We start from the raw sequence: 72,089 nt of genomic DNA, 5'->3' as shown, positions 1-72,089 counted from the left end.
ACCAGGTTGGTCAACGGTGCTGCACGCATTAGCGGATAATCAGGAACATGGAGGAGAGAAACGTAAGAAAGTTCCATCCAACACTTAATCGGAATAGTATTTTTTTCACCACGACAGTAGATAGGGGGTAATAAATTCAATTACATCAATGTCGTCCAGCGTTATGGCCAATTCCTTTCACTACTACAGCAGTGATATGTGAGTAAATTCCAAACAAGGCTGGCTGATGAGAACTGCAAGAAAGCCCCATCCATGACAATCCAGAAGGCTGTCGCTGGTAACAATTGAACATCAATTTTTCTGTCCGGATCTGAACCAGGCCGCTTTCAGACGGAAGGCAAACGGAGACTTGTACTCTGCAGAAAGGAACAGGCCCACTAACTGCATTCTTCAAAATAGTGGAAGCCAGTGCTGGATTCATCTGTGCATTTTCGGGCGAAGTGGTGGGAATTCTGACAAAATCTCGCACAGCAATTAATTGGATTTGTATTCCAGTCCACCACAACAGCAGAATTTGGCGGGGACAAACAGAGTAAGGTTTACTGACAAGAGCAGCAATCAATAAGTTTCACCTATGTTAACATACAAGCCTATCGTTCCTTCTGCCCGGCGTTTTGAAGTAGAGATCCTTCTCATGTGAGGTAAATTGGATAATCACTCCCAAAACAGAAACACCGCGGGGTCATACACACGATCGAACTGTCGACCAGTGGTGACTGTTTTGCTCGGAAGAGATCAGGTTTGCTGTGCGGTAGAGAAACCATTCTCGGTTATGCAAAGATACGGTGTAACAAGCTTCCAGTACATGCAGAGGTGGCCGATTTCAGACCCACAATGGGAAAGAGACTGGATCCTAAATCAAGGAATATCACGTTTCACAGGGAGAATGCGCAAGAATGTTGCTGAAAACCATATCAGCCATGATCGAATGGCAGAACAGGCTAGATGGACCGAAAGGCGTATCCTTTCTTCTATATATTCCAGTCAGTGGCCGCTGGTATCTACACAGACCGAAACAAGGTTAATTGTTCGGCTGAACGACCCCCGGTAGAACTGAGTAAAGTGAACTGGTTTGAAACAAGTCTGGAGATTGGGGAAAAGGGTAGGAGAGGCAAAAAATAAAAGAGAATCTCAGTACGAAGGTGGAAGACAGGGCAGATTCAACAAAAAGGGATGGTGCAGAAAGGCAGAGGGAGATGGACATGAAAAAAAGCGTCACTGGCCCCGAAATGTTGACTCCACATTCCTTTCCCAGATGCTGCAGAGCTTCTGAAATTCTGCAGCGTTGTTCGTTCGTTTTACAGAAACAGAAGATGGGAGACTGATACTAAACCAATCTCAGATCTGGGAATGTTTTACTTCCCCTTCCCCGAGATTACTTCTGTCCATACTGAAACTTCACAGACCTGCCACTCTCATGCCGCTATTAATGAGAATAAACTGTTCATTGTGTTAACCAATATGAGCACACAAGAATGTAATTTTCTGTCTAAAATGGGAAACGTACAGGGAGAGTTCCGTTCGGATTCCACCACAACATTCTGAATCAGTTGATTTTGTTCAGGACGATTTGACAAGCAGCTGTCACTTTCAGTTCCCCCAGCACATTCTGTGAGTCTGAGCAGTTTGGTTGGTGCATGTTTGGAGTGGAAGCTACCCCTATGTAAGGGACATTATTCATCGTATGTTCGGCTGCACCTACAAATTGGTTCTGGCATTTGCAATAAAACGGAGACCGTTTTCACTCAGTCACCGATGTGTGAAAAAAAAACAGTCAGAAAGGGAGAGCGTACCCCTGTAATGGGTGGTAATACTGAAACTGGATGGAAAGCTGGGATCCAATAACAAAAGGAAAGCGCCCAGCGTGGGGCTCACACACATAACCCTGAGATTAAGGGTGTCATGCTCGACCGACTGAATGGGTCGTGCCTGACTAGGAGCTGATTAGTTTCTCATATTGAGCATAATCGAATTGGCACCTCAATTAGCAGGGTTCCATCTCCTTCCTCCCAATCACAGGTAACATCTTTTGCATCTACTACTTCTCAGCTGTTACTCCTACAGAGCATTGCAATCAATTTTAACTCGTGTTCCGGGATTAACGATTCATTATTGATATTTTAATATTTTTACCCCCATCATTAAGCCGCCGAAGAGATTCCTCGTCACTCTGGAAAAGTGTGAAATAATTGGAAAATTACGTCAGTGAATTCAATTATTTCTGTGGCAGACTGTAGGGAATCCCACCTTCCCAATAAAACGCAATCCACACTATCCACATTTTTTTTATCTGCCAGCTTCCAACGTTTACTACTTCTCACTTTCGAGACAAGAGTTTCATTTAAGAAAAGTTTCAATAACAAGTGCAATCTTCTGCAGCCGTTGCCAAATTAAACTGGAATTTTTGCACATTCGGAATGGCAAACACCATCCATAACTAAGGAGTGTCTTTAAGCTCTACGACACAGCTGAGCAGGAAACCACTGATTGAAACTGTAGTGGCCGCTTTCTGTTTGAAGCGGGATTTCCTCCTGCGTATCACCTTCTCACTCTGTCCAGATTCAATATGAATCACAGATGAGTTCACGCGAGTGCAAGTTGGGTACGTTGTCGGTCACAATTGTGTTCTGATATTTTTGTATAGCTACACCTAAATGGGTTCGAGAAACAATCGGTCAGCCAAGCACACTGATCAATTGCGCCACCGAAACTGCCACCAAATTTGGTCATGCAAATTCCTCAAACGCAGGGTTTTCAAGCAAGCTTTATCCATCAGGAGCACTCACTTTTCTCAGTGTCTGCCGTTAGTTATTCCCTTTTTATCATCAATGATGGTCAGAGATCTGGGGAGCCATAGCATACCCCTGATTGAAAACATGCCAATTCGCTGAGGTAAATGGCAAACAACTGTTTGGGGGTATTGAACCCATAATTTGTCTAGCGCTGGGAAGTCGAACCCCCAACTCAATAGAGACCGGGATTGGTAGCCAGTGCCTTAGACCGCTCAGCCACGCAACCACAGGGCCCGAATTACCGATTAGTGTTCCAGCATCGAGTCACTTCAGACCCTCAACACTCTGCACAATCAAGGGTGAACTTGGCGTAAGTTAAAAGACATTTCTAAGAATGTTGCAGGTTTTGAACTGTAGCACGAAGCTGAAAAGGCTGCGATAATGTTTCGTGGAGCGTCAGGGCTGAGGGATTGCCTTACAAAAGCCTATAAAATCCTGAGAGAGACTATGAGGCAGAGTGTATTTGTGATAGGCAGAGAGAGCGAGACAGATAGAGAGAGTGTGTGTGTGAGAAAGACAAAGGGATTGTGTGAAAGTCTGATAGAGGGTGTGAGACCGTGAGACCGTGGGACTGAGTGTGTGTGAGAGACAGCGAGAGAGAGAGATAATCATTGAGATGATTGGATAATGTCAGAGAGATTATTAAAGGATGATGTGTGTGTGTGTGTCCCCAAATATGGGAAAAGTTTTAGCTGTCTTAATTTTGTCAGATTTAACATGCAATGCTTTGAAGAACAGTTTCCATTCTGTCATTTTATAATCGTTTTGTGTGAAAATATCAGCAAAAATGTTTAAATATAAAACCTCAGCACTGACCCTCATGCATCACATTCTCCCTTAGCATTGACACTCTGACACAACCTTCGCACTTAACAAGGACCATCGGATAGCACCCCTTCCCTCAGCACTCACACACCAACAGCAAATGTTCCCTCACCACTAATGCTCCGACGACAGCCTCTCCCTCAGCACTGGCCACCTGACAGCGCCGGCTCCCTCAGCACTAACCCTCTGACAGCACCCGCTTCCTTAGCACTACCCCTCCGAAAGGGCTAGCTCCAACAACATTAACTGTCCAACAATATCCTGTACCTCAGCTTAGACTCTTTGACTGAAGCTGTCCCCTTAGCACTGAACCTCCGACAGCGCTCTCTACCTCAGCACTGAAATGTGACAGTGCTGGGTCATTCAACACCGATCCTGTGACAGTGCCCACGCTCTCAAAATTGACTCTGTGACAGAAACCTCTCCCCAGAACAGACCCTGTGACAGTACCCTCTCCCTCAGCACTGACCCTGCTAATCCTCCCTCTCCCTCACCACTGAACTCTTTCAGTTCCCATTCACTCAATACTGACCCTTTGTAAAGTGCCTGCTCCCTCAGCACTGATCCTCCATCAGCAACAACTCACTTAATGCTCACCATTTGACAGTACCCTCTCCCTCAGCACTGTCGCTCTTACAGCACCCGTACCCTCAGCATCTACGCTCCGTCAACATCTGCTCCCTCAGTGCTAACCATACGACAGTGCCTACTCCCTCAGCACTGAAACTCCAACAGAGCCCTCCTCCCCAACACTGATGCTGTCACACTGCCCACTCCATCAGCACTGACCTTCCGTCTGCGTCCCCTACCTCAACACCGACACTGTGACAACGCCACTTCCTCAGCACTGACCACGGCACTGTCCGCTTACTCAGCACTGACACTACGGTGCTACTCGCTCTCTCTGAACTCTGAATGCAGCCTGATTGCTGGTTCACTGTTGCATTCACTTGCACAGCTTCAGGCAAGTTTCAAATCAACAGCATCTTCAGTACTAACAGCGTTCAGGGAATGAGGAAAACAGGGGTGAGCTGGAAAGTGATTTGACCTTGTTATCTTTGATCAATTCCTGCCTGATCCTCAGCAACAGATCGAAAACCCACGGCCAATTTCCCTTTCATTAACAGTAACAGGCCGCCAACCTCGGACCTATGTTAACATCATCCTCAGCACAGGCCGAAATCCTGCTGCTAATTTCCCTCTCATTAAGAGCGCCTGGCTCAAACTCTGACAAATGCCCATCCTATCCTAATCAATAGGCGCAAAACCAGCAGCAAATTTCCCTTTCATCAACAGTAACGGGCCCTAAATATTCACCAAATGTTGTCACATCCTCAGCGAAAAAAAAACAACATAATGGCTGCCTTGTGTCGCAAGCTTAATTTGGGTTGAAAAACCTAACCAAAGCCCATCTCCTCCTTGGCAAATGCTTCAAACTATGACCAATTCCGCTGTCAGGTCTCAGGCCCTGACGAACTCCTGTTCCATCCTGAGCCTGATACCCTGTACTATATCCGCTATTATCCTTAGCAATTGGTCCAATTTTGTGGCCATCACATGCTTTTCCTGGTCTCCAAAAACTGGCCACTTTTCCTCTCTTTTTAACAACGGGCCCCAGTCCCTGTCCTCCTCACATCTTATTCTCACATCATTTTCTCTGGAGCAGAAGGCTTGTTGGGTGTATTGTGCGGCATGGTGATGAGTGATTAGCACTGCGGCCTCAAAGCAGCAGGGACTTGCGTTCAATTCCCACCTCGCACAGCTGTCTGTTTGTCGTTTGCACATTATTCCCGTGTCTGCATTGCAATGCTTTCCCAATCCAATGATGTGCGGGAAAGATGAATTTCCACGCTAAACTGCTCATAGTACTAGGTTAATTAGTCGGGCTAAGTATATGGTCTGGGTGGCTTACTCTTTCGAGGTCGGTGTGGACTTGTTGGACTGAAGCGCCTCCTTCCATACTGCAGGGAAAATATTCATTAGGAAAATTCCACTCGTGTTTGCTGTACGTGCAGTAATCTGCCACAGGGTACAAAACGTAGTCATAGTAGACACAGCTACAGTGTGACACCGTGGTGATCTGGAGCAAAAACGAACGCAGATCTTTAAGAGGAGGTGGTAGGTGGAACAAGGAGAAGGTGTCGGGCCTCGAATGGAAAGGTGTGTTGGGAATACTTGGGCTGCAAAGTTGGCAGGAGCAACAGAAGTCCTACGAACCTGAGAAAAGCTGTGAGAGTCTTAGGTTCAGAAGTGGAAACATTTCAACAGGCCGGAAATCTTGAGGTCCAGATAGGACTATCTCAGCAACGTCCATGGGTCTGAGGCCTCGGGAGGCCAACCTTCAACCTTAGACCAAAACGTCTGAGGCTTCCAGGTTTCGCTGAGGCCTGGACAAGTTATTGCTTCTGTTGTGATACCCAGAGGCGCATGGACAGATGCGAGCTGATAGCAATACGGCCCACTTAACAGCTGGGTGCAGTCGAATAATATAGTTTAAAACTTGAATGTCAGAACCACTCTCAATTCAGTTTGTTTGTACGGCCCTTCCTGGCGAGAGACTACCTCCCACAACAGGGTGAGAGAGACAGATTAGACCGAGGCTGAAACAGACAGAGAGGGAGAGAAGGGATAATTATAAAGATAGGAATAGGGAGGGGTGTAAGGTTCTGGAGGAGGTTGCAGAGACAGAGGGGAGTATCGAGTCTGAAGGAGGTTACAGTGAAAGTGAAGGTTGCTGTGACAGGAAGAGGTAAGAGAGGCAGGGAGTTGTGAGGGGCCTAGTGGAAGTTACAGAGATAGGAAGAGGTATAGGAGCTAAAGGATGTTAAAGAGACCATGAGGGGTGTAGGAGCGGGAGGAGTATACCGAAACAGGCAGGGATGTTGAGACCTAGGGATGGTAGGGGTGGAAGGAGGTTGCAGAGATAAGCTGTGTAAGGGCTGGAGGTAGTTACGGAGATGTGGATGGGGCGTAGTCCGGGGAAGGTTACAGATATAGGGAGGGAAGGCGGGAGATGGGAAAAGGAAGGAACGGGCAGAGAAGGGAAGGTCGGGATGTAGGGGCGGAGAAGGGTTTAGAGGAGGGAAGGGGGAGGGGGTGATGGTGGGGAAGGGGACACATTTGGGGAAGGGAGAGGGCTTATTCCATATCTAATACTGTGCTGTCCCTCTCCAATGAATGATTGTTGAAGGAGACAGTGTGGAGGAAGCTTGGCTTTCGGGTTTTACTCACTATGGTTTTTCAAGTCTTGGAGCATTCCCACTGCTGGGAATTCCAAAGGGTTACACTTTCGGACTGTGAAAGGACGTTTTGAACCTGCAAACAGCGAGAGTATCAGAGTGATCAGTCGCATCTCTCACTCTCTATCCCTGCTTCTCTCCATCTCGTCTCCCCATCTCTCCTCCCTAACAATCTCACTGTCTCCTTCTCTCCCTCTTGTCTCTCTCTTCCTCTATCTACCCCCATTTCTCCTCCATATCACTCTCATGCTCTCCATTCTTCCGCATTTCTCGCCATTTCTCTCGCTTCCCTGTCACTCTTACTCTCCACATCTCTGCCCCTGCTCTTGCCGTCCTCCCTTCATCCCTGGTCTCTGTCACTCTTCTCTCCCGTTCTATCTCCTCTTCCCACTCCGTCCCTCCCTCTATACATTCCCTTCCCTCTCTGTCCCAATCCCTCTTTTCCTCACAGGTGAAGCAGTTGAACCGACAATCCTGAACGAACTCTTCTGCCTTCGCCTCACCCGAGTCCGCTTTCGCTAGCCGATGTACCATGTGGTTCACATAGGGGGATGATGGCCCATTCCCTCAAGTTGCTGATGCCTGACGGTGCCACTCTTTGTCTGGGGAGCTGTGTGCGGGGAACACGGTGGGACGTAGCAGTGAGGAGCGCCGAGTGGATGAGTTTACAAATGTGAGAAAAGCCAAAAAATGGAGGAGCATATCATCTTCGACCGTAGTGAATCTCCACAGCCTGGGGGGGGGGGGGGGGGGGGGAGCGGGTAGGTGGATGGGGGAAACGTTGGATGCTGCTGCGTCACACCACCAGGTCGAAAGTCCGATGGAAATGACGTCTGTTCTCGAAAGATTTTAAATCGGTTGGAATCAAGACAGACTCGTATCCATCTGAAAAATATCCCGATCCTGCATCATCATTCCACCCCCTCCCACTTTTCCGGAAGTCAACAGCTCAAAGCTGATCTTCCAGGAGCTGTGGGGGGCGGGGTGAGTTGTGTTTGGGACTGTGAACCAGGGAGTGCGCCTCCCCACAGCTGCCAACTCGCTGGGGCCTGATCTCCAAGGCTGCTAAGCTGTGCCGCCCCTGTGGGTTGGTCAGCCAAAGCCTAGTGAACCTAGGAGGAATGACGCGCGACCTTCCAAACAGACAGGAGGCATAAAACCTCCTGGGTACAAAGGACCAACTCCCTCAGGTCGCAGTTACCTCCTTATACCTGCAGGGGACAAAAATACATTCACCTCAATTTATAAACTGGGTAGAAGGAGCTTTACTCTGTGTATATCTCCGTATTGTTACTGTCCCTGGGAGTGCTTCACGGGTAGTACAGCGTGGTGGAAACTTAACACGGTGTCCAACCCCGTGCTATCCCTGCGCTGGGGAATGTTTGCGACAGTGTAGAGTGAGCTTTTCTCTGTAATTATCCCTGTGCCTAACCTGTCCTGGGGGATGTTTGAAGAGGGACAGTATCAACTGAGATTTCCTCCGTACATAATGCCTGTGGAGGCTAAAAAGCTCTCAGATGCAGATCATGGCGAATTAGAAATGCAAGGATATCACTATCCCGCCAATGAGCAACCACATGAACCACAGTAGATGTAGGACTACATTTTCGACATAGGATGATCAAGGCCAGAAACGGTCAGCTTCATGACATCGAGCCACACTCCCAGAGGCTCCGCACTCTTGAGAAATATAGGCTCATTGACGATTGGTAGAACATTAAGTAAAGACTGTCTTTCTTCACACACTTCATGGTAAGGTCATTGGAAAGGCAACGTTGATGGACAAAGGGACGTTGGAGTGCAGGTTATTGATCCTTGAAATTAAAGTCACAGTAAGTTAGGGAATTGAAGAAGGCGTTTTCTATGCTTTCCTTCATTCATCAGAGCATTGAAGATCGCATTTGGGATTAATGTTGCGGTTGTGCTTGGCATTGGTTAGGCCACTCCTGCAATATTGTGTGTTATTCTGGTTTGTTTCCGATCGGAAGAAGGTTGTGAAACCTGCCAGGGTTGGGTCATCTGAGCGACAGGGAGAAGCTACATAGGCTTGGGCTGTTTTCCCCCAATTATGGCAGGCTGAGGGACGACCTCTTGGAAGTTTTTAAAGTCGTGGGGGCATGGATAGGGTAAAAAGACAAAGGTTTTTGCCGAGGGTGAAGGAATGTCCAAACTTTGAGGATATAAGTTCAGGGTGAGAGGGAAAAGATATAAAAGGGACACAATGGGGCAACCTTTTCACAGAGGATCGTCTGTGTATGGATTTAGCTGCCAGAGGAAGTTGTGACAGCTGATATAATTACAGCTTTTGAAAGGAGTCTGGTTGGGTATATAAATAGGAAGCGAAAGAGGGATATGATTGATACGCTGGCAAATGGGACTCGTTTCATTTAAGATATATGGTCGGCATGGACTAATTGTATCGAAGCATCTGTTCCATGTTGTACATCTCTATGACTTTATGTCTCCATAACCTCCTCCAGACGCAGAAGCATCCTTTTCTCTGTAACATGGTTCTGCCTCACAATCCTTCCGATCTCTGTAAAAATCCACCAGACTCACAATCATCCTGACTCTTTAATCTATTTCAGAGTTACAACCCTCCCATCTGCATACTCTCATCCAGCCTCATGATCTTCCAATTCTAGAACTTCCTCTAACTTCAGATCCCCTCAACATTTTTACTTTCATCTAATAGCAATTACATGTGAACGCCCCTTGTTTTATTGACAGCGGCAGTCCAGCTTCCTGGGCACCGAGCTCCAGAATCTCTTGCTGAACGGCCGAATCTCTCTACCTCGCTGTAATTTCAGTTTAACACAGACGAACAAGAAGATACGAATACCTAAAGATGCTGAAAGACACCCTCATACGAACAGGATACATTTCTTGACTTATCGATTATCCAGTTCTAAAGTGCCACAGCGAAAACCCACAACCTCCACAGAAGACAAACACAGGACTTGGTCAATGCACCTCGTCGTCCACTTCATCCTGGGACCAGAGAAACAAGGCTATATCCTTCGCCGCCAACAAATATTACGCCAAGGTCATCCCAACACCACCAATTCTCGCCTTCAAGCCACCATCAAACGTTAAACAGATTATCGCTCGAAGTAAACTATCCAGCCTTCAGGACAACATTTACTACAACACCACACAACCCGATCACAGTAACCTCTGCAAATCATGTCAGATAATCGACACTGGCATCACCAGTACACAACACAACCCTCTCATAGAAACCTCTGCAAGACAGGTCAGGAATACGACATTGACACTATCATGACACGTAAGAACACAGCCCACCATGTAAATGGCAGATAATCATGTGACTCGGCCAATTTTGCTGATCTCATATGCTGCAGGCAAGGATGCCCCGGCGAATGGTACATTGGCAAGACCAACCAGACACTACAGCATTGAATGAATGGACATAGTGCAACAATCAGCATACAAAATTGTTCACTCTCAAATGGAGAACAATTCAGCCATCAGGGATATTCAGTATCCGAGCTTCAGGTAAGCATCATCCTACACGGCCTTCGAGATAAACAACAATACCGAGTCGCTGAGCAGAAACGGATAGTCATGTTCCATAACCATAAAGATGGCATCAACTCAGATCGTGGCTTCATGTCTCACTTGGTGAAAACACTCCATACTATTCTGTAAGATGTTCTTTACTGTCCTGTTTTAACGCCATCACCTGACAACTTCTCATGATCTATCTACCTCATTAGTTCGTACAGTTTTGGAATACTTGTTCCTTTGGTCAGATCGTCTGCATGCGACTCTTATACCTATCTTGTTATTCCAGACATTTGGTTTGTCTCCAGCATCGCCTTCCTTTTAATATTTTGATAATTAAATTCACTACCTCAATTAATCAGTTATTAAGCCATCCTTTCACTTACTGTTGACACTTTATCACATCTTCTGACACTTTCAATCACCGCGAGAGAGTTATTATTCAGCTAGCGCATACTCCACTCAAACAATTATATTATGATCTGTCTGCCATTACATTATGTGCCTGTGCGCTTCTCCTCACTTCACCTGACGAAGGAGCAGCGCTCAGAAAGCTGGTGGTTTCAAATAAACCTGTGATACTTTTACCTGCTGTCATGTGACTTCTGATGTTATGAAATGCAAACTTACAAACAACAGCTATTATGCAGAAGTTCTGAGGTGAAAGTAATGGCTCACTTTTGGTGTTGGTTTTGTAAACTTGCGAGATTCCTGGCTTACAATCCTGCACAGGCGCCGTGTATTCAGTTTTGCCAAATCAGCCGATCAGCTTTCCAAAAGAGAAGCCACTGGCGGTTTTTGAAGTTGGATATAGTTTCGGGAGTAGAGGTGTCACTGCAACGAGCGTGGCCCAGCAGCACACGTGTTGAAAACGAAAGCACGTGTTTCAGGATGTTTAGCCACACAATCTAACTTTAAATGAATTCTCCAACTGGATTATTGCACAGGTTTTGGCATCAGGGAAGCGGGGAAGTGAACTGAGACAGGACTGAACGTCTGACCTGAGTGGCTTAAAATGTGTTGCTGGAAAAGCGCAGCAGGTCAGGCAGCATCCAAGAAGAAGGAGAATCGACGTTTCGGGTAAAGGCCTTCTTCAGGCTGCTGCGCTTTTCCAGCAACACATTTTTAAGCTCTGATCTCCAGCATCTGCAGTCCTCACTTTCTCCTGACCTGAATGGCGCCATGTATAAGGATAGCAGAAATGAAGTTATGTTGGAAAGTTAAGGCAGTTGTCCTTCCGGAACAGGCGGTTGAAGGCTGCTCTGATTATAGCTTTCCAAGTCATGAGGGCTCTCGACGGAGGAAATTATGAGAAAATGCTCCATCGCACAAAAAAGTTTGGAATGATTCAGCAGCGAGTTAAGGAAACATTAAGGAAACAAACACGGCTTGATATGAGGAAGTATGATTTCACATAGGGTTTGGTGTGTGTCTGTAAATCGCTGTCCCATTGTGACAGAAAGGCAGCTTCAATCGAGTTGAAGAAATGGAATTGCAGGGTTATTTTAAAAGTAACAACGTGCAGCGTTTCAGGGCGAAGGCAAAAGAATAATATGAAAGCAGACGTTCATTTCATCACTGCATGGAGCTAGCAAAGATAACGTCGGCCACATCGCATCCCTCTGCACTGTGGCACGTGTTGTGACTTTTAATGAAATCAGAGTTCGACCAACAAGAGATTCAGAGAAGTGAGAGATTCGGAGAAGCCCAATCCACCTATCATTACCGTGTCCGCTCGAGAGATTTTGAAGATGTGTTAAAGCGACGACAAATGATGGATTTGTTCGGGTTTGAAGTGTTGACTGGAAGCAGGTAGCCGAGGAAGATACAATGTAAAGCTATTGAGACGTAACCACAGGAGCAGCAAACACACTGTGCAGCGGAGAGGAGAACTTCAATGTAATGAACTTGGGAAGATATGCTTAGCATGTGTTACAAGCCCATGCTGCTGCAGCATATTGTATGTCAGTGCCTTTCATGAATTGGACGTGCCGGTGTTAATTGGTGTTGACTAAGTTAAAAATCACACAACACCAGAATATAGTCCATCAGGTATATTTGTTTGAACGCCTGATGTAGAGACAGAGTCTCGAAAGCTAAATATACCTGTTAGAGTCTTACCTGGTGTTGTGTGAGTTTTAATTAGTGCCTCTCAATGCAGTGATGTAGAGAGGTAAATATCATCTGCTCTTCACTTTTGCACTGCAGGAAATTCGGTTTTCCAACGTGAGGCCAATCTGAATGTAACAGACTTTATATTAAACATCCATTCACACAAAAAACTCCGTTCAATCTCAGTGTGTTGCGTGTCTCCTTCGCACTTTATCTGTTATTATGCGTGCACTGAAGGTTCTTTGTTCCTTTTGCGTATATACTTGCCTGACCCTTACCTTCTCCACGTTGTGATGCAGTGGGATTGAGAAACCTGAGTCACGCTGCAAAAACTTGTGTCCATCTTCAGAAGTGATGGAAAACTGACAGACATTACAACATTTTTTTCTAAGTATGCTGACATATCTACTTAAGTCTCTGCCATTGTACCTGCACTATTAACATTTATGCTGGTACCATCTTCCTTGTTTAGGTTTTAAAAGTTGGTCTTCGATTCAACCTTCTCTCCCTAAAAGTAGATGGAAAACTGAGTCTCATTAAGATCCCTGTGAACTCATGGCACCTTAACTCTGAGGCGCTTTCAGCGTTCAAAGTGTCAACCAAAGCCAGCTTGTAATAAATCATACAGCCAGGAGGGGTGGGAATCGAAACCGTGATTTTGCTGGTCTAAACAGACCCACCCTTTCCCAGCGTGCCACCACGCCCTACCCCCCGCTGCTTTTCTGAGTTGACTAATCAATAGCATTCAATCAGTTTGGTCAGCATGCGTGAGGTTGTTGAAATCATTGGAAACATAAACTGAACTGACAAATTACGTGACTTTGAACAAAGAACGGGATAGTAAAGAGAGACCAGCGAATGATCGTGTTCAGGAAAAAAAAATAAATGTCATTATCAATGATTCAGGAAATGTTACAATCCAAGGACAAATTGATAATGAAGAAGTGGGTCAACCTTTACAAGAATCAGATTGCTAAGGCTAAATATGAATATCTTGCTTTAATTATCTTGATTTTAATTAGCACACAAGTGAAGCTCAGAACAGTAATGATTTCTTACGACGAAGAAGGAAACACTTGACTTTGGGGGTCATATCAGCAATGTTCACTGGATTCACCCCAGGGATGTGAGGCCTATCCTCTGGCAACAGACAAGTAAATATAAAGGAGGTTGGAACGACACAGCAAGCCGTTCAGTATAAGGTCATGGAGTCGATGTTTCGCTTGAAACCCTTCTTCTGGAGAACCACCCAGTCCCGAAACATCGACTTCTGCACCTCCCGATGCAGCCTGGTTTGGTAGGTGTTTCCAGCCTCCTGTCTGTCTACTTTGGATTCCAGTGTCTGCAGTATTTTGTTCTTTTTGTTCTAACATAAAAATAAAATCAGTCAAGGCATACAGAGTGAACGCGAAAGAGAGGTGCAGACAATACGGTAATTCACAAAAATCATAATTTAATAGAAATCAATGCAGGGAAGCAGGAGGTGATGTGCAAAGTGGTACCCAACAGATAAAGACGATTCAAAATAAATCGAAAAGGGTTTTTGTTTTGAAAAGCGTAGATTTCAAATTCATGATAACTTTTGGTGAAGGAATTTTGCGTCCTTACCTCATGTGCACTGGAGTGATTGAAGGCTCACAGTACGGTCGCTGGATCTCAGTTACCGTTCAAAATTGCTGAGAGTCTCTCAGGTCACGGGGTATTAGAAATATTGGCCTGACGATCTTTTCCAACGTCCCATGAAGGTATGGAAGGAAGTGAATCGAGAGCTTTTGTTTCCCTTGCAGAGGATGCTCATATTGTAGTTACATGATAATTTGGTTTAGTTGAGCTTTTGAGCAGATAAATCAAGTTAATTAAGAAAATAGATCTTTGCACAGCTGCAATACATGTAGTTCCGCCTTATTTGGAGCATCATCAAATATGCAGAGAAAAGAAAGGACACAGACGGGTTTTTTTTTTTGCTGGTTTGGCAGAACGGATAAAGGATTATATTCACGAGGTTTTTGGAAAATCTGCACCTGCAACAAGGAAAACTGGGATGTAAAGTAACCACGATTTTTGGAGATTATGTCTAAATCGGCGGAAAACATCCTCTCTGAAGTGAATCAATGCCAGAGGTTTCAGAGATTCAAAGGTATCGGTGAATAATAAAGCGAATGTTGGAGCAGGGTTTCTTTTACTTAGAGTGATTAAAATTAGAAAAGATTTCCCAGAAACAAAAGTAGATATTGATTCCAGAATATTTGAAAAGACATATGACCAAACATACAAGGAATGAATGTAACGACAGGGGACGGTATGACTGAGGAGGGATGGGAGGTGGCATGGCGCTATGGGGGAGGATAGGGCGGGGAAATCAACTGGAATGTGAATGACATTAGGTGCAAAGACATCTCCTGAACAGATAGTTAAGACCAAGTGTGAAAAAGTTCATGGTTTTGAGGAGTGTGACGTACTATTCAAAGAAAACCCCATTATAAATTTTTCAGGATCTGATCAAGACTCGAAAACCTGAGGCAATTTAGATGGAAATAAATTCAGTGAACATGTGAAGCTGAATAAGATCGACTGCAATACGTCTCATGGTATTGAAGTCGCAGAAGATTCGCTGTGCAGCATTATCAATGGAACTTTTTTTTAACTGGAAAGGAAAGTTATACGACACCAATTAGGAAGTGAACCATCTCTGGGAGACGCAATTCTTGCTTCCATCCAGTGCTTTATACATTTGATCGTATTTAACGTGATTATGGTCCATTTCATTTTATTGGTGTGCGCACTGGAATTCCACCAAGAAGACTTTGTCTGTTTGCATTTTCATAACTGTGTCCTTCTCAGCAGCAAGTGCAAAATAGGTAAGTGAAAGCAGTGCCAGATGGCATGGCAGGGGTAATACCAGAGATACAGAAATGTGTATTTCCCACAACAGGAATACTTGCCAAAAAGCGGATTGAGATGAGGGAACTCAAAGTGGAGTGAAACTTTGGAATTCGGCGCCACAGAGACCGTGGAGACTCAGTCAGCCCAACAGTCTCTGTTTTTCTTTTCAATTTTCCAACATGCACATGGATTTGTTTTGTATTCTGTAAAGGTGTATAACTGGAACAGGAACCAGGTTCTCACCCACCCTGTGATACAAAGACTGGAAACATCTGAACATTACATCTGCAAAATCAGACTGCAGCGTACGCAGGAGAGTGGGGAAAAAAGATGTTAGGAACAATTCTATATTGGGCAGAATTTCTCGAAAAGGAAATGAAGGTTTCCAGTCGTATAGAAGTCACAAACACAAGACATTCGAATGAGTGTTGCCCTCAATGGTCTACATTTACTCAGAGATGGAAATGTGTTGCTGGAAAAGCGCAGCAGGTCAGGCAGCATCTAGGGAACAGAAGAATCGACGTTTCGGGCATTAGCCCTTCTTCAGAAAAGGCTAATGCCCGAAACGTCGATTCTCCTGTTCCCTAGATGCTGCCTGACCTGCTGCGCTTTTCCAGCAACACATTTCCATCTCTGATCTCCAGCATCTGCAGACCTCACTTTCTCCTACATTTACTCAGAGCCAATATTGAATCTTGAACTCATTTCTGAATGCATAGTAAATCTGTCAATCATCAAAATATTTCAGGATCATTTGAGTTAATGAATTGAATCGCCACAGCGCTCATAGGCAAGGTCCAACTTCTGGAAAGTGGGACAAGGACAAATGAAATGCGACAACACTGGGCAGAAGTGCTGCTTGCTGTGCTCTAAGTGATAGCTAGGCGGAGCTCTGCAAGGCTCTATGGCACAACCGAGAGCGCGTTGGAATTCAAGCACGGTACTGAAGGGGTTGTTCAATGTTGTCGAGTTGAATTTCACTGAGGTAAATTTTCATTCTGTTTCCAAGTGAATAGATGATCGTCTTTCCTATTCAAACGTCAAACGAAGACATATGAAAGAGCGGGATTTTGACTAAATTTAATTAGAAGAAATAATCATGGAAGCGTAATTTACTCCATCACGCTCGTGATTAGGATTCGATTTTTTCACCTCCACAGCTTGGCATTAATTCCCGATCAGGAACTCGGAGTTTATCATTCCAGAAATTGACAACGGCAGAAAAACAGCAGCTGTGACAGGAAACCTTTCAATATCTTGGATCAGTTAATCTCTGTAAGAACATCAGACTCAATGGCCGGTCCTCTTAAAGGACGGGAATGTGCTTTGATAGTCCTTGCTCAGTCGGAGAGTTCACCCTCCATTGTCTTTTGATTCCGCTTCTGAAATAGTTTCTAAAGAATCACAAGTCAGAGTCTGGGATTTGGTGTTTGTTTGCTTTCCATTCCTGGGATCCGAGGTTATTGATTGGGTGAGTTTGGGAAATGGAAATATGCCCATGAACAGCGAGTAGGAATATTTCCGCTTCCCCTCCTATGACAGCACTGAAAGATCTACTCTGAAGTTCTCGGGACATTTACTTTTGTGAGACAGTGGAAAGATTCGCGTTCCTGTATTTCAGGACTTCAATCCTGATCACTGCTTCAGGGAAATCAGAAATATTAATTTAAAAGTATAAACAAGTTGAAAACTGCACTTGAGCTAGAGATGAAACCACAACCTCTGGTTTCTCAATAAGTCATGCTATCCTTTGCGTACATATGAGGACAAGATAGAGGAAGTTTGATTCCTATGAAACCAAGAACATTAGGTTCTCAAAGATCCAAGTGAAATAATATCGCCAGTCACTTGTTCTGTCATTGTTTTTGTGAGACTTTTATTGTAATATGCCTTAGGGTATCTGCATTACAAAGTATTCCATAGTCAACCAACGCCGAACCAAACCATCTCTCTCCCGTTGTGTCTGAAGGAGGATCGAGCAAAATTCGTGGATACCCACTGTGCTATACATATTAGAATCATTCCTCTCAGCTCAGAGCCGGATGTATCAACGAGAAAGACAGAAGGAAAGAAGAGAGAGTCTGGTACAATGAAGTGCTGAAGACCATGATGAGGGATGCAAAGGCACAGACAATGAGGTGGAGAGATCAAGAAGAGATTCGGAGACAGGCGAGGAGCGCGAGTAGAAAAGTAACAGGAGGTGTACCTCCTTTCGACCTCCTTTGTTCGTAACAATTTTTCATTTGGGTACGATCACTTCGCTTCATGCAGCAGGGCAGTGACCCGTCGGTTGCCAGCTTTTGGCACATTAGTAACGTCTCTGATTCCAAGTGCGGGAATTGTGTAATCAAACTATGTCCGGTTAATGTTGTTTGTTGGCAGTATACTGCTCAAGGTTTTTTTCAGAATACCGCTTGCTGTCTGGCGGTACTGACTAGGCAGCAGCTGTGTGGTGCATGTGATGCTTTCCTGTCAGTTTTCGAGGGGAACAACCTGCATGGATGCGGTGTGCCCAGAAAAGAACTGTTTATCATGAAGTTTAAAGTCACAGGAGCGTCCTTCTGAGCAGCTGCTTCGTTGACGTGGTGACAGCACGGTTTTACTAACGTTATACTGATATTTCCTTACCTAATCTAGAAACACGCAACTTTAGTTTTCAATCTATCAGGAGATTCCAGTTCCTCTTGTTAAAGCAAGTGACAGTGAGTTCGAAAAGAAATGTTTTCAACCAACAGCAATTCCTTTCTTCTCACAGCTAGAGTGATCTTCTTTCAACAGTAGGGGAATACTCTGCAGTTACCCCAGCCCATCTTCACATGAAATGTGAGGCTGAATTTATAAACTGTGTTTGAAAAATCCATTGACGGATAATGAGTTCAGTTCCAACGTTGGTTGTTGCTCTCCGCTTCATGATTGCTGTGTGAGATACAGCCGAAGTCCCCAGGGTATAAGCGTCATGATGGTTTATTGCCAGGGCAACAGAACAAGAGTCCAACTCAGAAACCTGAAAATACCCCATTATGGAAATTCCAGAAATAGCTCATCAAACTGAATGAATGCCTGATGAAAACATTTGTCTTTGGAACGAAGTGAAGATCACACTTCTGCATCTTTGCACAGACTGAACGTTAGTTTCAAAATGTCTTCCTCCAGCATCATTCAAAGACAAGAGACCAAGAAGCTGGAAATTCGAGACGTTGAAGTAAATCACAGATAGACTGCAGACCCCGTCGCATCTTCAAAGAAAGGAAAACAGAGTTTAGATTTCAACTTTATGAATATTTCATCAGGGCTAAATGTGCTGCCGACCTGATGATCATTTCCATAAATTCTGTTTGCTTTCCCTCAGCTTCAGAGATGTTATATGAAACTGCCTCAGTAGCAGTTTGCATGAGGAAATGTGGAGGTTATCGTTACAGAAGACCGTCAATAACTTGTTCTGTCGTTGTGTTTGTGAGACGTTTGTTGTAACATGCCTCAGAGTATCAGCATTGCAACATATTCCACACGTCCACCACACCAGAACCAAAACATCTCTCTCCCGCTGTGTCTGAAGGAGGATCTAGAATAATTCCCAGTTCCTCACTGTGCCATGCTATCTCGAATCGATCTCCCCAGTTCGGAGCAGGATGTATAAAGTGTTCTCTGATCGTTTCTGAGGGTTTGAGGAGACGTCTGCTGAGAAATTTCAACATTCACTGCATGATTCACATTGCCACCGTTCAGCGTGCTCTGCTACCGTCGCTATCACAGTGGACACATTTCCCAATTTCACCAGGAGAAAACATTAAAGCACACGACGCAGGATCAAATGGATGATGTTCAGCCCATCGCCTCTGCTCAACCATTCAATGTGATCACCGCGGATCTGTTAAACCACACATCTATTTTCCAGTTTTGCTCCATAACTGGACGTCAACTCGAGCGTGATCAAATTATCATATACTCCCGTTAAATATTGGAGGTTTAGATTACTGTAAAGAGCTGTGCTAGTTTGCAGGAAACTGAATAAAATGAAACGAGCTTCCATGAATTTTATCCAGCCCAGGGTTAATGATATGAGAACGATCAATGAGCTCAAACATTACCTCCATTTCTCTCTACACAGATGCGAAGTTACGATTTGAATATTTCCAGCATTTTTCTTTATAATTGGGACATTTCGATTCGACAGATCCTCCCTCACTCCACAAGCATGTGTCCTGGTGAAAACGATTTTGCTTAAGATTGAAGTAGCTGCGGATACTTTCCAACAGTCTGATGTCCTGATGCTCCCTGCTCCATGTCAATAAAAACCGCTCCAGTTAAGGTTTTAGTTCCCAATCTGATGTCTCAATGCTCCCTGCTCCACGTCAATAAAAGCTGCTCCTGGGTAGGGTGGAGCTCCGAACCTGATGTCCCAATGACCTTTTCTCCCCCTCGATGGAAGCGGCTCCAGTCGAACTTTTAGCTCCCAGGTTAATGACCCAATGCTCCCTGCACCATGTCAAAAGAAACTGCTCCAGGTGAGTTTGGAGGTCACAACATTACGCCCCAATGCTTACATTTGCTCCATGTCAATAGGAGCTATTCTAGGTGAGGGTGGACCGCCCAGCGTGATGTCTCAGTGCTCCCTGCTGCTCCATGTCAATGGAAGCTGCTCCTGGTGAGGGTGGAGCTCCCAGCCTTGGCATTTCACGCTCCCCGACGCGTGAATCACGCGTCATTGAAGGACGGCGTGCTCACCGAATGCATTACTGGAGCCACAGAGTAGCTCTGCACGCTGATTCCCCTCCACGTTCTTGGATGGGTCCTCTCGGCTGTGCCATTCAGTTTCTCTGATTCTGGCCTAGAAAACAGGGATTATTTGATCGTCTGCAGAAGTGTTACTCTTTGTGTGGGTATTTGGTGAATTAAACAATGTGAAAATACATTGTTACTGAAAAATGCATTTCAACAAATCTTGCAATATTCTCTGAGCCTTTGATGTTTTGTAATCTATCCTACACAGTGATTGAATTTCCACAGCTTCTTGCGCATTGAATTTAAAGATTCAGCCAATCTCAATTCCCACATCTCAGTCCCCTATTTTACAAGTGTTCCTGTTATACATCAGGTGCTGTTCATGACATACCCTCTGACACTATACATTTTTTTTGTCTTTGTAATTATCTTCGCTGTGTGTAGTCGTGATCATATAGTTGTTAGTACTCTGCATTCCGGTAGAAACAGCCTCACTTCGATTGTGAATCTTGGCAATGTGCATCATTCCTGGTTTACTCCAAGTAACATGTGTTAAAAAATCTCGGAAAACAGGTAATAATTTTTGCATGAAAGTATTGTCCCCGCTGATGATTTTGTTCCTTCAAACCGCTGGTCTCCGGCATCTCTGCGAGTCATATACCTGGATTTACACTCACTCATTCATGGGGACGTCTCTCCCTGCCACAACCACTGAACCTCCTTTACTTTCCGCCTTCCAATTCTCTGTGGCACTGCACAAACTAACACTGACTTTCATACTGACACCATTCAGTTTGTGCTGCTGTTTCCACTGTTGCTGAGCGAACGTGCCCAATCTCAACATCAAGACCTTCAAACCACTTGATTGATTAAATATAGCTCATGTGAGATCAATCGTCATGTATAGCTTTTACTGACATAGACCAGAGAATATAGTAAAATCAAGATCAGAAAAGGTCACAAGGCTGTATTGAAGAAAAAACTATTTTATTGAAAAAGAATAATTTCCGTGGCTTTCTGCGTCACTTTATTCATTTCTTCATTCTACTCTCGCGGGGGTTTTACGTGTAGTTCTGCAATGTACATTAACGTAGAGATGTGATAGATGTCGAATCGGTAAATGCATGATTTACCAGGATATTAGTTGGGATGAAAAGGTTGAGTTATGAGGAGAGATTGGACAGGCAGGTTGTTCTTTCATAGAACAGGGGCGACAGAAAGGAGACATGATTTCGTTGAACAAATAATGAAATATATAGTTTGCGTAGACTGAAAGAAACATTTCACCTTGATGGAGGGTTCGAAGACCAGGGAACCAGAAAGTTAACGCAAGAGGCGACAAGGTTTAAGTAGATGTGTGGAAAGCATTTGTCAGGCAGCGGGTGTTAGCAATCTGGAACTCACTGTCTGTAAGGGTCGGAGAGGCAGAAACCCACATAAACTTACTTGATATTCAGATTTGAATTTGTAATGCAAAGGCTACACGGTCAAGTGATGGGAAGTGGGTTGATGTCAGTCAAGTGGTTGCTTTTAACAAGATCACGCACAAGGATGTGAGGAAGTGGCAATGAACCCCTCTGCTAATTAAAGCAAATACAGAGAAAGCGTCACCACACATCGTAATCTGTTAAAGTATGAGTGACAGAGAACTACCCAAATTCCACTATTTAAAAAGAACAATTTTATTTATTAAGTCCAAAAGTGAACATTAAAGTACAACTGTTTCCAACTTTCTGTCTTGATCCAATAAAGCCCCTATTAAATTTACAGCAAATTAAATTTCAAAACCAGCCCATGGTTGTCTTCTTCGGGTGTAGATATTCCTCTGTTTGTAGATCTCCCTGGGTCGTTCCTGGTCCACTGCTGCACATATTTTCATATGAAAATGGTATAGTAGTAAGATGGGGTATATAGCAGTCTGCATGACAATGGCAGATGTTGTATTTGCTCTTGCCGTCGTTCTCGGTAGTGGGGAGTGAGTATGACTGCCTGGCACGGGCGAGACTGGTGTTCAATTGTGCATTAAGGAGAACAAGTGTATATTGGAACCATTTCTGCAGAAGGCCTTATGCCTGAAGCATCGATTCTCCTGCTGCTTGGATGCTGCCTGACCTGCTGCGCTTTTCCAGCAACACATTTTTCAGCTCTGATCTCCAGCATCAGCAGTCCTCAATTTCTCCTATATTGGAACCTCAAGGGTTGTGGAAATATTTGTAGCTTAGATGCCTGGTGCAGTTCTTGAGAGAATGTTCGGCGGAGCTGTGAAGTTGGTTTCAACAAATTCCTCCCATTTCTGTGTGGCATTCTCAGGGCTGCAGAGCCGACTGTGAGGCGGTGCTATCCTGTAGCGGTTTGAATTGATTTGGTTTCTTTCCCGCTGCTTCCAGTTGTTGGGTTTGCATGGTCGGTATAAAAAGCCGGGTTGAATGTGTTTATTTATGGAGTTGATGGATCTTCACAGTACTTCTAGAAATTCTGTTGTTCTCCTCTGTTTTATCAGTCCGATTATTGTTGTGCTGTCTTTTTCGAATTTGTGGTTCTTGTCGTCAGTATGTTTTGCTTTTAGGGACAGCTGGTCGCGGCAATTAGTGGCTACTATCCAGTTTCTTCGCCAAAAACGGATATCTCCGCAAATTAAATTGAAGATGCCTGGCAGACGAACATTGCAAGGAGGATATGCCATGAGGCAACACACTAACCATATTACCCTGTATAAAAATAAAAACATCTTGGAACTCAAATCAAGACTTCTCTGACCACTCGGATTTATGACAGCACAGCAACCGACCTTCATGCTCAGACAACAACTCACCAGAACCAAAGACCCAATACCCATTTTATGCAGGATAGACATAGTGTACAAGGTTCCATGCAGGGATTGCCAGAAACACTATATGGGACAACAGGCAGACAATCAGCGATCCACATTCATGAATATGAACCAACCCCGAAATACCAAAGCCAGCTGTTTCTTGCAGCTATGCTCAGAGCACTTTGTGTCTCTTATCCTGTGGCTGAGAACTGGGTTTATATGATCATCTGCAGCAATGGCTCTTCCTTGCGTGAGGGAGCTGATGATGGAAGAGATGTAAACCTGGACTGCTCATTGAGAAATAAATCCAGAATCGTAGTCCAGTGAAATAATTCTGTTATATTTCTGGTGCTGTTTCTGACGTGCCCTCCGGCACAGTACTTATTCAGTGTTTCCTGACCGTTCAGTGTGCATTTCTATGATCGTGTGGGCAGTAATCTGTGTTGTGACTGCAATAATGTGCATTCAAAATCCATTCTCACCGGTGGTTTGTTTATCTCTTAATATATGCAATGGCAAACAGTAAAGGATCAATGAATAGTGACTGATGACATATAGAGGCGTGTGAAATGCCTAGGTTTTAATCACATCTGTGCACTTGTTAGAGATGGATTTGAGCTTGGAGATAAGGATGTAGAATCCGTTTGAGTAAAGATGAGGAACAGTGAGGAAAGCAGTCAACAGCGGGTGTAGTTTTCAAGCCCACTCACTATAAGTACAATATGAAATAATATGTACAAGAAAAACGGATATTATCTGAGAGAGATAAAGGATGGCAATAGTCATTGGTGATCTCAATTTCTCCTCTCCCCGTCCGGTTGTATTGTAAGGAAAGTTTAGAGAACCACAATCATTCAATCGAAAATGTCTCATAGAACAATACGAGCCATATCTTGGTCTTTGGTGAGTTTTGTTCAGGCTTCTTCCTTTCAGTCTTTTCCTGACAAGGTATCTCTTTCCATTATGGGCATTAGAACAGGAGGCCATCCTTTTTTTCCGAACAAAAAGTCAAAATGTCATGTACTTTTTTTGTTACATGCAAAAGTGCAACCAAATTCATCTGCACCGCACATTTTTGGAGTTTATCTCAATTTTAATGGTCGTCTGCTTTTTGACTCTTCCTTCCAATGTGCAGAAACCACACTTCTGAAATGGAACTACAATTGACTTTTTTTTTTTCCCCACTCACACAATCGACCTATCTACAATATACCCCTTTGCAGATTCTCCTTCACAAAATATCATCACACCTACGGTGTTTCTCAGCAAAACTGGACACATTTCACTCTGCCACTTCCTCCAATCCTTAAGACGGAGATAAATCTTTGAAGCCCGATGACTGACCATTCTGTATTTCACTAATTATATCCTTCCAACTTTAAAAGTATCCATTAATCCCGACTCGGTGTCTTCTGCTAAATAAACCATGGACAGCCCATGTTCATTTATAACCGAATATGCTCAACTCGTACATCGTGCAATGACGCTTTATTTGGCCCCATATTACGTTCCTGCTAGAAATTTAAATACACTTTATCTACGGGCTGGCTTTATGAACCAAGAATGCTGGCAAATTGCCAAGGAAGACTTTCCTTTCAACAAAAGATGCGGACTCAGTTTGTCTGCAATCATCTTTTCCATCCTTTCTGCTTTTCTTCCTTTACAAAGGTGACTAGCATTTTCCAAATGACAGAAAAGGCTTTGGAGCAGATGGGTGGCATTTGCTTCATCTGATCGGCTAGAACTTTTCATGAGATCCCGGCTGATTTAGTTAATCCTCACATCCAATTTTCTGCCTATTCCCCATAGCCCTTGATTCCTTACATGACGACATGTCTGTTTATCTCAGCCTTGAATATACCCAGCCTTGATAGCCCTCTGTTGTAAATACTTTCACAGATTTGCTGACAGCTGAATGCGAGAATACCCTCCTTACCTTTGTCTTAAAAGAGTACCTTCTTCCCTGAGTTTAGGCCATCCACTCTGACACTATCCTGGGTATAAATCGGAGCAGAATAATCCCTTCAAATTCGGTGTGCACGCACTGGAGACTCCAATGCAATTTGTGAGCATTTGAAACATTTTTTGATCTCTGTTTAACTGAGTAGACCTGATTTGTACATTAGATTTACCGATGACGAATCTGCTTCAGAATCACTTCATTGGCTGTCGTCTAGGTAGTGATGAATGGAAGTATGCAAATACAAGGTCAGCTTTCTTTCTCGATCCATTTGTTTTGAATATGTGCGATTAGGGTTCCTTTAAGAGAGTTAAAGTAAACAGAACGACCTGACCGCACCAATGGTTCTGAAAAAGAGGTCATAATGTAATCTTTTTGTCCAGCAGTTCGTATCGTCGTTTGCCTGGAGACAAAAATAGATTTGCGGTAGGCCAATTAGTTAAATATTATTAAAAAAAAACCCACCAAATTCCAGCCAAGATTGAATTTATCATATCGACAATCTTAAAATCCAATGACACAACCTGATGCATTAGGGGCATATGACGGCTGAAAATTGAATAGTTGGGCGTAGAATTGCCAAAGTAGCATGCAGAGACTTGGCGTCCGTGCTTAACGTTTACTCAGAAAGAACGGGGAGAGAAGGACAAGAACTTATAACTTTGTGAGCTACAGAAACTAAACAGTCGCTGATAGTATGAGATGAGCGAACATGCACACTAACTGATCTGTTACCCACAAGTGCGATCATTAATGGGATAGATGGTCATAAATTTACAGTTCCCCGCCCGAAGATCAGATTGGAATGCTGACTCAAGACTGGTGAAGTTACAGTGGCAGTGATTGACTGCCACTGGATTGGCTTCCAGTGCATGTCATGCTGAATCCCAGGGAGCTTTAGACCTTGAAAATCAGTTTGAAAGCATACTGTCAGGATTATCTGAATGATTGAATAAACGTATCCCATTCGTATTGCTGTCATAAGTGATTCCCGAAACGAATATACTCAGGTAACTTCATTTGAGTTAATGTTCGGCCATGAAGTGAGAGGCACTTTGAAGTTAATTAAAGAAAATATGACAGGACCAAAATCAAAGATCAGTGAGATTATGTATCAAATGTGAGGTCGAGGATGAATCGTGTAAGTGAATTAGCTAAACAGCACCAAAAGATGGCACAATATAGAATAAATCAGCTGTCAGATAAAAAACTCTGAGACTCGAAACTACCCGAGTGGATGTGTTATCACTGTTACCAGTGATAGGAGATGCCTTCAAAGCCAGGCTTGCGGATCCCTGTCAAACGGAGAAAAAAAGAGTTGAGTCGGTTGGGCTATCTAGTAAAGATGCCAGGTGGAAAGCCAATGCAAGAAGAACGTCATATGAACCAGTTGAAACTGTATTTTGCGAGAGATAAAGAATTGGAGGAGCAGGTATTAGTTACTGTCCCACAGAGTGAGGAATCAAATGCAGATGATGTGGCTTTTGAGATGCTTAAAATAGTTTTAAAAATAAAGAAGTCCTTGTAGAATGGCATAGGCTAGTAAACTATTTGTCGCAGGAGCACAGAACACATTGAAGATTATTTACTGCAGTGTAAGGGCAAATGTCAGAATCAAATGAAAGGGCCTAAGCTATTGACATGAAGTAAACGTTGGGAACACAGCTCCAATAAAACGACATCATAATCGGATCATTTGTTTCGAAGGCAGACAGGTCCAAATAGAGGTGGAGGTGCTCGATGAAGTCATCATCAAACCAAGCCAGAGGGAATGGAGTTCGCCGATCGTCTTTGTTCCCAAAATGGTCGGGACTCAACGATTCTGCATGGATTAGCCAACTATCAACGCCGTTACAAAATCGGACTCATATCCAGGTAATAGATTGGAGGACTGATTCGATAAATTGGGACAACCGGTTACACCACCAATTGGACATAATGCATGGTTACTCGTAGGTACCTTTTTCAGAGATGTCGAAATAAATGTTTGCGTTTGTAACCCCGAATGTGTGCATCAGTTAAAAATAAAGCCCTTTGGAACGAAGAATCCAGCCACTGCATTCCAAAGACTTATAAACAGAGCTGTGGCTGCGTTTACAAGTTGTGCAGTCCAGTTGGATGGTGCAGTGCTATTTAGTAATTCCTATAACAATTCCTACCTCACGTGTTAGAGTGTGAAGAGTTCTTTCAACGACTACGAGAAGCAAAAGTGGTGATAAATTAAATAAAACTGAATTCGTAAAAGCAGAGGTGACGTTCTTGTGACATACCATCGGTCATGGAAAGTTGAACTTCCAGAACACCAAGGCGAAGGCCATCGAGGAATTTCAATGACGAACTAGAAGAAAGATTTGCTTCGATTTTTAGGAATCAGTGGATTCGGTCAGGAGTTTATTCCAAATTTCAGCATTGTCGCTGCACTGTCAGGCAATTTGTTTAAGGAGAACACAAAGTTTAGAAGGACAGAACAATGCCAGGATGCATTCGCACATTTGAAATCAATACTAACCATCACACCAGTTTTAGTTACACCAAACATTTTTCAGAATGTTTTGATGTCGCCATCGATGCTGGTAATGAGGGAGTTGGAGCTGTACTCCTGCAGGAAGGTGAGGATGGGATGGAACTTCCAGTTAGTTACTTTTCGAGGAAGTTACACCAGAAGAAATACTCCACTATGGAAAATGAACTATTGAGTTTGGTACTCGTCTTACAACATTTTAATGTATATGTGACGGACATTGTGTCAGAGACAGCTGAGTTCACAGATCTCAATTTCGCTTACATTTTTAGAATGCTTTGAAGACAGGAATCTGAGACTATTTCATTGGACTCTTACGTTACAGGTATTTAATTTAAAGACAATGCATTTTGCACATCGTAAGAATGTAATTGCAGTTGTGTTATCGCAGATTTAACTGATAAAATTAGATGAGAATTGTCTTTATTTAATATCATATACGTATATGAAAAGAAGTTAAAGTGAACTTATACGCAAGTTATCTGTGTGTTAGGGTAATGTGTTTAAAAATAGAAAAGAAATCCATCTGTTCAGGGGCATGTGCACATGGATGCATTTTTTTGTAAACCAGAATGTGTTGTGAACATGGTGTACTTTACCTTTACGACAGTTAAAAGCAACAGAACTTCCGGATAACCTCAACTCTTCCGAAAAAAATGCAAAATTTCAATCAAATTTGAATTTAGTATTTTGACAATTTTTAAAGCCAGTGACATAATCCAATACTTTAGGCGTATAAGAACGGGAAAATTGAAGAGTTGGGAGGATGACTGCCAAGCTGGCATATCGAGACTGCCCATTAAATAGGTTTCTCAAATGTGCCTTTATCGAGCAGCAGCTTGTGAAGTAGAAGCCCCAAGAAGAAGCAGAGAAGACCAGAAAACAGAAAAGAAATGAAAGCTGTCTGGTTTTGCAATAAGAAGTTTTGTTTTGTAAATCTTAATCAGGGGTTTTATCGGACTAGTATTGTAAAAGGGGAAGGTAAAAGATAGATTCGAGGAAGGAGTTATATTATAGTTGTTCTTCAGTCGTTCTCTGTTCTACTTAAAGAAATAATGTTGTAAACCTTTGCTTTAACTCATTCTTGGCCTGTCTAATTTTCAGAAACTACTGCACAGGATAAAATCTTTTTTCTGTGTTGCTGGTTAAATTGAGCAGGAGCGTTCGCCACATGTTGTAACACACATGGAGAGCTACCCAGTTAACATCCAGCATCAGGCTGTCTCTTAAGGCTGCTCCTTTGGTCCATAATCATGCACTCTCATGCCTCGCAGCATTCCTACCGTAATTTTTGCTTTGTCCTGCCGCTGCCTTGTTGGCAGAGACACGCAACCAGGCTAATGGCGTACTGTGTAATTGCCTTCAGTCAGGGCATGAGTACATCGTTATACGTCTTTCTACACCAAAATCATTCTACCCCTTTCCCACATGTCAGAAGTGATCATATGAAACGCACTACAACTGCAACAAGCACTCTGATATGCCTGAAAGTTTCAGGGGAGCAGTCTGCAGTGAAATCTATGGGAATATCGTCAGTCGTGGGCTGAAGTTTCCTACGTTGGTTTTCAATGGATTGTTCTTTCATTGAGCATTTTGAATCATACGTTGAAAAGTTTCTCACTCTTCATTTGCAAACATTTTATTGTGTTTATCCGATCTTGGTCAGGTCACGCATCATGCTGTGTATTTGGCTTGGTTTTCATTTTGAATTGTTGTTTGAGTTTGAAATGATCACACTCAAAAATCATATTCTGTTTAAATTCCTAATTATCATCATTTTCCATCGGTTTTCTTCTCCGTCTGACATGACTCGTTTCACCAGTTTCCTTACATAATGCAGGATCTAAGATAGGTGCATTGCTAGTCAGTTGCACTATATGTTCTTCCGAGAATCACTGACAAAACATAATTCAGATTTATCTGCTAAAGCACTGTATATGAAGTTTAAAGATGTCAACAATTAGCAACAATTATCAGCCCACAGATTGTATCCGATCTGCTGAGTTTCTATAGAATATCCCATTTGTCCATCCTGATTATTACCCCTCCATTAAAACGCTGTTTGAACGCTTACAAACTGTGTCCAGCAACTCTGTCTTCCATTATTTCGGATTCTACATCACGGTTTTGAAGGACAAATCCTTTCTTACCATCGTCTTTGACTCTCTATAAAGCATAGTTATGCATCTCACTTCACCATTGTGTCTGTCTGTCCTCAAGGTTGTTTACCCGATGTTATTGATGCCCACCTTTGGCCACCCTGTTACCCTTTCTCTCTGATGCTGAAATAACTGATTTTCCTCTTTATGTTATTAGTGCATTTTATTGCAAATGATTTACAGATTCAAGTAAAGAACCTTTTATTTTTTAAACAAATGTATATTGTATTTGACTCTATTGGTGATACACAATTTTAGTTAGAGCTTGCCCTTTCTGCTGTCTTTAACCAAATCACCACACAGTCGCGGTTGATCAAACAATCTCTTTTCATACAATCATTAGAGCGCAGAAGAAGGTTATTCAGCCCATCAAGTATACACTGACCTTCCAAGCCATCCAATCCCTGTAAGCCAACCATGGCTAATCCACCTAACATCCGCATCCCTGGACACTCACTTTTCGTCTATCAGGAACTGTGACTCAGACCCACTCTGCTTCGCTCGCAACAGCCAATGTCCCCAACTCCACTCTGTTCTCCTCGTAACTGCCTGTGATCCCATTCCCCCTCTGGTTCCTCACAACGGACTTTGAAACCATCTCCACTCTGTCCTTGGAACAACTGCTGAGATCCAATTATTGCTTTTTTCTCTTGAAAACATCCCTAATAATTTCCCTGAACAACTGACCATTGACTCATCCTCACACTGGACTCCCAGTAATGGCGTCTTACTCAATCCGCATCTATTTCACTGGCACTGACATGTGACCCCATCCCTGCTGTTTACTGATAGCAACAGTTTGTGAAACCATCCCCACTCACTTCCCCTGGCAACTGCGCCAGTGAAGCTATCCCACTCAGGCCGCCTAACGACGGCCTGTGACCCACATAGTCAATCTGATATCTGAGCAATGACCTGCCAATCTATCTCAACTTTACGCCCCTAAAAACAGCCTGTGAACACATACATACTCTGTTCTCCCATCAACGACCTGTGACGCCCGAATGTACTCCTAGCAAACGCCAATGAGCCTGGCTTCACTCTGTTCTCGTAGCAACTGGTTGTGACACCCATTCCTGTTGTTTTCTGATAGCAACAGCCTGAGAACCCATCCAGGCCCTGCTCATTAGCAACAGCCTGTGTATCCATTCCCACTCTCTACACCTAACAACTGCATGTGAACCCATTCCACTCTGTTCGCCTTGCAACAGCCTGTGGCACCAAATCCACACTGTTTGCATAGTAACGGCAAGTGAATCCCATTCCCCACTCTGCTCACCTAGTTAAGGGCTATTACCCCATGCCCACTCTGTTCCACGAGTAGTGGCTTGTGACTACAAACCCACTCTGTTCCCACCATAACGGCCTGAGACCACATCCCCACACTTTCCCCCGAGAAACGGCCTGCAAACCCATCTACATTTTATTCTCCAAATAAACACCTGTGCCACCCTCCCCACTCTTGTTTCCCATCATCGAACTGTGAACCCATCCCAACGCTGTTTCCCAGAATGGCCTGCGAACCGACACCCCCGACTATATCCACAGCAATACCCTATGAAACCATTCTCCTCTGCTTTTTCCAGCAACTGTGTGTGGCACCATCACCCCTCTTTTCCCTTGTCATCCCATCCTCACTCTGTTCTACCAGGAACGGCTGGTGAATCCAATCCCACACTGTTCTTCTATCAATGACCTGTGACCCCATCTCCACACTGTTGTCCTAGGAACGGCATTTGAACCCATACGCCCGAATGTTCTCATACGTATGACGTGTGGAACAATCCCCTATCTATTCCCCGAGCAATTGTCTGTGATTCCATCCTCACTCACTTCCTCCAGCAAAAGCCTGTATACCCGTTTCCACTCTGTTCCCCTCGTAAGAGCCTGTGAACCCATTCCCTCTGTCTTCCCTCATTAACAGCCAGTGACCCCACCCATACTCAGTTTCTCTAGCAACTCACTATGAACCCATTCACACTATATTCTCGCAGTAACGGCCTGTGAGCCAATCCTCACTCGGTTCTCTCATCATCGCCCTGTGACTCCACCTCCAAGGTGTGTCCGAGGAACGGATTGTGAACCCAACGGACAGTTCTCATAGCTACGGCCTGTGAAAAAATGCGCTAACTTTTCACCGAGCAATTCTATGTGATACAATCCTCACTCTGTACCCCAAGCAACAGCCTGTGAAACCGTTTCCAATCTCTTCCTCTTGTAACGGCCTGTGTCCCTGTCCCCACTCTATTCTGCAAGCAACGGACCATGAATCCATACCCGCTCTGTTCTTCCTTCAACAACCTGAAACGCCATCACCATTCTGTTGTCCCATACCTGTGAACCCATGCCTTCGACTGCTCTCCTAGTAATTTCCTCTGAAACCATCCCCCGACTGTTCACCACTCTGTTACCCATTCACTGCTCTGTTCTCATAGCAACTGTCTGCGACCCCATCCGGCTGTTTCGATACCAACATCCTGTGAACAGATCGCCAGTCATTTCCCCTCGCAACAGCCTGTGGCACCATCCGCACTCTGTTCTCATCGCAACAACCTCTGAACGCAAGCACGCTCTGTTCCCCAGCAACAGTCTGTAACATCATCCCCACTCTGTCCTCGTTGCAACTGCCTGTGAACCCATCCATACTGTGTTCACCGAGCAACAGCCTGTGAACCCATGCATATGCAGTTCTCTCAGCACCAGCCTGTGAAACCGTGCCCACTCAGCTTTCCCACCAATAGCTTGTGAACCCATTCCCAAATATGATGCTTGAGAAACAGCCTGTGAATCCCATTCCCCACTCTGTTCCCCTTGGAATGGCCTATGATCCAATGCCACTCTGTTGCCGGTGCATAAGCCTTTCAAGACATCCTCGTTAGATTCTCCTAGCTACATCCTGTGAATTCAAACCCACTCTGTTCTCTAACCAATGAACTGTAACTCCCCGCGCTGTTCCCCGAGCACCAACTTGTGACTTAATCCCTAATCGATTACTCTTGCAACTGCCTGTGACCCCATTCCTGCTGTGTTGTGGGAACAACTGCCTGGGACACAATGCCCGCTCTGTTCGCTGGCAACGGCCTGTGAACCCATCCCGACACTTTTCCCCTTGCAATTGCCTCCGGACCCTTCATAATTCTGTTCTCTCAGCAACAGCATGTGAAAGCATCCCCACTCTCTTTCCCTTGCAAGAGGCTGTGAACCCAAACCTACACTCAGCTTTCATCAACGATGTAACCCCAAACCCTCTCTGTGGTTCTACCAGCGGCCTGTGAACCCATCTCCGCAACTGTGCGCCTAGTAATAACCTGTGATGCCAAACCCGTTTCCCAAGAATCGGCCTGTGAAACCATGCACACACTGTTGTTGTCAGAACGACCTGTGAACCAATACGTCCGATTGTTTTCATTGCTATGGCCTGTGAAACAATCCCCTATCTTTTCCACTCGGAACTGTGTGTGAACCCATCCTCACTTTGTTCCCCTCGTAACGGTCTGTGACCCCATCCCCACTCTCTTCTCTAACTAACGGCCTCTGACTCCATCCCCACTCTCTTCCCTCAGCAACTGCTTCGAACCCATTCACACCATGTTCTCTTCATAACTACCTGTGACACAATCCCCACTCTGTTCGCCCATCTTCGACCTATTGCAGCATCCACACGTTGTGCCTGTGAACGTACAATCATCCATGGTTCTCATAGCAACGGCATGTGAGCCATGCCCACTCTGTTTTCCGAGCAACTGCCAGTAACACTATCACGTCTCTTTCCCCCAGCAACGATCTGTGAGCCCATGCTCACTCTGTTCTTCAAACTACGGTCTGTGAATCCAATCCCATTCTGTTCTGCCATCAACATCCTGTAATCTCCATTCCCAAACGATTGTCCAAGGAACGTCCTATGAACCCATACATCTGAATGCTGTCCAAGCAACAGCCTATGAACCCAACTGCCCGATGGTTCTAATAGCAAAGGCCTGTGAACCCATCCTCACTCCGTTCCCGCTTCAATTCCTACCATATTCCCCTAGCAACGGTCTGTGAAACCATTCCTACTCTGTTCTCTGAGCAACTGCCCGTGACCCATCCCATCCCTTTCCCCGTCCACAAGTTGTTGTCCAAGGGATGGCATTTGAATTCACACCCAGACTGTTCTCATAACAATGGCCTGTGAACATATCTGCACTCTGTTCTTCAAACGTCGGCCTGTGAACCTAATCTCACCGTGTTCTCCCATCAAAGACCTGGAACAGCATCGCCACAATGTTGTCCAAGGAAGGGCTTGTGAACCCATACGCCCGATTGCTCTCGTAGCAACAGCCCTTGAACCCATTCCCACTTTGTTTACCGAGCAATAGCCTTGTCTGTTTCCCATCAATGACCCAGCACCGTATCGCAACTTTCTTCCCCTCGCAATGGCCTATGAAATAATCCACCCGACTGTTCTCCTTCTAACGACCTTTGAACACATCCTCTGTCTGTTCTCCAAGCAAATGCTGGCAACCCCTCCCCGCTGTGTTCTCCAAGTAGAACATAGAACATAGAACATAGAAGAATACAGCGCAGTACAGGCCCTTCGGCCCTCGATGTTGCGCCATCCAAGCCCACCTAACCTACAATAGCCCACTATCCTCCATATGCCTATCCAATGCCCGTTTAAATGAGGAGAGCCCACCACTGCTACTGGCAGGGCATTCCATGAACTCACGACTCGCTGAGTAAAGAACCTACGCCTAATATCTGTCCTATACCTACCCCCCTTAATTTAAAGCAAGGCCCACTTGTAATAGCTGACTCCATACGTGGAAAAAGATTCTCACTGTCAACCCTATCTAAACCCCTAATCATCTTGTACACCTCTATCAAGTCACCCCTAAACCTTCTTTTCTCCAATGAAAACAACCCCAAGTGCCTCAGCCTTTCCTCATACGATCTTCCTACCATACCAGGCAACATCCTGGTAAACCTCCTCTGCACCCGTTCCAGTGCTTCCACATCCTTCCTATAGTATGGCGACCAAAACTGCACACAATACTCCAGATGTGGCCGCACCAGAGTCTTATACAACTGCAACATGAACTCAGGACTGGACTCCAGAACTCAATTCCTCTACCAATAAAAGCCAGTACACCACATGCCTTCTTCACCGCACTATTTACCTGGGTGGCAACTTTCAGAGATCTGTGTACATGGACACCAAGATCCCTCTGCTCATCCACACTACCAAGTATCCGACCATTAGCCCAGTACCCCATCTTTTTATTACTCTTACCAAAGTGAATCACCTCACACTTAGCTACATTGAATTCCATTTGCCACCTTTTTGCCCGGCTCCGCAGCTAATCTGTATCGCGCTGTAACCTGCCACATCCTTCCTCACTGTCTACAACTCCTCCGACTTTCGTATCATCCGCAAACTGGTTCATGCAAACTTCAAACCCCTCCTCCAGGTCATTTATAAAAATGACAAACAGCAATGGTCCCAAAACAGATCCTTGCGGAACACCACTAGTGACGGCACTCCAAGATGAACCTTTGCCATCAACTAGTACCCTCTGTCTTCTTCCAGCCAGCCAACTCCTAATCCAAACCTCCAACTCACCCTCAATGCCTTACCTCCGTATTGTTTGCAGTAGTCTACCATGGTGAACCTTATCAAACGCCTTACTAAAATCCATATACACCACATCTACCGCTTTCCCCTCGTCCACCTCCTTAGTCACCTTCTCAAAGAATCCAATAAGGTTTGTGAGGCACGACCTGCCCTTCACAAAACCATGCTGACTATCCTTGATCACATTATTCCAATGCAGATGTTCATAAATCCTATCCCTTACAATTCTCTCTAAGACTTTGCCCACAACAGAAGTAAGACTCACCGGCCTATAGTTACTACGGTTATCCCTACTCCCCTACTTGAACAAGACAACCACATTTGCTAGCCTCCAATCTTCTGACACTACTCCTGTAGACAACGAGGACATAAAATCAAGGCCAATGGCTCTGCAATCTCCTCCCTTGCTTTCCAGAGAATCCTAGGATAAATGCCATCAGGCCCAGGGGACTTATCTATTTTCACCCTTTCCAGAATTTTCAACACCTCTTCTCTACATATCTCAAAGCCATCCATTCTACTTCATTGTGACTCAGTATTCACATTGACAACAATGTCCTGTTCCTGAGTGAACACTGACGAAAAGTATTCATTCAGTGTCTCCCCAATCTCTTCAGCCTTCATTCGCAACTTCCCACTACTATCTTTGACTGGACCTATTCCTACCCTAGTCATTCTTTTATTCCTGACATACCTATAGAAAGCCTTAGGGTTTTCCCTAATCCTACCAACTAAGGACCTTTCATGTCGCCTCCTTGCTGATCTTAGCTCTCTCTTCAGGTCCTTCCTGGCTACCTTATTACTCTCAATCTCCCCAATTGAACCTTCACGCCTCATCTTTACATAGGCCGCCCTCTTCCATTTAACAAGGGATTCCAATTCCTTATTAAACCACGGCTCCCTCACACGACCCTTTCCTCCCTGCCTGACGGGTACATACTTATCAAGGACAGTCAATAGTTTCTCCTTGAACAAGCTCCACATATCAATTACGCCCTTGCCTTGAAGCTTACTTTTCCAAGCCACAAACTGCCTGTGAACCATCCCTGCTGTTTTCTGACAGCAATATGCCGTGAATCCACGCACAATGTGTTGTCCTATCAAAGGTCAATGAACGCATCCCCGCTGTATTCCCATAGTAAGGGCTTGTTTGCCAAACCTGCTCTGTGCCCCTGAAAATGACCTGTATCTCAATTATCACTCTTTCCCTACCAATAACCTGCGACAGCATTCTCATTTTACTCCCCAGCACCTGCCTCGCAACCCATCTCTGCCACGTTCCTATGGCAACGGCCTGTGAATTCATCCCCACTCTGTCCCCCTAGCAACAGCCTGTGGGTCCAACCGCTCTGTATTCTCTTGGCAAATGACAGTGAACGCATTCCCACTCTGATCTCTTACCCTCGCCCTATGAACACATTCCCACTCTGTTCACATCGTATTAGCCTGTGTCACTATTCCAGCTGCGTTCACCTAGCAATTGCCTGTGAACCCATCACGACGGAAGAAAAAATAAGCGTGAGGAATTTCGGAGAGAAGAAGATTGGGAGATAGAGAGAGGGCAAGACGCAGGTTGAGTAATGGAGAATTGGGCAGAGGTGAGAACCAGGACAGAGTGAAATAAACCCAACAGCTTAGCAGCACACCCTGGTCCCCTCCCCTTCCCTGTGGATCAGGACTTGGGGCTGAGTCTGTCTCTTTCCAGCTCAGCTACTTCAACACAAAGACACACAACAATATTGTTCACTCTGCTGCTCAGTGCTTTTTATTGAACATTTTTATTGTGTACAAATTATAGTATCGGACAGCGTCAGTGGGATTATACCTTTTCTCACTGTCTCCGGAGTCGTGAGAAACATTGAATTGTATCCCTGTAACCCCCCGAGTGGAAAAAGTTCGACAAACCAGCACTACTCCCCTTTTTGAACAAGGGAACCACATTTGCTATCCTCCAGTCTTCTGGCACTACTCCTGTAGACAAAGAGGACATAAAAATCAAGGCCAATGTAGAGCTAAGAGCAGCAAGGAGGGGACATGAAAGGTCCTTAGTCGGTAGGATTAGGGAAAACCCTAAGGCTTTCTATAGGTATGTTAGGAATAAAAGAATGACTAGGGTAGGAATAGGTCCAGTCAAGGATAGTAGTGGGAAGTTGCGTGTGGAGGCGGAAGAGATTGGGGAGACACTGAATGAATACTTTTCTTCAGTATTTACTCAGGAACAGGGCATTGTCGTCGATGTGAATACTGAGTCACAAATAAGTAGAATCGATGGCTTTGAGGTATGTAGAGAAGAGGTGTTGGAAATCCTGGAAAAGGTGAAAATAGATAAGTCCCCTGAGCCTGATCGCATTTATCCTAGGATTCTCTGGGAAGCAAGGGACGAGATTGCAGAGCCATTGGCCTTGATTTTTATGTCCTCTTTGTCTACAGGAGTAGTGCCAGAAGACTGGAGGATAGCAAATGTGGTTCCCTTGTTCAAAAAGGGGAGTAGGGATAACCATAGTAACTATAGGCCGGTGAGTCTCACTTCTGTTGTGGGCAAAGTCTTAGAGAGAATTGTAAGGGATAGGATTTATGCACATCTGGATAGGAATAATGTGATCAAGGATAGTCAGCATGGTTTTGTGAAGGGCAGGTCGTGCCTCACAAATCTTATTGAATTCTTTGAAAAGGTGACGAAGGAGGTTGATGAGGGGAAAGCGGTAGATGTGGTATATATGGATTTTAGTAAGGCGTTTGATAAGGTTCCCCATGGTAGGCTACTGCAGAAAATACGGAGATATGGCATTGAGGGTGAGTTGGAGGTTTGGATTAGGAATTGGCTGGATGGAAGAAGACAGAAGGTAGTAGTTGATGGCAAAGTTTCTTCATGGAGTGCCGTCACTAGCGGTGTTCCGCAAGGATCTGTTTTGGGACCATTGCTGTTTGTCATTTTTATAAATGACCTGGAAGAGGGGTTAGAAGGTTGGGTGAGCAAGTTTGCGGATGATACGAAAGTCGGAGGAGTTGTTGACAGTGAGGAAGGATGTGGCAGGTTACAGCAGGATATAGAGAAGCTGCAGAGCTGGGCAGAAAGGTGGCAAATGGAATTCAATGTAGCTAAGTGTGAGGTGATTCACTTTGGGAAGAATAACAAAAAGATGGGGTACTGGGCTAATGGTCGGATACTTGGTAGTGTGGATGAGCAGAGGGATCTTGGTGTCCATGTACACAGATCTCTGAAAGTGGCCACCCAGGTAAATAGTGCGGTGAGGAAGGCATATGGTGTACTGGCTTTTATTGGTAGAGGAATTGAGTTCCGGAGTCCTGAGGTCATGATGCAGTTGTATAAGACTCTGGTGCGGCCGCATCTGGAATATTGTGTGCAGTTTTGGTCGCCATACTATAGGAAGGATGTGGAGGCACTGGAACGGGTGCAGAGGAGGTTTACCAGGATGTTGCCTGGTATGGAAGGAAGATCGTATGAGGAAAGACTGAGACACTTGGGGCTGTTTTCATTAGAGAAAAGAAGGTTTAGGGGTGACTTGATTGAGGTGTACAAGATGATTAGGGGGTTAGATAGGGTTGACAGTGTGAACCTTTTCCCGCGTATGGAGTCGGGTATTACAAGGGGGCATAGCTTTAAATTAAGGGGGGGTAGATATAGGACTGAAGTTAGGGGTAGGTTCTTCACTCAGCGAGTCGTACGTTCATGGAATGCCCTGCCAGTAGCAGTGGTGGACTCTCCCTCTTTATGGGCATTTAAGCGGGCATTGGATAGGTATATGGAGGATAGTGGGTTAGTATAGGTTAGGTGGGCTTGGATCGGCGCAACATCGAGGGCCAAAAGGCCTGTACTGCGCTGTATTCTTCTATGTTCTATGTTCTATGTTCTACTCTCAGTCTATTCCCACAGTGACAGGCTGCTTCATCGCTGAAATATTGAACTGAAAAGAGAAAATCCCGGATGGACTGATGTACGAGTGAATTTGATTGATTCATAAATTTGGGAAAAGGGATATTTCATCACATTCTTCAGCTGCTGTCTGAACTTAGTCTGTGTCACTGCATAAATCGCGGTGTTTGTGCAGCAACTGACGAGCTGCAGCATGAAGCCCAACTCCTGGACAAACCTATTGATATACACATCGGTATCAATAATATTCCCAATCCGGAACCATGTAGAATACACCATTAACGTTGACCATAACAGGATGAAATTGGCCGAGATTACGAAGAGTAAAATGATGGATTTTTTTCGATTTCTCATTTCTGTGTCAGACTGAGCGTCTCCATTGGTGTAAGCCCGGAGTCTCCTGCGGGATCTGCTGGTCACTAAAATATGTCTGACAGTGAAAACATTCAGCAGCAGAATCAGGAGAAATGCGAGTATTGGGGTTAGAATGTGATGGACGCACTCGATTGTGACCCAGACACGGGATAAATAAACAGCGCTTGTGGCTGCACAAAACAAGGGCACGTTCCACAGTCGATACACAGCTCTGAGCATAAAATACCAGAAAATGTTCTTTAAACAGCTCAGCACAGTCAATGTTCCTAGAACCACAGCCGCCGTTTTCTCACTGCAGTATTTATGTTTCAGCTCATGGCAACAGATGGCCACAAACCGATCAAAGGTGAAAGTGACAGTGTACCAGACAGTACAGTCAGTGGCCGCATGAAGCAGGACGGCGTGAATATTACACACGGGGACGGAGTACAGGAAATAAAACTGTTCCCGATAAACAATGGGAATGTGTCTCAATATCAGGTCGAGGATAATGACCAGTAGATCTGCCACTGCCATGGCTCCCAGGTAACGTCTGACACATGGAGACAATCCACAATCTTTGCAAAGCAGGACGTAGATCGTCACTACGTTAACTGTTAGGAAGGACAACAAACACATTATACATCATCCTGGAGGCAAATTGGCCAGTTTTATTGAGGAGCCAGTGAGGTTTTCAAACGTGTCATTGTGTTCAGATATGATTAAAATAATTGGAGCTGAAATAACAAACGACAAGTTTTGAATTAATGAGAAAAACGTCATGAAAGCGCAGAAAACCTCCCACCGAAAACACACAGAGAGGCAGCCAGAAGGACAGATGGTTCCTACAAGATTTCCATACACTCGATAACTCGACAGCAAATATCGGTCACTCCTTTACAGTTCCCAGTACAGAGGGTAAACGCTTTGCTGTCCTGAATGATTCCCTCCCAATTTCTTGAAGACAAATGGAAGTTGGAAATTCTCTCTTTTCGTCTCAATTGTGATCGATCCTGTGTTTTGAAGAAATGTTAACGTCGGTAAAACGTATTCACCCTTTTAACTGCCTGACGGGACTTTGGAACAGTGTCTCGTTCTCCATTCAACTGGATTTTTTTCCCTCGGCATCTTACCTTTTGCTTAATTCGCTGACATCCGGCCTTTCACAAAGAATGTCAGAGATAGAATGTTCTGGTGAAATGCATTTGTGTAACGTTGAGTTCAGAATATTCTGGAATTGTCAGTTAGGTACAGAATGTTTCAGGGAATGTCAGTCACAGAACTTTGTTCTGGGAATGTCAGTTTTAAAATGTTGTGTATAGAATCTTCCAGTGAATGTCAGTTATATCATGTTCTGGAGAATGATGTATAGAACTTTTCACGGAATGTCGGTTACACAACGTTTTGGTGTCATAAATACCTACATCACAAAGGCCCTTCTGTCCATTGGGTTTGGTGAGACCCACTCATCCTCACCGTAAGAATGTCTCGCCAAACTCAACTCAACTGGCACTTTGCAACAAAAACAATATGATTAAGATGATATCTCAATCATTTAATGTAAGTTGCTCTTTGATGATCACACCGATGCCAACCCTTATTCTGAGATCTCCCCCAATTCTTTTTTAGTTCTGCCTAACACTCCCAGCTGTAAATTTCAGTGCTCAATATCTCTGACTCTGTCGCCATGTCTCTCTCATGAAAGTAAATCATATCAATTTACTTCAATGTGAGCTGTGAATACGTCAGTCTGTATCGAGAAGACGAAACACATTTAGACAGAATGCGTTTCATTCAGTTTTTATCCCATTATTCCCTGTTCCACTGCCATGTTTATTCTTCATATTGACCCGTTCACGAATCAACCTGACACCATCATACCCACAAAATCAATGAAGACACATCACCATCCCGGGTTATACGATGTCCCAGCGGCATGACAGACCAAGCAGTGATTGGGGCACCGTGGGACACAGTTAGGGAATGGCTTAGCATGGATTTCCCCAAAATTGATTCCAGATCCTGGAAACCTCACGGGAGTAAGTCAAATACGATCAAGCAAATCTTCAAGTGATGCAGATCCACTGCCCTCCACACCACCCTTTGGTGATAACTCAGTTCCTCTCGATGTTGAAAACAAATCGGAGGAAGAACTGATGGTGACTAGAACACAGAATGTACTCTGGGTGTGGAACTTCAATGTCCAACGCCAAAAGTGTCTCCACTGACGGAGCCGGGTGTGACCTCAAACATACAGCAGCCAGACTGTGGGAAATGATGGGAGAAACAAGATGACGGAAATATTGTCACCAGTTTGTCACAGGTGCATCTGTCCCTAAAATAATCTGTCGGAGCAGCCAGCACACAGTCCAGGCGGAGGACACGTCTCACTCTCGTATTCAAGAAATTGCCCACTGTGTAATGAGACACCAGCTCCTGTGAATTAGGACATACTTCAAAACGACCGAGCAAATGGAACCGGGCATTCATGTGACGTTGAGAACTATCAACAGCTGAAGCATCTATGCCCTTTCTCCCTCATAAAGTCAGAAATGGGCTCTGCGCTGATGGTTCCAATATTTTCAGCACCATTCACAACAACACCGATACTGAAGCAGGCCATTCAGTCCATCAAGAATTTTAAACAGGAATAGAACGAAGCCATTGAGCCATTAGAGGCTGTTACTCAGCAACTGGAGCAAATCTTTTAATCTTTCATGCATCTTACACAGGAAATTGAAGGAAATATTCAGCTTTTCAAAGCTGCTGCACAGGAATACGGGGAGAATTGACGACTGAGCCGGTAGCAGGGATAAATTATGGATAAATCAGCATTTGTCGATTTAACACAAATTAACGACTGCAGTGACACAGTTACCAATGCTGGGGCATCAACTATTTGCAACCAATATCAACGTTTTAAGCAAAAGGAACAAATGCATTCGAGCTAAGATAGGCAAGAACTTAAGTTATTAAGAGGAAGCGGATAATCTTTAATTGAGTAAGCAATGAACAACAATGTGGCAGCTGGAATATCACGTGTATAAAGGTCAATCTGTGACTTTTACAGGAATAATAACAGGCTGCATTTTATGTAAATAAAGGTAATTTACACGACTTAGTGATACAGTGTGTACTAGAGGGTTTACTCTGACCCGTTCAGACAAAAGACGTGTTGGTCCATTTCACTGATGGCCAGCTCCCTAATGTTCCCAGTGGATCAATTGCTCTCAGTACACACAGGATATTTTGAAGGGGTTGTTTGGCGGTTGGGAATATAAAGTGGAGAGTGTATTAAGCCGTGAAACAAGGGGACGTGCTTTATCTGAGTGGTCATCCTTTCGTTCTACGTAGAGATCCAAAGACAATGGGAATGGCTGACTGCTTTGAATGAAGAGGTTGTTGGTGCTGCGAGGGCAGTGGGTATTCACCAACATGATGAACTGCGCATGTGCACACTGCAACATTAATCCAGTCAGAGACATACGGTCCAATCGCAAGAATGAATGAAGAAAGGCATTGGCAGATCAGCTGAAATGGTTATTTATTTCAGCACAGAACACTGAGTAGGTTAAGCCCTGCTTGTTCCAACCTCGCAATCTGCCCAGTGCAGAAAACTGCAGATCACGTCACTTCATTGATCTGTAAACCCATATTAAATGCCTATTCATCCCTGGGAGCTATGCAGACGACAGTGTACTGATTATCACCCCGAAATAAATACCTCTCCAGCACGGGGAGCTATTCAGACCACAGCAGTGCGTTTTTCTATAAAGCCGGACGAAATGTCTGTGCAGTTGGGGCAACTGTGCAGATCACAGAAGTGCGTTTATCTAGAAACCCAGACTGGATATGCGTCCAGTACGAGGACCTATGCAGACCACAGCAGCATAATGATCTCTAAAGCCAACTAGATAACCTGAATTCGATATCTCTACAGCACCGGGAGCTATTCAAACCACGGCAGTACAACTGCTTCCAGGCAACTCTGGGTGAAGCACTTTGGAAGAGGTTAACATGAATTTTATTTCACTTTCTGTATGGTTTTTGATGTACTCTTCGATATAAAAATGCGAATGGATTATAAGGTCCTGACATAAAGCCAGTGGCAGCATACGGGTCAGCAATGGGCTTGTCAATCTCCTTCTGATAATATCTCATGAAGTCTCGAATGTCATTCTGTGAAGAAGTAAACAGTTGTGGACCGTCCTAAAGAAGGTGGCAGAATGGAATTTTCCAGCCAGAACTCCTCCGCTCAACTCGATATTTGTGTGTCTCTTTTTATCTGCTTTCTGGCATGTGTTCTCTTCCCAAACTTTTAACCTTCTGAATTACTCCGATGGGAATGACAAAGGTGAGTTCCACACCAGAGGCTGGTAAGGGGAGGTCATATCTCGAGATATAAAATATAGTGTGGCCTGGAGATTGGGCTTTGGGGATAGGGCCTGGTCCAGTCTGGAAACTGGGGACGGTGCAGTCTGGTGATTGGGAACAGTGCAAATAGGAGTCTGGGCACATTCTGGTCGGGAAACCGGGCACGGTGCAGTCTGGAGACTTGGCCGTTAAGTTCTGGAGACGAGGTAATGTGCGGGCTGGAGACTCGGCACTGTGTATCTGGAGACTGTGCCAGTGTAGCACGGAGACTGGGCCTGCTGCGGCTTGGAGACTAGGTCTTGCCTGAATTTAAAACATTTCATTTTGGACCAGTCCTATACTTTTCCAGAATAATTTCAACTCACAGAATTACGGTCACTGGTCCCAAAGTGTTCTGACTCTAATAGCTCTACAACATGCCCTGCTGTATTTCCCAAGAGGAAATACATTTGAGGTCTCGATCAGATCAGCCATGACATTACTGAATGGCAAGGCAGGCATGATGGATTGAACATCGGTATAAACCTGTGAGTTTATTGCGCTGCGTGAGTCTGGATTAGTGCGGTGTGGAGACTGGACCCGTGTGGTTTGTAGAATACACCGAGGTGTGGTCTGGAGACTGGGACTAGTACGGTCTGGAGACTGGACCCAGTGCGGCTTGGAGCCTGTTTTTGGTGCGGTTTGGAGAATGGGCTCTGGTGCCGTCTGGAGACTGGGCCTGGTGCGTTCTGGAGACTCATGGCTGGCACACACTGGCGTGTAAGGAACTGTATTCGTTTCCGTTCTTTATGTCTTTTTATTTTTATTCTTCTGCCGGACTTTAATTTATTATGCTTTCCATTTTGTACGCAATACTTAAGAATCTGTATTTTGATTTCTTGTACCTAAGATAGCTCCATCAGCGAAGACATTGAAAACTTGTCACTACATTCATTGGAGTGTACGTGACAATGAAGCCAATTCAATTCAAACGTGTGACAGTCACTCTCTTTGATGTCTTTTCCAAACAAACCTGCTGCTTCAGCAGTAGCATGGTGCGGCAGCAGAGAGTAGTATTAGATCTGTTTAATTACAATATGGAGAGACAAACCGGAGAGACTGAGTAATAGAGGATGAGGAGGAACATTTTGATTTCTATTGCAATGGATTCACTCTCAAAACAACAGAAACATAAATGCTCCGAAACGTAGATGCAGAGATACACATACCCATACACTAAAGCACTCACAGAATGACACAGGTGAAGAGAGAGAGAAACACAGACATACAGACACACACGCGCGCGCACACACTCACGCAGCGCAATAAACTCACAGGTTTATGCCGATGTTCAATCCATCATGCCTGCCTTGCCATTCAATAATGTCATGGCTGATCTGATCGAGACCTCAAATGTATTTCCTCTTGGGAAATACAGCAGGGCATGTTGTGGAGCTATTAGAGTCAGAACACTTTGGGACCAGTGACCGTAATTCTGTGAGTTGAAATTATTCTGGAAAAGTATAGGACTGGTCCAAAATGAAATGTTTTAAATTCAGGCAAGACCCATGTTAATGGTATTAGGTAGGAACTTTCCAAAGATTGTGAGAAGTTGTTGGCAGTAAAGGGACGTCTGCCAAGTGGGGGCTTTTCAAAATCGAGATAATGAGAGTTCAGGGACAGCATGCCCCTGTTAGTGTGTAGGGCCATGCCAGCAGGAGTAGGGATTAGGATATGGCAGAGGATTTTGAGAAACTTGTCAAGAAGAAAGAAGGAGGATCTTGTCAAGAAGAGGCTGCGGGGATGCAGGGAATCCTTTAAGCGTACAATGTGTGGGAGAAGTCTTACCAGGGAAATCAGGAGGGCAAAAAGGGGACATGAGATAACTTTCGATGATAAGGTTAAGGAGAATCGAAAGAGATCGTACAAGTATATTAACGGAAAAGGAAAAACTAGAGAGAGGGTGGGGCCCCTTAAAATCAGGAAGTCATCTCTTTGTGGACCCACAGGAGATGAATTAGGTTTTTTTTCTGTTTACTGTCATCTGTACTCACATAAGGACATGAAACGTTTACAAGTCGCCACATTAGACGCCACCTTATGTACAAAGTTCCCCTCTCCCTCAAGGTATGGAATCTTGTTACAATGCAGAAAAATAAAGAAACTAAATTTCAAAGGGAAAACATTACAGTCCGTCCTATAAAAGTGGAAGAACTAAAAAAATACAATTAACAGTTTAACAACACACTCCATAAGCGCCTGGCCATGCTGGGGTCACACTTCCCACCTGGACTCGAACTTCCCACTCTGATGCCTTACACCCTGTTCCTGCTGGATGCATGACATTCTACAAAAATATATCGCTTTAATATTTAATGGGGAATCGAGGGACGTGGAATCGCGGGGAATGCAGGGAAATAAATCCATGTAGTGACGGTTTGAAAGGAGGCCACATTACAGAAGAGGGACTGTCAGAGGAATTAAAATGTATAATCGTAGATAAATACCCAGGACCTGTTCAAGTGTATCACAGATCATTGCAGGAATCTGGGGAATAAATTTCGCGGACTTTAGCTAAGGTATTTGCATAATTCTTCAATGTTCTGAGGCAGGGTCACTAGATCCGATACATTAACTCTGGTTTATTGCACTGATGCTGCCACAACTGCTGAGATTTTCCAGCTACTTCTGTTTTTGTGACTGATTTACAGCAGCTGCAGTTCTTTGGAACTTTTTTGTATGAATGACAGCCATGGGTGTGGTGCTGGAGAACTGTAAGACAGTTAATGTTGTGACATTATTGCTAAAACAAAATGCTGCAAGGAAAAGCCAGCGAACTTCAGACCGGTGGGCATGATGTCAGGGTGAGTAAATGTTCGGAGTAGATTCTGACAGAATTGATCTCCATGCATTTAGAAAGGCAATGACTAATCTTGGTTAGTCAGTGTGGTTTTGTGAATGGGAAATTCTGTTTCACAATCTTGAATAAAGTTTTTGAAGAGGAGATCAAGAAGATAGATGAAATTAAAGCACCTAAATTTCCTCCGTGTAAATTAGTGAGGCCCAACAAGGTTCCATAAGGGAGCTTGGTGGTAACAGGGGATCAGAGAGAGCTGACCAAATAGATCAATGGTGATTTGACAGTAGGTGACAGAGAGTGCTGGGAGAGATTTGCTGTGATCAGCAGTATGCCACAAGGTCCAGTGCTGGGTCCACTGTTGCTCGATATTTTGAAAAATGATTTGAATGAGAATAGACAAAACATGGATAGTAAATTTGCAAACCACGCCACAATTGCTGGTATAATGGATGGTGAAAAAGGTAATTTGAAATGAAAATCTCAACTGGGCCAATAGGACCAGAATTTGCAGTTGGAGCTTCATGCAGTTCAATTAGACAAATCAGGGCAGGAGTTACACAATGAAAGGTATGGCCTTGGGGACTGTTGTCAAACAGAGAAACCCAGGGCAGCAAGTACATAATTCCTTGAATGTGGAATTGCGGATCGACAGGGTGGTGTATAAGTCATTAGGTGCACTTATCTTCATCGGTCTGAGCACTGAATACAGGAGTTGGGGCATCATGTTTTGGCTGTACAAGAGAATGCGAAGGCCATATTTGGAGACCGGAGTACAATTCTTGTCGCTCTGCAATGGGAAGGATATCATAAACGGAAAAGGGTATAAAATATTTAAAAGGATGTGAGAGTGAGTCGAACATTTGAGGTAAAACCCACCTGGATAGACTAACATTTTTTTTTCTTTTACATAAAAGGCTGCCGATTATTTTACACAGATCATAAAATCAAAAGGGGTTTGGATAAAGTGAATAGCCAAGGTCTTTTGACCAGGGAAGAAGTGTCCAAAAACAAAGGACACAGGTTTAAGGTTAGAGAAGAGAGATGTAAAAGATATCTAAGAGTTATATGTTCTCAGACGTTGTTCAGTGTATATGTAATGAGCTGTCAGAGAAAGCGGAAAGGGGGGTCAATTACAACATATAAAAGAAAATAAGATGGGAACATGAGTAGGAAAAGTTTAGATGGGTTTGTGCCAATCGCAGACAAAAACGATTAGTGCAGTTCAGGAAACCTGGTGAGCATGGACAAGTTGGGCCGAAGGTTCAGTTCGCACATCAAATGACTCTCAGACTCGGTGACTCTATAACTCATCTTCAATCACAAATTGTTTGTTACCATCAATTCGTTTCTAGGTCAAAAATCTTCTTCAAAGATTTAGCTCGTCTTACTTTGAAAAGAGAATTCCTAACATAATGTAAACCTGAGCAGTGGCATCATCAGAGTTATATTCAACCATAATCTGCAACTTTTTGCCAGAGATAATCCCTCAGACTACCATTACTATCAAGGTGGTCCATGGTTCAGTGACGAGTACAAGTGTACATGCCAGGGTAAGAACAATGTGTACCTGAACATGATGACGACCCATTAAAACTACCACACTTGACTGCTTACATTCCAGGCAGGAGGACTAACATCGGGTGGAGATGGTGGAATGATTGCAAGATCAACATATATCAGATCAGAGCTCTGCAGTTCTGCCACATCCAGCCAGAAATGGCAATGGCCGAATAAACAGCTTAATGAACTAAATGGATCCACAAATATCCCCATCCCAAATAATGGAGTAGCCCTGCACATCAGTGGAAAAGACAAGGATGACGCCTCTGCACCATTCTCAGCCAGAAGTGTTGAGTAGATGATCCTCAAATTCGTAGATGATGCCCACATAATGACAAATGCCAGTCTTCAACCAATTCGATTCGCTGCACATAACATAAAGCAACAGCTGAACACAGTAGATACGGAAAAAGGCCATGGGCCCTGACATCATTCCTCCAATAAGACTGAAGACTCCAGATTCATTCGAGCTCTAACTCTGACATCTTCCTGGCAATGTGGAAAATTACTCAACAATGTACAGTCTCCTAAGTGGAGAACGATTACAATCTGACCAGTTAACACGTCGTCATTCCCATCCCGATAGTCAAATGGGTGGGATTTCTTTTTGACACATCTGTGAAGCAGCACCGAAATAACCTACTCAGTGTGGTTTCCGATAGGTCACCATGTGGAGAAGGTGCTGTTTTGGAAATATCACTGGATCACTCATCCAGACCAGACAAATTCCCTGGCACATGGTGGAGGTTAAAAAGATTTAATAAAACATCGAGATCTCAAATATTTCTTCTATAATGAAGCCTTGAAGCCAATGTTGATTACAAACACCAAATTGTTTCGCTAATGTCCTTTCAGGAATCAAGTCTCCCCTTCTTTCCTGGTCTGGTCTAAAAGTGACCCCAGACACAGAGACAAATGTGAAACTCATCAATGGTCTCTGAAACTGCCAACAAACAAATCAATTGCATCAAAGTTCTTCGATGTCTCAAAGGTTAAACCCGGACAGATCTCCCAAGACAAAACTCCCGTATCGGAAAATGGAACTTGACACACAGTCCTGTCGATCCTGCAGAGACTTCCTTCCTAACATCTGAGAGCTTGTGACAACATTTGCAGAGATTTCCGACAAACTGCAAAGAAACATCAGAAAATCATGAGGTCACACGTTACATTGCGCTTCCACCATTCTAGTTCATGTGAAAACATCTCTTCAATGCAATTTACCCACACAATGTGCATCTACATTACTATGATGAACCGTCATAAAAATATAAATTAGAAACTCCTTTACCCCTTCATGACCCATTCAGTTTTCCACCAAATTCCAATCTTGATGGCTGACGCTCTATCTCCACACCATGCTTCTGCTCTCTCCATACAGCCTTATATGAGAGAGAACTCCCCAGGTTCACCAGCCTCTGAGTGCAGACATTTACTCTCATGTAAATGCAGAGTGGCCTGTCTGAACCTCACAATGTTACCCCTTGTTTTAGACATCCCAGTGCAGGGCAATTATCATCCCTGCTTCCAATTTGTCTCACCCTGTCAAAGTTTTATATACTTCACTGACGTTTCCACTCATTTTCCTAAACCCTATGGAATAAATGCCCAATCCGACCCAATCTCTGCTCCCACAACAAGCCTGTCATCCCAAAGATTAGTATGGTCATCCTTCGCTGCACTCCCTCAATGTCAGCTTTGTCCTTTATTAGGTAAGGATATCAAAACTGCACAAAATACTGCACAACATTCGAGATCAGGTCTCACCAAGTCCTGCACAACTGTAGTAAGACGTTCTTACTCCTGTACTGAACTCCTCATGAAATTTTTATCAACATACCATTTAACTTCCAAACTGCTTTCTGCTCCTGCAGTTTTGCTTTCACTGACTGGTGTACAAGGAGAGCCAGATACGTTTCACTGTTGTAATTACCCACTTGTTGCGTCTGTGTACACTTGTCAGCGTGCCAATGCCATTCCCAGTTTTGACATCTGGCTTCAGAGCTCACTCTCCTTCGTGGACCTCAGAGGTCTGCGCAGAAGCAAACAGAGGAAGATCATGTTTCAAAAAATTTCATTTCAAATGGTAGGCTACCGTTCTATTGTCCCCAACAAAGTGCACAACGTCACATGTACCCCCATTGCTCTTCAATTACCGCGTATTTGACCATTCAGTCTACTTGTCTCAATCAACTTGGAAGTTTTTCACATTCTCCTCACCCACTAACATTCCGACATCGGTTAGTGTCATCAGCAGGCTTGGTAATATTGCAACTGATTCCCTCAATCAAATGTTTGTGATGTATTGCGAGTAGCTGAGTCCCAAGGATATTTCACGATACTTCCACTCCAAAAAATGATCCTATTAATCCAAGGCACTGTTTCCTGTCGGATCTGCCATTCTAAAACCGTGTTCATGCATTCGCCCTATTCCCACAATAGGGCGAATTTTCACACTAGGATTGGGACTTTATCAAAAATCTTCCTGAAACGGCAAATGTACTGCGTCCATTTTTTTTCTCAAACCTATACTGGACAGTCAGTTTCTCAAAGAAGATTCCCATTTCATAAATCTATGTTAACGTTCTCTATAGCCATTACTTGTCAAACCAACAGTTTCCCCCGAATCATTGATTTATTAAATTTCATCTATTCCCTTTTTTTTCTCTCCAGGTTTAGGCTTCCTAGTCTTGCAGAGATTTGTTTATCCCTTTGTTTTCTTCTGTGAAGGCTGAAATGAAGTATTTTCTCCATAGTTCTGCCATTTACCGATCTTGCGTTCAGCATTTCTGGCTTGAGACTGTAACGAATGTGCATTTGTCTTCTCTTACTTTTCCCAGTTACATTACTGTAGCTACGATCACAATTTACTCTTGTAACCCTTGTTATTGACGTCTCCAGAAACCCATCAATTCACATGTTAAACCTTTCAATAATTGACCTTCCACAACGGTACAATCACAAAAGCATATACTCTGTACTGTTAGAAATACAGCACGGTCTATATTAGCCCCCCTTTCGGACACGACGTTCGTAGCCTGACACTTCAGGTGATCGTCCAATTACTTCTTAATTGAGGTTAATTGACAACTCCACTCTCAGGAAAATCGTGGCGAATCTCCTCCTGCACCCCCTCCAATGCAATGACAACCTTCCTGCAATGTGGCTTCCAGAACTGAACACAGTATCCCATCTTGACTATAATGTGGCTTCCAGAACTGAACACAGTATCCCATCTTGCCGTTGCAAAGTCATGTAGAGCTCTTATAATATAGGTCTCGATCAATAGGGGCAATATCGATTGTCTGTAATGCCGTCTGAACTCGACGATTAACATGTCGAGTCACATTCAGGTATCTGTGGAGAAGCAGCCTCTGAGCTTCATAGTGTGCTGCACTTCATTGAGTACTCACCTGTCTGGTTCCTTCTTCCAAAGTGCATCACCTCATATTTATGAGGGTTATATTTCATCTAAGAATAAAGAACAAAGAACAAAGAAAATGTACAGTCCAGGAACAAGCCTGAGCCGATCCAAATGTACTGTCTAAACCTGTCGGTCAACCCCTAAGCATATGCATCCCTCTGCTCCCCACCTACTCATGCATCTACTCAGACGCAACTTAAATGAATCTAACGAGCCTGCTTCTCCCACCTATGCTGGCAACGCCTACCACCCTCTATGTGAAGTACTTGCTGCGTGTATCTGCCTTAAGCTTTCCACCTCTTACCTTGAAAGCGTGACCTCTCGTTATTGAATCCTTCACCCTGGGAAAAAAACTTGTCTCTATCTTCTCGATCTTCCCTGACTATAGGTTTCCCCCAATCTCCTTTTTTTCAAACGAATACAAACCTAACCTACTCAACCTCTCTTCATAGCTAGCACCTTCCATATCATTGATCTGCCCATCTAGACATTCCATCTATATCTTCCCGCAACAGAAGACCTTCCTCCTCACTATAAAATAGATATTTACTCATCACACTCAACCTTCTTCCTTCCACATTGACATCCACATCATTTATGAACATCACAAATAATAAGGGAAATAACACTGATCCCGATGGTGCACATGGGGAAACTGGACTCCAGTCAGAGTAACAGCATTCTACGACCACCCTCTGTCCCTTGCCACTGAGACGATTTTGCACATAAGTTGCAATGTTACCCTTGATGCCATGAGATTTTACTTTATGTGTTAATGTCCCCCGTGAGGCTTTGTCAAAGGAGTTGTTGAGAAATCAAACAAATGAATACTTTGAAAATTTTCAGTAAAATTCATTAGGCATGACTTCCCTCTCAGAAAGCAATGTTGACTATCCCTGATCAAACATTGCTTCTCTAAATGGAGATCAATTTTCTCCTTCCGTATTATCGCCAACAGTTTCCCTAACACTGCCGTGATACTCATTCATGAAGAGTTCCCTGGTCTATCTGCATCAGCTTTCCTGTAAAATGGAACAACCTCGGTCCTCTGGCGTGTGTCCTCTGACCAGGTGTACATAAACATACCGGTCAGGGCCTTTCCTCCTTTGTTTCCAACAGCAGTCTTGGATAAAACTCATCGGGACCATTTAACTAATTTTATCCCAGTCAAAACCATCAAATACCGCTCACATCTTACATCAATCTATTCAACATCTTCACAGTCCATCTTCTTGAATTCTGTCCCTGCATCCTCTTTCTCCCGAATTAAACATATGCGAAGTTTTCATGTAACAATCTATCAATGTTCTCCTGCTTCATATTCTGAGTGTCCTCTTGGTTTCTAAAATGTTGAAGTGTTCCTGGTAATATAATTTTGCTTGATGTCATTGCGGAATATCTTGGGATTCTACCTAATCTTGTATGCTCACACTTCTCCAGGTTGCTGTGTTATTCAGTTCTCTCTGTGTGAATTTTCGCGGTTTCATTAAGATTAGTTCTCAATTATTTCAACTCGAGGGAACACAGGCCGTAATCCCTCATCAGACAAATTTCTGATGGATTAACCTGTAGAATATCCATTCAATATATATGGTTGGTGTGCTTTCCTTAGACAAGGACACCAAAATTATACAGAATACTCCAGGTACAGTCTTCCCAATACTCGATGCGAGTGATGCAAGACGTATTTATTTTTAGTCGAAGTAAATTACTGTAGACACTGGAATCTGAACTGAAAACAACAAATGCTGGAGATCACAGTGACGTGGTCTCTGAAGAGCTTAATGATACCATCAGGAAAGTTATTTGGAGAGGCATATCTCAACATTGGTTTTATTTCACCACAACTTACCCGTTCTTCTCAAGTGCCATGCTGTTGTTTTCATCAGATCTACCATTATGCCGCTGGAGTAGGGAAGGACAATGAAATGTTAACGATGCTGTGCATTCCCCAAGACAATTGAAACGGCCCTCACCTGCGTTGGAACATTACAGCAGCCTGGCAAAGTGTTGTTGCTGCTGTAAAGGATCTTAGTGAGTTCGCATCTCCAGTTGTGTTTACGGATTGAATCTCCTCACTGAGGGAATGTTATTGGAATTAACTCAGAGATTTCCCCTCAACTGACTTCTGCAAGGAAGATGCTCTTCATAGAAATTCAGGCCATTTGGCTCATCAACTCCACACTAATTGTCCGAACACCAAACTATCCCAAATCCCAATCTCTGTAAACCTGCATTTGCCATGACTAATGCACTTGGCCTGCACATCCCCGAATATTATAGCTAATTCAGTTTTCCCAGTCCAATTATTCTGCACATCTTGGTACTGTGGGACAAAACTGGAGCGCCCCGCAGAAACACGAGCAAACACGGGGGTGATATGCCAACTCCACACAGACAATCACCTGAGATTGGAATTGTACCCGGGTCCCTGGTGCTGTGAAGCAGCAGTGCTAACCACTGAGCGAAATACCCAACTTGCTTGCCTAATGAAGCAGTAGCACAGACTTGTTACTGCCAATTTTGGCCTGGAGAACTTTCTCATATGAGATTAATGTGATAATAAATACACTATAAAAACATAGTGTGGCTTCTGACTCACTGAAGTTTATATGTTGTGCCTTAGCGTAGATCACTTTGCGAAAAACAGATTACATTTTGTTTTGTTCAATTTAAACAGGATGCAGTGTGACACGTTATCAGCATAAATGGCAGCAAAGAGATTCGAGCACAAAACATTTTCCACACTGAAGCCAAAACCCAGCTCCACAGCCCAATCAGTGACTTTACCACAGTGACCAGAACTCACGAGCAGATTTTGAAGCCAGCTCGCGAGGACGTTACTGCATCAGTAGTTGCAAAGAGAATTGAAACCACAGTGCCCTGAACTCACAAGCAGAATATAAACTCAGCTCGGGAGGACCTTGCTGCATCAGTGGTTGCAAAGGGAAGTTATACCAATGCGCCATCATTTTTATTCTCTGATAGGGACAAACCCAGTCAACAGGAATGGGAACACTGTACCCTTTAAAAGCAGAAATCACGTTCAGTCAATAGCTGTCTTCTTCCACACCATCAGGTTGGATCAACAACCTCAAAGAACAGAGATAATGAAGGGCTTTTGCCCGAAGCGTCCATTTTCCTGCTCAACGGATGCTGCCTGACCTGCTGCGCTTTTCCAGCATCACACTAATATTGACTCTGATCTCCAGTCTTCACTGCCCTACCAGACACAACAGCAACATGGTATTTGAGAGGAGTTTAAAGCTAGGAATGGTTAATGTGAAAAGGGCTGGAACCGTGGATCTAACTGTTGACGAAGCTGGCATTTTAACCAAATGAGCCACAGCATTGCTTTAACTTATATTGGAGGGATGAGGAGGTTGATCCAAAACCGATTAGAATTTACAAGAATGTCAGATGGACTTGTTTCGAGGTTCAGCAACAGAGAGCAATTGCACAGCAATCCAGGAATCTGATCCAATTCTTGAACCTGGAACACAGTTAACACCAGAAGAAGATTATTTGACATTGTTACAACAGATGAGAAAGCGGCTGATTAGTTTGTGGATCCTGACATATAGTTTCAGGAAGAGGTCAATCAGAACTGTGGTTTACAAAAGAAGTTCAATCTCTTGTCAAGAGGAAGAGGAAAGCTTACGGTAAGATGATACGTGATGGATCAATTAGGGCACTTGAGAGTTATAAGTTAACCTGGAAAGAACTAAAGAGAGAGATAAGAAGAGCAAGACGGATACATTCGAAGTCTTCGGCAGGTAGAAGCAAGGAAAATCAAAGTAATGAAAGAAAGACTAGAGTAGAATTAGGGCCAATCAAGGATAGTAGTGGATAGTTGTGTCTGAGGAGATAGGTGAAACACGAAAATAATATTTTCGTCAGTAATCCCACTGGAAAAAGACAATGATGCCGAGGAGAATACTGAGATCCAAGCTATTATATACGATAGGGTTGCCGTTCAGAAGGAGGAGATGTTAGCAATTCTGGAAAGTGTAAAAGTTGGTGAGTCCCCTGAACCGGATGGGATTTATCCCAGGATTCTCTGGTAAGCTAGGGAGGCGATTGCAGATTCGCAAAGAGACTGAGTTTCGGAGTCACAAGGTCATGCTGCACCAGTACAAATGTCTGGTGCAGCAACACTTGAAATATCACGGACAGTTCTGGTCACCACGTTATCTGAAAGATGTGGAAGTTTTGTAAAGGATTCAGAGGAAATTTACTGGGATGTTGCCTGGTCTGGAGGGAAGGTATTGTGAGGAAAGACTGAGGGACTTGAGGCTGTTTTCGCTGGAGATAACAAGGTAGTGAGGTGACTTAATTCAGACAAACAAGATAATCATAGGGTCAGATAGGGTGAACAGTCAGAGCCTTTTTCCTTGGATGTTGATGGCTAGCACGAGGGGACATTGCTTTAAATTAAGGGTGACAGATATGGACAGATTTCAGAGTGAGCCTCTTTACTCAAGTAGTAATAGGGTTGTTGAACGAGCTGCCTGCAACAATGGTGGACTCGGCAAATTTGTGGGCATTTAAATTTTCATGAGATAAACATATGCATGAAAATGAAATAATGTAGATTAGAGGGGCTTCACATTCGTTGCACAGGTAATTGTAACATCGTGGGCTGAAGGACCTGTACTGTGGTGTAATGTTTTATGATCTATGTTGCACCTCTAGGAAATAAATCAAAACACATAACAGAGCGTGCTGCACCTGTATGTGTCCAACAACGGGATGAGACAATTCATTCTTCTTAATGCTGCAACACAAGTAATGGAAAATGCCACAAAGGTTAAGGTCATGTTGAGTCTGTTGCACAAGAATGGGGAAAGTACATGAGAGGGTTTGAGATATTTTAGGGGAACAAGACGAGGATTTTCAAAACATGTGTCTTATGTTTGGGAACAGGGGAAAACCAATCACTCCCTCGTTCCCATTGCAGGGATATAGGAAGAGACTGATCAATATCTCCAGCCTGTTAAAGAAGATTATGAGGAGAGAATTCAGCCCCTCGAAATGTTGCACTGCAGCAGCAAAATTCCAGAAGTCCACAAGTTTCTCATACAGCAACACGAGGAAAACATTCAGACATTTAATAGCTTGGTCAAGAGCAGAAGCAGGACATTTAACCCATTGAGACTACAATATAGGAACAGGAGGAACACATTTAGCCCATTTCCACTATTATGTAGGAACACCAGGAAGGACATGCAGAATATAGAGCATGTAAATCAGTAACAGTATGAGTCAATTCAGCACTCATGTGTCTTACACGTCAATCAAACGAGATCTTTTAAAGACTTGTGTCTGCTACACAGAAATTGAAAGGGAATGTCGTGATTATAGAAAGGGAAGAACTTAGAATAACCAGCTTCACCATGGACTGAAACGTGTTGAGTAAACTATTAGAATTGAAGGAAAATTGTTAGAATCTGTTAATAATGAACTTTCAAAGGGAGATTGTCAAAGTCAAACCACAATCGATCACAGTCAACATGACTTTGTGTTGGATAAATTGTGTTTCAATTGCTTGACTTAGTTTTTTTTCACATGTGACAAGCAAAGTAGGTAAAAGGGATCCTACAATATATAATATATCTGGATTTCCAGAAGGCATTGTAAAAGGTGCTTCGCAAAAGATTAATACGCAACACAAGAGCAGATGGTGTGCGGAAAACATTATTTGCTTGGAGAGAACATTAGCTAACCAATAAAAGCCATGATAGGGAGGTGCCAGAGTGAGACTGGGTTGGACAAGATCAAAAATCACACGACATCAGTTTATGGTCAACGGTTTTATTTAAAAACGCTAACTTTCAGAGCCCTGCTCCATTATCAGGTGTTAGTGAGAGGGGAAAACCTGAGACAGAATTTATACTGAAAAGGTCAAAGGGTTATGCAACTCTTGTGCACGAATTGACCACATCTAAGATGGCTCTTAAATCTTTATAACTATAATGTATGTGCAGGTTTTGATTGATTAATATGTAAATCACAGAATTTCTTTGAAGTCACTGCTTGGAGACAACGTAAGATATTACCGATGTAAAGGAGGTAACACTTCCGGTCTGACAAAGTATTTTAGATGTAAGATTTTGTTTGGAGACTGTGTCTTAAACTGGAGTCAGATTGGCTGTATTTCCAAAGTAGGAATTTATAAAATACTACATTAACTGACTGTCTATAAATTGTGTGCTTTTTGAACAAAATAGAATGCATCTTTAAATACAAATCTGCAAACCCAAATTCATTATGCAAATATTTGTGCGGGTGTGCGGTGTGTGGAGGGGGCGGGGAGATCGCGAAACACTGTGAGTTTGTGTGTTTAAGGGGGAGAGTGAGAGTGTTTTTGTCCAAGTTAATACATAGACCAATACCACACATCCGTTTCCCCACCCACACTCACTCAGTGGTTTCAGAGCTTCCCCTCTCTGCAGACTCTGCTCCATTTGTTGTACATGTTGCAGACCCAGATGCTATAACTACAGTCCCCATGCTCCATCCAGAGTTGAGTCACCAAATCATCAGGTGTCCCTGAATATCTGACGCAGCTCACAGCACAACCTGCCGCAAGCCATCCCGAATACCTCCACTAACTTTTCAATAACAAGAGGCAATCAGAGGCAACGCAGCTACATGTTAGACCCCTGCTTCATTACAATAATACTCGAGGAGTTTTAACATATTACTGACAGCACGACCAACTGAGAGGGACAAACACAGACGTTTCGTGGACAGGCACAGACCAAGTTTCAAAGACTTGAGTCAAAGCTGCTGAAATATCCCTGTCCAACATGGACCATTTTTGGGATAAACCGGGAGGTGAACAATAGCTGGACACACAAGTTCCAGTCCATGGATTTCCACACGTGGCAGACTGGGAAGTGAACAGCAGCGCGACATCCACCCCCTTGTATATGAATCACCTCATGGGAATACGCCGGGAAGTGAACAACAGTCCGATACACAGTCTCCTGTCCATGGAACACAACATGGAACAAATCAAGAAATGAATGAGGGCCCGATACACTTACTCCTGTTCATGGGTCACAACATGGGACGCACTGGGAAATAAACAACAACACATCACACACACACCCTGTCCATGGAGCACTGCATGGGTCACTCCGGGAAATGAACAACAGCCTGACACACAGGTCCCTGTTTATGCAGCAGCACATGGGACACACGGGGCAGTGAACAACGCCTTCCACACACCTCCCCTTCCATGCAGCCCCAAACCGGACACAGTGGGAAGTAAACGAGAGTATAACATCTCGTACACACCCCTGCGTCCAGCTCGTACACACCCTGAAGTTAACAATAGCACAACACACACTGGCCTCTCCAGAGCGAAAAAATACTGTCCAGCACAAAACTTCGTCCATGGAGCATCACATGGGACACACTGGGAAGTGAATAAAAGCCAAGCCACATGCACAGCTGCTAAAGGAGCACCACGTGGGCATACCGGGAAGTGAACAACAGGCCAACACACGCACGCACACACACACACACGCAATGCTGTCCAAGGAGCACAATATGGGACACACCAGGAATTGAACGAGAGAATGACACATACCTTGTTGTTCATGGAGCACTCGCTTGGAAACAGTGGGAAGTGAACAACAACCTAACACACATCCCGCGGTCCATGGAATGCCATATGTGACACACCGGATGTGAACAACAGCCCAACACACAATCCACTGCCCATAGAACACCACATGGGACATATTGGCAAGTGAACAGCAGTCCGACACTCATCTCCCTATACATGAAACAGCATATTGGACACACAAGAAGTGAACAATAGCCCAACACCGACCCCACTCTCTGTGGACCACCACGTCGGACAGACCGGGAAAGAAACAAGATCCCATCACACATACCCCTGTCCATTGAGCACCACATGGGTCGCACCGGGAAGTGAACAACAGTTCGTCACACAGCCCACAATCCATGCAGCACCACATAGCACACACCAGGAAGTGAACATCAGTCAGATACACACCGCCTGTCCATGGAGCACCACATAGGAGTCAGCAGGAAATAAGCAACATCCCAGCACACAGGGAAGTGACGAACAGCGCGACACACAAAGCCCCTCCATGCAGAAACACCAGGAACTGGGTAACAGCGTAGCAAATACACACCCGTCCATGGACATGGGACACACCGGGATGTGAACCAAAGCCCAGCATACCCGCCTGTGTCTATGGATCATCACATAGTATGCACGGTTTGATGAACAATAGCCCAGCACAATCGACATTATCTTTGGAGCATCACATGGGATGCACTGGAAAGTGAAAAACACAACGTCACACAGCCCACTGCCCATGCAGCACCACATGGGACTCACCAGGAAGTGAACAACATCACGGTACACAGCTCTGTGCCCATGGAGCACTACTTGTGACACACAGGGAAGATAACACCAAGCCCACACGCACCACTGTCCGTGGAGTACAACATGGATCTCTGCAGAAAATGAATAAGAACACAGCATACACCTAACTGGTCATGATGAACCATTTGTGACAGATCGGGCATGGAATAATAGCCGTATACACACTGCCCTGTCCATGGAGCCGTACATGGAATGCACTGGGATGTGAACAAGAGCCGACATACACTCCGCCTTCTCCATGGAGCAACACATCAGGAAGTGAAGAACAGACCAACACAGACAGACCTGACCATGCAGCACCACCCTGGAATACATCGGGAAGTGATAAAGTGCCCACCACACACGACGCTGAACGCGAAGCATGACATGGGACATACCGCAAAGTCAACAACATCCTAGCCCACAACCCCCTTTCAATGGAGCACCACCTGAGACACACCAGGAAGTGAAAAACAGTCCGACACCTATTTCCCTCTCCATGGAGCACCACATGGGACACACCAGGCAGTGAACGAGCGACGAGCGCCCATGCCCCTGTGCATGGAGCACCACATAGAACACACTGGGAAGTAAACGAGAGGTCAACACACACACACACACACACACCAACACACACACACACACACACACACAGCGTCCAGGGAGCACCACAGGGGACACACCAGAAGGTTACCGAGTGCCTGATACACACACCCTGTCCATGAAGATCCATATGTGACAACACTAGAAAATAAACAACATCTCAGCGCAAACCAATCCCGACAACGGACCACCACATAAGACACACCGGGAAGTGAACAACAGTTCCTCAATCACACCACTATCCAAAGTCCACCACGTTGAACGAACTGGGAATTGATCAACAGCCCGAAATAAACACCCCCCTGTCCATGGAGCACCACATGACACACACGGGCAAGTGAACAATAACCACACACACCCCATGTCCATCTAAAGCCACACTGGACACATCAGGACGTGAACGACAGCCAGACACCCACCACAGTGTCCACAGAGCAACACGTGGGACACACGGAGAAATGAGCAACAGTCCAACATGCACACCTCACAACATAAAACAATCCAGCATACACACACCATAGCCCCATAACAGAAAGTGACCAACAGTTCAGCAAACGACTCCCTGTCCATGGACTGGAACTTTGGACACACCAGGAAGTAGAGAAGTGTCCGACCCACACCGCTGTCGATGGATTACCATGTGACACACACCGGGAATTGAACAACAGTCCAGCACACGCCATGTTCTACTTGTAGCACTAAACGGAAACACCGCAAAGTGAACAACAGCCTGACCCAAACCCACCGAGATCATCGGATGGGACACAGCGGGAAGTGAACAAGAGCACAGCAAACAGTCCCTGTATATTGAGCACCATATGAGACACATCGATAAGTGTACATCAGCCCAGCAAACCGGCCCTATCCTTGGACCACCACTTTTGACATAGCGGGAAATTAACGACAGCACGACGACAAACACCTACCCCTGTGATGCACCAGGAAGTGAATTACAGACAAACACACACTGCCCTGTCCAAGAAGCACCACATGAGACACATACCATGAAGGGAACTACAGTTCAGCACACCGTGTCCATTAAGTACCACATGGGAACACGGGAAGTGAACAAATGCCAGACACGCACAAACCCAACCCTGTTCACCAAGCACTATATGGGAATACTGCGAAGGGAAGAACATCCCGTCACGCACCTCGATGTCCATGGAGCACCTCATACAACACAATGGGCAGTGAACAAATGCGCAACAAACATATCCCTATCCATGGAACACCACACTGAACGCACCAGAAAGTGAACAACACACCGGCACACAGCCCAATATGCATGCAGCACCACATTGGACACACCAGGAAGTGTACAACATTCCAGCACACACCCATCCGTCCATGGAGGGCCACATTTGACATAGCAGGAATTAAACAATTGCACACAACCCAACCCCATCAATGGATCATCACAAGTGACACACAAGGAAGTGAACTACAGCCCAGAACACAACGCCCTGTCCACATGAGACACGCTGTGAAGTGAATCACAGCCCAGCACACACACCTCTTTCAATGAAGCACCACATGGGAACACTGAGAAGTGAACCAATGCCTGACAGATACACATGCCCGCCCCCGTTCTCTGAGCACGAAATGGGAATTCTAGAAAAGGAAGGACAGCCAGACACACACCTCTGTAACCAGGGAGCACCTCATAGGACACAACGGGAATAAACGTGTGTGCGAAACACAGATCCCTATCCATGACGCACCACAAGGGATAAGCTGGTAAGTGAGCAACATCCTAGCACACAGCCCACCCTCCATGGAGCACCATATGTGACACACAGGGCAGCGAAGAACAGTCCAACACATTCCCAATAATCATGCAGCACAACATGCGCAACACTGGTAAGTGGATAACAGCGCAGCACACACACCGCTCATGGAGCACCACATGGGATGCAGGGGGAAGCGAGCAACAACGATCACACAGCCCGCTGTCATTGGAGCACGACATTGGATGCACCAAGAAGTAAACATCGGCCCGATAGACACCCCCCCATGTCCATGGAGCACCACATGGGACACACCGCGAAGAGAATGGGAGCCTCATACACATTCCCTGTCCATGGTAAAACATATGGGACACACCAAAAGTTAACAAGAGCACAGCATACACCATCCTGACAAATGGAACACCACATGGGGCACTTCAGGGTGAGCACAACAGACCGATACACAGCCCCCTGTCGATGGAGCACAATATGAGGCACACCAGAAAGCTAACAATGTCATAACACACACTGCCCTGTCCATGGAGAAACAAATGGGAACACTGGGATGTGATCAGCATTCTGATACATACCTCTCTGTCCACGGAGCAGTACATGGGGCACATAATCAAGTGAACAACAGCCAGAAACAGGCACCCTTGTCCATGCAGCGCCAGATGGAAAATACCAGGAGTTGATTAACAGCACAACACACACGCCCCCGCCAATGGAGCACCAGAAGTGACACACAGGAAAGTGAGCCATAGACGGACCCTGAGCCGCCTGTTCATGGAGCAGCACAATGGATATACCAGGATGTGAACACCAGCTCGACACACACCCCGCTGTTCCTGGTCACCAAATGGGACACACCGGGAAGTGAACAACAGCCCGACACACATGGCCCTGTCCATGGAGCACCACATGGGACACATTCATATGTGAATATACACCCGAGATATACTATCCGGTCCATGCAGAAGCATATGAGACACGTCGAGAAGTCAACAACGGCCAAGAAAACAATCCTCTGTCTATGGATCACCACGTGGGACACACCGAGAAGTGAACAAAATCCATTGACGCATCCCCCGTCACAGAGCACCATATGGGATGCACTGTGATGTGAACAACAGCACAGGACACATCACTCTGTCCATTTAGCACCACATGGCACATATCAGGAAGTGAAAAACAGCCCAAAATACAATCCCTGGCCATGGCACAACACATGGGAACACTGGTGATGTGAACAATAACACCATACATGTCCCCCTGTTCATGGGCTACGATAAGGGACACACCGTGAAGTGAACAACAGACCAGCACATACGACCCTGTTCATGGAACACCACATAGGACACACCAGGAAGTGAGCAACAGCTCAACACACGCATTTATGCACATTGAAAACCACATGGGACACACGGCAAAGTGAACAAAAGCTCAACACAAAACTTTCTGATCTTGGAGAACCACTTGGCACACACAACGAATTGAACAACAGCCCAACACTCACCAGTGTCCATGGATCACAACATGGGACACTCTGGTAGAGAATGAGAGACAGCCATACCCCAACCCCTATGTATGGTACACGACATGGGACACACCAGGAAGTGAACAACAGCCGACCCACAAACCCCTATCCATGGACCACCACACGGCACACTTTGGGCAGTGAAAAACAACCTGACATACATGTCCATGGTTCACCACACAGCACGCACAGGGAAATGAACAACAGCCCGACTCACACAACACTGTCCGTGGAGCGCCAAATGAAACACATCTGCAAATTAACAACGGCCCTGCACACAAACACATGCCCATGCAGCAACACATGAGGCACACCGGAAAGAGAACGGTAGCCCGACACTCATCCCCCTGACCATGCAGAACCATATGGGACAAAAATGGAAGTTATCAACAGCGCAGCACACTTTCCATGGGAAGCAACAGGAAGTGAACGAGAACATGATAAACGAACACATGCGATCCAGTAGAAAGTGATCAAGAACAGAGCATATACCCCCACCCCCGTCCATGGAGCACGACATGGGACCACAAAGTACATGAGAGCCCGCACATATGCCCTGGTCCATGGAGTACCACATGGAACATACCACGAAATGAACTGCAACCCAGCACACAGACACTTGTCCTTGGAGAACCGTACAGGAAAGACCAAGAAGTGAGGGAAAGCCTGACCCGCAATCCAATTTCCATGGAGCACCACATGAGACACACCAGGAAGTAAACTGCAAACCCACACACATGCTCATGTCAATGAAGTACCATATAGCACACATCAATATGTGAACAAGAGCCTGAAACACGACACCATGAACGTGGAAAACGCATGCAACACATCGGGAAGCGTAAAAGAGCCCAGAAAACAACCCACTGTCCATGGAACAGCACATGGGGCACACCAGGAAGTTAACCACAGCGAGACATGTGTCCCTTTGTCCATGGAGCACAACATAAGATATACTGCGAAGTGAACATCAGCACAACATACACAACTCTATCCATCGAGCACCAAATGGGACATACCAGCAAGTGAACCACAGCCCGAAATACAATCCCCGTCCATGGAACACCCCATTGAAGCACACGTGATGTGAACAACAGCATGACACATATCCCCCCTGCACGTGAACCACAATATGGGACACACCGTGAAGTGAACAACAGACCAGCACACACGACTCTGTTCATGGAACACCACATAGGACACACCAGGAAGTGAACAACAGCTCAAGACACACACCTCTGGACATGGAAAACCACATGAGACACACCACAAAGTGAACAACAGCTCAGCACACAACATCCTGACTTTGGAGCACCACTTGGGACACACAAGGAATTGAACAACAGCCCGGCACCGTTCCGTGTACATGGATCACAACACAGGACACTCGGGTAAGAGAAGGAGAGTCAAGCATACCCCAGCCCCTATCTATGGAACACGACATGGGACAAACCAGGAAGTGATAAACAGCTGACACACAAATCCCTATCCATGGAGCTCCAAGTGGGGCACTTTGGGAAGTGAAAAACATCCTGACACTCACAACACTGTCCATGGAGCGCCATGTGAGACAAATCAGCAAGTTAACAACAGTCCAGCACACAAACTCCTTTCTATTGAGCAACATATGGGGCACAACTGAAGGTGTGCCTCTGCCCAGCACACACACCCATGTGAGTAGACCACCACATGGGCAACTTTGGAAGTGAACGACATCCTGACAAACAATCCCTTGTCCATGGGGCTCAACATGCAACAAATCGGGGAATGAACAAAAGCACCACGAAACCCCATGTCCATTGAGCATCACATGGGTCATACAAGGAAATGGATAAACGCCTGATAAACACGCCGCTCCCTCGTCCAAGGAGCACCACTTCGGACTCACCGTGAAGTGAACAACAGCCCGAAGTGTTGCTGAACAGAGAGACTTCGGAGTGCAGGTTCATAGCTCCTTGAATTTGGAGCCGCAGGTAGAGGGGATAGTGAAGAAGGCGTTTGATATGCTTTCCTTTATTGGTCAAAGTATTGAGTACAGGAGTTGGCGGGACATGTTGCGGCTGTGCAGGACATTTGTTTTGCCGCTGTTGGAATATTGCGTGCAATTCTGGTCTCCTTCCTATCGGAAAGATGTTGTGAAATCTGAAAGGGTTCAGAAAAGAATTACAAGGAAGTTGCTAGGTTTGGAGGATTTCCGCTACAGGGAGAGGCTGAACAGGCTGGGGCTATTTTCCTTGGAGCGTCGGAGGCAGAGGGGTGACCTTATAGAGGTTTACAAAATTATGAGGGCCATGGATAGGATAAATAGACAAAGTCTTTTCCCTGGGGTCGAGGGTGAGAGGGGAAAGATATAAAAGAGACCTAAGGGTCAACTTTTTCACGCAGAGGGTGTTACGTGTATGGAATGAGCTGCCAGAAGATGTGGCTGAGGCTGGTACAATTTCAACATTGAAGTGGCATTTGGATGGGTATATGAATAGGAAAGGTTTGGAGGGATATGTGCTGGGTGCTGGCAGTTGGGTTGGGATATCTGGTAGGCATGGACAGGTTGGACCGAAGGTCTGCTTCCATGCTGTACGTCTCTATGACTCTATCACTGTATGAGACACCCCTTACCCATACGCACCACATGGGACACACCAGGAAGTTACCAAAAGGCCGACACCCACTCCAGTGCCCGTAGAACACCACAGAGGACACAACAGGAAGTGAACAACAGCCCAACATACAAGCCCCTGCCAATGGATCTCTACATGGGAGAAGCTGGTGAGTGAACGAAAGCGCACGGCATTGGACACACCAGGAAGTGCACAATAGCCCACACTATTCTCTATGAAGCACCACGTTGGACTCATCCGGAAGTCAACAACAGCACAGCACAGACTCCAAGGTCCGTGGAGAACCATTTGAGTCACACCAGGAAATGAATAACAGCATAGCAAACACACATCCGCCCTTATATGGAGTACTACATAAGACACATCGTCAAGTGAAAAATGGCTGAGCAAACAACCATTTGTTCTAGGAGCACAACCTCAGCCATATGAGGAAGTGAACTAGCACAATACACACTTCCCTGTCCATAGACCATCACATTTGACTTATCAGGAAGTGAACAGCAGCGTGATGCACATCCCGCTGTGCATGGAGCACCCAGGTCCATGTAACACGGCAGCAGACACAACTGGATGTGAACAACAGACCGAAGCACACACTCCGTCCATGCAGAACTACCTGGGACACAAGACGAAGTGAATGAGATGCTGCGACAACGCACACAACCCTAACCATGGAGCACCAGAATGGACCCACAGGGAACAGTCGAACACAGACCACTATACATTGAGTACCACGTGGAACAGACTCGGATGGGGCCAACAAGCAAGTACACACACCCATACATGGATTACCTCATGGGCCACAACGGGATGTGTACAACAGCCTGACACACATCCCACTGTCCATGGAAAACCACATGGACGCATCGAGATGTGAACAGCAGCTCCGCACACCGCCGTCTGTACACATAACAACACGTGGGACACGGCGGGAAGTGAATATTAGCCTCCTGTCCATGCTGCTCCACATTGCGTGCAGCATGAAGTGAACAACAACCAGACACACATCCACCGGCCATGGAGCACTGCATGTGACACACCGGGTAGTGAAGTACAGCCCAGCATGCACACGCACCTATCCATGGAGCACTACATGGTACACAGCCGATATGATCAATAGGTTGGCACATGTACCCCTGTTCACGGAGCACCACATGATACACTCCATGAAGTGAACAAATTCCAGTACACACACCCCTGTCCTTGGAACACCACATGAGTCATACCCAGAAAGTGAAAGATAGCCCAGCTCACATGCCCCTGTCCGTGGAGCACCACATCGTACATACTGGGGAGCTATGAACAAGCCAGCCCACACACACACCTGTCCATGAAACACCACATGGGACACAGGTGTAAGTAAACAAAAGCCCGACACACACTCCTATGTCCCTTGCAACACCACATGAGAGACGCCAAGGCCTGAACAACAGACCAAGATGCTCCACCGCGTCCATGGGGCACCATGTGGGACACACCGGAAAGATACCTACAGCCCAGCACACAATCGCCTGTCCATGGAGCATCACATTGTACACATCGGCAAGGTAACAACACACCAGCACACATACACCTTGGTCGGTGGAACACCGTATAGGACACACCATGATGTAAACAACAGCCCGCCACACACCACCCTGTTAATGGAGCGCCGCATTGGACATATCGAGAGTTGAACCAGAGCAGAACATACACACCCCTGTCTGTGGAGCCTCACGTGGGACAGACCACGAAGTGAACAACAGCTCAGCACAGAACCCCTGTCCACGGAGCACCACAAGAGACACACCGGGAAGCGAGTGAGGGAAGGACAGAAAAACCCTTTTCAATTGGGGAGAACATAGAACACACCAAGTGAACAACAGACCCTCACATACCCTCCTGTCGATGGATCACCACACATGGGACACACCCGATGTCAACAACAGCCCGAATCACTCACCAATATTAATGGAGCAGTACATAAGAGGTACCATGATGTGAACAAAAGCCCAGCACGCACATTCCTTCTCTTCGAGCATCGCAGGGGACACAATGGTAAGCTAACAACAACACGACTCATACTCGACTGTCCTTGGAGCACCACATGGGCCCCACCGGGATCTGAACAACATGCCGACATAAACCACCATGCCCATGGAGCACCACATAGGACACATTAGAATGTGAACCATTGCCCAGCACACATCCTCCTGTCCATGGAGCACCACACTGTGCACATCCGCAAGTAAACAACACATCAGCACACACAAACACCACTGTCCATAGAGCACTACATGCTTCACAAAGGCTTACAAACAACAGCCTGATGCACACACACACAGACACACACACAAACACACCTGTCCTTCGAACACTACGTGGGACACAATCGCAAGTGAACAACAGTACAACACACATGGACAACCGCATGGGGCACACCTGGACCTGATCAACAGGCCGAGACAATCCACTGTGTCCATGAATCACCACATGGGACACAATGTTACGGGAACAGCAGGCTGAGAAACTCCACCCTGTCCATGCAACACCACATTGGAGACATTTCTTTGGTGCTGAACAACAGGCAGCGACACTCTATTGTGTCCATGGAGCAAAACAAGGGACACCCCGTGATGTGGACAACTGTCCGAGACTCACGCCCGTCCATGGAATGCCACGTGAGACACACCGGGAGTTAGAACCAGAACAAGCCCTTAAACTCCATTTATGGAGACTCTCGTAGGACATACCACCAAGTCAACAACAGCCCAGCACAGAACCCCTGTCTTCAGACCACCACGATTGACACACTGGGAAGAGAAAGAGAGCGCGACAGACAAGGCCTTGTCAATGGAGGAGAAAACGGGACACACCAAGAAGGGAACAAAAACACAACACACACCCTCCTGTCGATGGAGCATTACACGGAACACACTGGGAAGTGAACAACGGCCAATACCCCCACCCCCCCTTCTCCGTCCAACAGCCTTTTCCATGGAGCACCACATGGGACACACAGGGATATGAACAACGGACTGATACTCAGTCCTGGGTCCATGGAGCACCACATGGGACAAAGGGATGGGAACAACAACCCGACACAGACCGATCTGTCCATCGATAACCCCATGGGACTCACTGGCAAGTTATCAACCAGCGAGCAAAAACCGTCCTGTTCATGGAGCAGCTCATGGATTGCTTGATGAAGTGAACCACAGCCTCACTCACAATCACCTCTCCATGGAGCAACACATCGGACACACTAGGAAGTGAACAATAAACCAGCATCCAACCACATGTCCTTGGAGAAACACATAAGACAAACTGGGAAAAGAGCAACAGGCCTGACGCACAAACCCCTGTCCATGGAGCACCACAGGGTACAATACATGAATTGAATGAAAGTCGGACACGTTCCCCCCTTTTCGTAAAGCACCACATGGGACAACACGGGAAGAGGATAATAGGACGAGCAACATTCCTCTGTACGTGGAGCACTACATGGGACACTCCATGAAGCATACATAATCCCGACACAGCCCCCATCCATAGAGCATAACAAGGCCCAAACCAGTATGCGAAAAATAGTCCACCACAAAACATGGGAACACAACATGGGAAACATCGGGATGTGAACAACAGCCCGCAACGCACCGCTATCCATGCAGTATATTTTAGGATAACCAGGAATTGAAAACAGTCTGAGACATGCTCATAGAGCACCACAAGGCACACACCAGGAAGTGCCCGACGCAGGCCCCACCGTCCATTGAGCAACACATGGAGCACACAGGGAAATATGCAGAGCTCAGCACACAACCAAATGTCCTTCGAGCACACATGGAACACACCAGGAAGTGAACAACAGCTAGCATATTTTCCCTGCCGATACTGATCCACATGGAACACACCGAGAATGAACGAGAGCCTGATACAACGCCTGCCTGTGGAGCACCACGTGGGACACAACAAGAATTGACCAAAAGCGTCGCACACACCCCCCAGTCCATGGAGCACAACAGGGGATACATTGGGAAGTGTACAACAGCCAAAACGTACAAACCTGTCCATGAAGCATCACATGGGAAAAATCGGGATGTGAACAGCAGACCCGCAAACGCACCGAGTCCAGGCAGCACGTCATGCGGCACAGTGGGAAGTGTACACCTGCCAGATACAGCTCCCATCTATGGAACACAATATGGGTCAAACTGGAATGAGAAAAATAAACCGAACACGAAACCCCACTGTCTATGGAGCACCACTTGATACAAACCGTGAAGTCAACAGTAGCCTAACACACACCCCATGGCCAATTCAGCAACACATGTATCACACCAGGAAGTGGACAACAGGCAGTACACAATCCCTTCACAACGAGCCCTACATGGAAAATACCGGAAAATGATCAACAGACTGATACACAGCGCGTGTCCATGACGCAACACATGGGACACACAACCTTTCCATGATGCACTACATGGGAAACACGAGGCAGTGGACAACAGGCCGATACACACCCCACTGTCAATGGAGCACCACGTGGGATGGACCAGTTAGTGAACACATGCCTACCACACGCACCTCTGTCATGTAAAATCACATGAGGCCCACGGAGCTGTGAACAACAGCCTAAATCACACTCCCCTGGCCATGTAAAACCACATGGGACACGCAGGGAAGTGAACGATTTAACTGCATGCATTCCCCTATCCATGGGCTACACATGAAACACATCAGCAGATGAGCAACAGCCTGACACACACTAGGAAGTGAATAACAGCCTAACACACACCTCACTGTCCATGGATCAGCACAAGGAACACACGGGGATGTGAACGAGACCACAGCACATATCCTTCTGTCCATGGAGTTCTACATGTAACACACCACGAAGTACACGAGAGCCTGGTACACATGACCTGATCTACGGAGCACCACATGGAACATCCCAAGAAATCAGCTGCAGCCCAATACACAGACGCTTGTGCAACGAGAACCATACGAGAAACACTGAGAAGTGAACGAGAGCCCGACACACAATGCAATTTCCATGGAGCAATTTCCATGAGTCACTTCGGGAAATGAACAGCATCCCGATATAAATGCTCCTGTCCATGAAGGACCACATGGCCCACATCAATATATGAACAAGAGCCCGAAACACACTACCCAGTCTACGGAGAAACACACAAGACACAAAACGAAGTAAACAATAGCCCAGCAAACTATCCTCTGCCCATGGATCACTGCATAGGACACACTGGGAAGTGAACGGAAGCCAGAAACACATCCCCCTATCCATGGGGCACCACACGTGACATAACGCGAACTGAACAACAAACTGAAATAGAACCCCCGTCCATGGAGCACCACATGGGAACACCCAGAAGGGAGAAATAGACCGATGCACATCCCACTGTCATGGCACTCGCTAGGATGTTACAAAACCCAACATGCACGACTCTGTTCACAGAGAACCACATGTGATACATTGACAAATGAACATCAGCACAGCAAACAACACTCCTAGAACACAACATGGGGCACACGTGAAGTGAACGAGAGCTCGACACATATCCCCCTGTCCATGGAG

This window comes from Chiloscyllium plagiosum, unplaced genomic scaffold (assembly GCF_037043375.1).
Source record: "Chiloscyllium plagiosum isolate Xiang-an unplaced genomic scaffold, Cpla_swu_hap1 HiC_scaffold_51, whole genome shotgun sequence".
Lineage (NCBI taxonomy): Eukaryota > Metazoa > Chordata > Chondrichthyes > Orectolobiformes > Hemiscylliidae > Chiloscyllium > Chiloscyllium plagiosum.
This window is presented reverse-complemented; position numbering follows the sequence as displayed.